Source organism: Piliocolobus tephrosceles, chromosome 7 (genome assembly GCF_002776525.5).
Source record: "Piliocolobus tephrosceles isolate RC106 chromosome 7, ASM277652v3, whole genome shotgun sequence".
Lineage (NCBI taxonomy): Eukaryota > Metazoa > Chordata > Mammalia > Primates > Cercopithecidae > Piliocolobus > Piliocolobus tephrosceles.
The window spans coordinates 78847938-78920026 of record NC_045440.1 but is presented as its reverse complement, the minus strand read 5'-3'; the positions used below and the strand labels follow the sequence as shown (position 1 = coordinate 78920026).

The 72089-nt window shown below is 34.3% G+C and overlaps 1 pseudogene; it reads left to right on the top strand.

Annotated features, from left to right (window-relative positions):
* The first annotated feature begins 55904 nt into the window (after positions 1–55904).
* Positions 55905–64344, top strand: LOC111553180 (annotated as a pseudogene).
* The last annotated feature ends 7745 nt before the right edge of the window (positions 64345–72089 follow it).

The window sequence follows — 72089 nt, the reverse complement described above, 5'->3', positions numbered from 1 at the left end:
AAATATATGCAATACTTTTTTGAAGTAATATGTGCTCTGACCCCATAACTATAGCTTTTTTTTTTTTTGAAAGCAACATGATTCAATTCAGCTCAAATATATTAATATTGTCATTGCAAATAACTCACTTGTCAGGGACAAAAAAGTTCACATGTCAATGTGATTAGAAAAGAGGGTGAGGCACTAGAGTAAGTGAAAGAGGCATCTGAGAATTAATCAACATAAGAGTACCGGCACCTCATATTTTACCCAAACAACAGCATAGGGTATATGCAATTTGTATTTTTCTTGGCCTTGTTACCATTTCACCCTGCCTTATAATTGATAGATCATTCATTTAATTAATCGATTCTGTTTCTAGACTATAAAATGTTAGGGAGAATCCTCTTTTTGGTTCACTTTCTCTTGCAGCTTAGATTTCTGAATATACATATTGCTGAAGCAGAAATAGAAATAAACATATTTGGGTAGGAGGTCAGTAGTAAAGACTACCGTGTCAGAGAAAAGACCATTTTACCTGTAAACGCTTTTCAAGATAAAGCATATAAATCTGAAAGAAATTATTTGAGGGAATTTTCTTTCCTGGGGTGAAATGCCTATGTGAGTATTATGCCATTGTGTTACCATGACTGGTGGATGGAAATTGTCTATTCTCTTTCTACTTCACTGTTAAAATATACAATGATCACTATGTAGTAACACAATCAAACCTTCTCTAGCTATGTTTCCTAGCTAAATATATTATTGGTGGGTTTTTGCCATGGCATGAATACATACGGGTGACAGAGTGAAAAATACCCCTCCCTACCAAAACTTTCTTTCATGCTTATTGCAGCTCTCAAAGCGGGATTAGGTATGAAACAGAGAACAAGTGGAATAAAGTCATATAGAGCTGTGAATCACGTGTTTAATACTCACAGGTACTGACGTACTTTCTCCCCAGAGAAAATATTACCTATCTTGCAGGTGCTGTGAAGGATATAGACCAACATTTTATAGAAGAGACAACATAAACAAGCAAATATGACAGCACTCTTTAGATAAGATTTTATTCCAACTAAATCATCCTGAATTAAAAAAAAAAAATACGGAACAGGTAAGAGTGTAGGCAAATTGGAAGAAATCTAAATCTAGACTACAGTTGATAATATTTAATATGAAACACTCTGAAGCCCGTGCTCTATCACAGGAATACATACCAACGATCATGTGTTGTGCCCTAACTTTTCAAGTCATTTCATTGAAAATTTTTGTAGAAACCAAACAGGTTATAACAAATCCTTTCCTGGGAACTCAATGGGTAGTTGCTGCTAGGAAACCACAGTAAGAGATGTTGAAGAGAAATCAGAACCTGACTCTTCTGTCCCCACCTAAATTGATATTGAACTTTATTCATATCTTCTGTGTATTTCCAACGTCTTATGGAGCCATCTATAATAATAGGTCATCTATTCATTCAACCAACAGTTAAATAAATTTGTTTAATACCAATCATTGTGCCAAACAGTAAGCTTTCAAAAAACAACAACAACAACAAAAAACTGCAAGGCATTGCAAATGTCAACTCTTCTCTTTGTACTTGCATAAAAACAGACTGCAGCTCAGATTCGTTTGATCTATAAGTTATGTCTAGGTTACTACCACACAAGAAGCAATGATTAAGGTGAGAAGTCATGCTATATTTATCACAAAAGTACATAACTACTTAGATAAATACTACATTAAAAATGTAAAAAGAATCATTCCACTTTATTATTAAATGTTCTCATGAAGATTCCTTGGAGTCAGGAGAATATATGGAAATACCTATGACTTTTGGGAGATTAACAGTTAATAATGGTAACTGGACCAGAGTCTTTTGACATATTCTATTTGTCATCAGTCATCAACATCACTCAGCTAAATATTTGAGCATTGAGGGTATGGATTATATGTGTGTTACATGTGCACAAATGCTATAGAAATATGTTTCACATATAATAAGTATGTGTGTGTGTATTCAGACATTGATTTACACATATAATTATTAAGAAAACGATGGGGGTATAAGAGCCAAATATCTGCTTTACAAAGTGTAAACATTTTATAATGAATTCCCATATTGCAGAATTTCACATGTAAAGAATATATTTCAAAAGCTTATTGTCAGAACCATAAGCCTTACTGACATTTCTCTTGGATCAATGAGCTTATGAGTCTTTTCCTTGGGTTTCATTTTAAGAAAGTTTCAATTCTCAGAGAGAAAGTATATGACAGTTGGAGTATGGGAGTTTTTTTTTTTTTTTTTGTCACCATGACCACATTCTTCCAAGAAGATCTAAAGAAAGTTGAGCAAGTATTTTTATTGTCTAGAAATAAATGTCAATGAGCCTTTCGACTTCTTATTCTCATAGAGGGTTGCCTTCAGTTACCTAAATAATTCTCAATAATTCCAAGAAAATATTTAATAAGGTAGGAAAAATAAGAAGCCAATTTGCAATCACATTATTTCCTATTAATTTTATTTTGGGGGTTTATTTCCTTTGTTACTTTTACTTGACTCACTCAATAATATGACTCTCTTATAGTGAATGACATAGTTGGATACAGACAAAATTAATCATTTTCAAACTGGATTATCTTCTAAGAAAATGTTTGAAGTTGGAGAGATAGACTTAATTAGGAATCATCATAATACATACTCTCACACACACACACACTGACACTCACATATACAAACATACTAACCTAGTTGTCCATATGCTTCTCTGAGTGATTGTTCCCGACCAAATACACTGAATGACTGTGCTGATTAAATTCTGTGATCTTTTCTCCACATTTAATTCATCTTGTCAGGTATGGAAGACCAATGGCTTCATTTCAAAGGAAAAAAAAAATTCAAACAAAAACGGGGCTTTGTTCCTTGCCCTATAGTTCTGAGAAAAAAATAGTACAACACCCAAACACACCCAAGTGGCAAACATTTATAGCTAATTTCTGTGTTATGACAGAGAGTGAGGGATGTTTAAGCTTTAAAATGTGGCTGAGTTTTGGAGTGAAGGCAGTTTTTTCTCCTTTGCCTTGGACAACTGCTGGAAAAAAACGGCCTTCGATGTCTCTGTCAGATTCCCACACAGCCTGTGAAGTTTCTCTGAGTCCAAGCGGGTTATCTCACAAACCTGTGCAAAGCTCCAGTGAATAATTTATATCAGACATGAGGCGACAAGTTAAACACGCCCATTTTGTCTAAAATGCTGTGAAGGTATCAAGATGGAGCCAAGCTACAGGGCGAGGGGAGCCTGGCTGATGGGAACCCGAGTATGTCTAGAAGAGAGGATGCTGCTGTAAAGAAAATGAAATGTAATGAGATACTCTTTCATGCATAATTCATAGGTGAAAACATGACTGCATAAAAAGCCATGGATTTTAACAAGGCAAGCCTGCAATCATGCACGTTATCTTCCCAGAGGAACTTTATATAATATTGGTCAAAAGGAGAAGATTCTGAATACCAGTACAAAATAAAGCTGACAGGTTTTCAAATGCAGTGGAATTTACATTAATGCACAATGCCTATAAAAGAAACAATTTCTATTTACACCTGAAAATACTGCATAACCAAAAATTTACTCTAAAATATTTGCTATCTCCTCTTTAGATAGGAAAAAAAAAAAAAAGAAAAGGAAAATAGATGATTCATATTGATAAACATCGATAAAATGTAAAAGCTGTATTTACTGAATGTTGTGAGGTTAAGTTAAACTGGACTTGGCAGACATTTTCACTCTTCTGGCAACAAAAGTTTAGATAGAAATGTAGGCATAGAGGAGGCTTTAAAAATGATAAAATGTTAGCTATTGTCCATGCAAAATTTAATTTGGTTGTGTTATAAGAGCAAATATTGTAATTCAGCTTTCAACACCAGTTAAGCTACTAACACATGCCTGATTTCAAATGGTGTGGAGCTCTTAGTTGAGGGATTAAAGAAGAATGTTGATTAAAGCTTGGCATGTCTTAAGTTTATCACCATCAAACCCTAAAGACGCCTTAGCTTCTTAGAAAGAATTGGCTCAGTGGGGGTGGGGTGATGGTGTTTCTTTGACTGTCCATGCCATGGAAATACATAAGACAGCAATGCAAAAGAAAGGGTCAAAGGCATCTGCAAAACGTACATGCCAGAGAGCTGAGCTTGGCTTGTTGGCTTGGCTTACCCTGTGCACTATCAGTATTTGAAAGCAAAGACAAGTATTAATAGTTACATTACATGCAGCTATAGCATTGTGGCTTTGATGCTTGGCCGAAGAAAGCAGTAAGGGGTGAAAATGGTATACATAACTGCCTCAAAGTCACCATCTACCACAGGATTTTTTTAAGATCCAAGTTGAAGAAACAAAGAAAATTGTTATAAAGAACAGCAGATGGAAAAGGACTAGATGCCAATTAATCTAATCCATTTAAACAAAATTGTGTTATTAATCTCTGTTTGCTCTAACTCAGCTATGTTTTGTATTTTGAAAAAAAAATAAAAGTAGACTTAGGAAGTTAAGGATTTAATTTCTGAATATGGAATCTCAGTTTTTGCAACAAGATGGTGGAACAAAGCAAAATCATGCTGACAGCTGGTCATAAAGAAAGATCTTTAGTATCATAAGACTTCCATCTAGGTTTCAGTGATAAGTTCAGAACCTGAGTTTGATCATTTGCATTATGTTTAACTATACATGCTAATTCTACTAGGATATATTCCTGATATTGTTTTGCTTTTAAAATATATTTATAACCCACTGCCCCCATACAACCTCTGTGGCATGAGTTTCTGTCTCCGGGACACCCACAGTTAACCAGCTGGTTAACCCTAACATATTTTAATACTCCACTGCTTGCTTGCTTGCTCTGCAATATGGCTGAAAAAAGACAGTTTTGGGTGACAGTATCTATTCCCTTCTGTGCTAGAAGGTGAGAAGAGGTAATCCCCATCTGTTCACTCTCTCTGACAGATGTGCTTTTCCACCTTTTCTTGCCAGCTTAGCACACTGCTGAGAAGTTTGCTACATTGAAGGATCCATTTCCAAGCACAGAAAGGGTTTGTTTGCTTGTACACCTGTGCTCTAAAGGAAGTTTTCCTATTGCTTATGCCAGTTGGATGACTTGCTGAATTCTTTAGCATATATAAAAATGCAAAGTGTCTGAAATGGGAATCAAATGATAACATTATTAGAATTCCCTCTTGGGGTCAGATGAGACAGATGGTTGCATGAAGCGGATATGCCTAGATACAACTTCTGTAGTCTGAATTTGTTTCTTATTTGTTTCCCTTTCTGTGAAAGCAATGCCCATATTAAATATCATACATAACACAAAGCACATTTGAAAGAAAGAGAGGACCAGAATGAAACATGAATTTTCAAATTTCCATTGACTGAGATTCATACACAAGCATTGGGAAGCATCATCTTAGACCTCTGGATTCTATACTCTGAAACTTTTTCCAGCCAGAAAACCCCATAAAAACAAGTCATGTGAATAGGAAGATGCAATTCTTGGATCATGTGGATTTTCTTTTCCCATTCAATCAAGTGAAATCAGACATATCATTACCTGTTTACATTCCTTAAAAATCCACTTATGACACTTAGAACACAGTACCTTTGTGAGATTTGGCATTTCTACCCATCTCTTCTCTTACTTTACTTCAGCCACTCTGCCTTCTAGTGCAGTAGAAAGATAATAGGACCTGGAAGTAAGAGGGAAGTGTTTGGTTTGTTTGTTTGTTTTTAAGGTAACAATTACACTTCCTCCAAGGAAGTAAACGATGTAGAGAGACAGTGGGAAAATTAGGAGATTCTTTGTAATGTTGTCTTTGTTATAAGTGACACATGAGGCTCCATGCTTATAAATTTGATAAATTAGAAGACCATGATTTTTCCCAAAGTTGCTGACCATAGGAAACCTATAAAGAGATGTCCAATTATGAGTCAGAGGGCTTCATCCTCCTGTCTTCTATTCATAATGTATGAGTAATTGGGATGAAAAAAAGTGGAAGGCTCTTTTGATCTAATTTGTAGACGACTTGAAGCTAGGAAAGAGAATGAATAGTTGCATGCAGAATGAGTACTAAAAAACAGAAGGACAAGAGGAAGCATGTGCTTAATTCTTAAGTTCATAATACGTCTGTTTCTGTCTTTCTTTTTTTTTTTTTTTGAAGATCTTCAAAATAGAAATGACTTATTCATGAATTTAATAAATCTAGATTTAAAATGTAGCTGGAAAAGAGTTTGAAATAAGTGCAAGAGAGCACAGGGTGAGAGAATCTTTTATGACTCATTCATAGAAGTATTTGAAGGTGTGAAAAAGTGATCACTCTCAGTTTCCTTCTATCTAAGGAACTAGGTTTAATAGTCCCATCCCTTTCTACCATGATTCTTTTCAGACTCATATTTTCAATCATTTCCTTATTCTCTCCTTTGATTTAGTTCCAGCCTTGAAGCCAGGAATATCTAAAATACAAACCACACTGTTTCTACTTTTGGTATTTTTTTTTCTCCTAGTAAGATGTAACTACTTGCTAGAAAAGAATTAGATGTGTTCCCTCTAAACATGGAAAAGCTGAACTCCTTTGCTACAAATAGAGTCCTGTAGTGAAATAATATAGAAGTATGTGTTTTTAACACTATTCAATTTAAAAGGTAAGTTTTCATCAAAAGCTTCTTTTTGTGAAGTTTTCACATCATGTTCACTACATAAGTCTGAAGCTTCTTTTTTTTTTTTTTTTTAAACTGTTCCTTCAATCATTATCAATTTATGGGATATTTGAATTAAGATGAACTGAAAATTGGCATTTGGTTTATTTTAATATTTCAGATGACTAGTTCTTGGAAACCAACTGATATTTATTTAGCTGTTCCTCAGATCAAGGGCTTTTTACTTTTTACTCATGTAACAAGATGGTTAAACATGCTGAATTGTAATTTGTGAGGAAAAGAACAAAGTCACTGTTGATTGTTCAAGGAAGGGTAAGAATTCAAATTTCAAATACACTGAATTAATAGAAACGAGAGACTGCATTCATTTACCATTGCTGTATGGTGCTGTACTCAGTGGAAGCCCTCATTTGTAAAAACTGCAGAATTGTTTACTGGATATAAAGTAAGAATATGAGTAGAAATGTATAGCTTCTTATGAATATAAATGTCAATCGCCTTCCCATTTCCTCTCTAAATTATGTTAATACAATGCAATAAAAAATCAGGATATTTTTCAAAATTCACTTGATAAGATTGTTGTGGATTTAAAAGTGTGTTTCCCATAGTATACAGGTTTGCACAACTTTTCATATACTATACTAAATTTTAGAAGAGGTGCAAAGTTTATATATCCCCAAATTGAAAATATCCTCAACAGTGAATAAAAAGTGTGGCTTATCTTTGTAACAAAATAATACTTACCAATGAAAAGAAACACACTACTTTTAAAAGCAACAACATGGATGAATCTCCAAAAGAAGCTGAGTGAAAGAGACCAGAAATAAAAGCATATATACTATATGATTTCATTCACATGAATTTCCAGAATATGGCAATATTCATCCATAGATTGAGAAAGCAGATCTGTGTTTGTCTTAGGCCAGGGATAAGAGATGAACAGTGTAGTGAGAAAACTTACTAGGTAATGTAAATGTTCTTATCTTGACTATTGTGTCAAGATATGTTGCGGTTACACAGGTGTGTAAATGTGTCACAAAACGTGCAACTGTATACTCAAAATTGGTGCAATTTATTGTGTGTAAATTATTCTTCAATGAAGTTGGCTTTAAAAAAGAAAACCAAACAAAACAGCCTCTATACATGGATTTCTGCTCTTATAGTACACCAGAAAAATATTTGGACACTCTTTCTTTAAAACAACAAAAATACATTGCGTGAACTTGCTAAAAGTCTCTTTTTCCCAAGTACTGAAGTATCTACAGCCCACAGTTCAACAAGAGCTGAAAACAGGTTGTATTGAAGAAAAGTGAAGTGACTTATATTGAGCTCTGCATAAGGTGCTTTCAATACATGTATATATGGAGTATTGTGTTTGAGAAATTCTCTTAGAAAACAGATCTGTTGTTGAAAAACTTCAAGATAAGCCATGTGGTGAGAGCACGTCATATGCAAGATGAATATGGCAAGATCATTCTACATGAGACAAAGGAAGGAACTTGTTGTTTCCCATGGGAAGCCAATTGGAAGACTGAATGAGAGTGATCGGAATAAGTAGCTGTGGAAAGTCTGCGTGGTATACGATGGGACTCTTTCACATTGCTAAGTCTACAGCAGAGCTTTTACGTGTCTGGCAGAATTGGTGCCTTAGTACAGAGTGACCCGAAATAGATGACGTGCTAGGAAAGGTACAAGAGTCAGACTAGAAGAGTCCACTCAGGGTAAACCAGCAGATATCCTAGTAGGCCCAGAGGTTTGTCTGTAAAACAGTTCTTTCTACATAAATCTGTAGAACTCATTTCACTTTCTGGGTTACAGCTTTATTCAATTTTTTTAAACAACATGTTTGTAACAAATGAGAAAACAATTTCGATGCAACAAATGAGAAAAAGAAGGCTCTACGAGGTCAGAGTTGAGAAAGGAAAAAGAAGGAAGCACAGAGACTGGTTTTCAGCCTGTTGCAATCCATGCACTCAAAATGTGACTTTATGTTTTTACTGTGGAGTGTGGGTAAGTCCCATAACATCCAATATTTGTATAAATATATATTCCAAAGCCAAAGTTTGTTTGTGCAAGACCTTGCTTTAGAAAAAACACATTATGTGAAGCTCCTACTCAAGGTGGTCAGAAATTTAGCACTAAATTTACATAGAAATTTAAAGAATTACTGTGAAAAGTTTATTTTGTAGATATTAGATTCATTGTGATAAAGTTTTGAAAATTACAACATTTTTCTCTGTTATTATAATTTTATTAAATTCTTAAATTATCTCTTTCTTCATCTAGGGGAAAATGAAAGCCAATAAGTGGGACCTAGAGTGATTACAAAAAAATAAGTTATTCTTATAAATAAGAAATTCTTTATATTACCTCATTAAATATTAGTATTATCTTCTTAGCAAACACAGAGTTACCATGCTACAAATAAAGTTATGTAGGCAAATAAAAGGTTAATTCTGACTTTTTCTTTCTTCAACTCAAAATATTAAAAAGCTATAATTTTTTTCTCGAAGGAACAAAAGCTTTAGTCTACAGTATATTTAGTCTGAGTCCTTCAAACTGTTCTAATCTCTGCCTGTTACCCAGTTCCAAAGTCAATTCCACATTTTCAGATCTCTTTTCAGTAGCACCCCATTCTACTGTTACCCATTTACTGTATTAGTCTGTTCTCATGCCTCTGAGAAAGACACACATGCCTCTGAGAAAGACACACAATTTATATATATATTGATTAGAGTATGCAGTTTGCTAAATGACTTGTTAGAACACAGTTTCCAATCCCTAGGTTGTGATACGTTGGTGGGTTGTTAAATCAGTTTAGTACCTTATGATTATCATTTATAGAAAATGAATTAACATAGAAAATACCAGAATTAATCTCACGCAAAAACCATAAGTATTGTTTTTTAAGGCATAGTTTTCAGATATATGTATAAATGCCTGTGTGTACATGTGTACATGTGTATGTGTCTGTGTATGTGTGTATGTGTGTAAGTTTGAGTACTGGGTTGCAAGATAAAAAGTTTTCCTTTCTATGGGCTGGGAACAGCAAAAAAGTTTCAAACTTGTTTATGACAACGAAATAGTTTCTCAATAAATATTTGTCAACTAGTTGGCTGATTTAATTTGAGAAATAATGACAAAACTTTGCTCATTGTTTTAGAAAAATTTTCTTAAAGTACAAATCAGAATGTCTACAAAGAAATAATACTTATGATGACTTATTTTCAGCCCAGTTTTGTCCTCATTAGGCCTTATGTATTTATTTTTTATTTACTCTGATTAGGAGTGTTCAGATTCTAAGTCTTGAATGGCTTAGAAAATCACCAGAGGGAAAAAAAGGAGCTTATTATGAACCCTGGACAGCAGTGACATTTAAAAATGGAATCAACAAGAACTATCATGAATGCAATTAAAATACTGGGAGTTTGTGACTAAGGGGGATGCTTTAGTATATCACCATGTGTCATCTGCTGTTTTAAGGGTCAATAGGAGCCCTTGGTGCACTAAAATCTATTAAACCTACTACTGTGAGATTGTGTTTTTCAGTAAGCAAATTAATAGGAGTGGATGATTACCATCTTTATTATAGGTTGGGAAGCTAATATATCTGCTTAAGTGCACTTACTTGAATGGAAAACAGGTATACATAAAGTATGCTGAAAAAAAAATGACAAAGCCTTTGAACTAAAAAGAAGCTGACCCTATGTTAAAGGTTACATACTTCAAAAATAATATGAAAATGGTTGTGATTCTAATTATTTTGGGAAAATTTGCCTCTATGAGTCATTAATTTTTGCTTTTAAAAATTCGGAAAGATATGACATTTAATATGTGAGATGAGTTTTTAGTAAAATATACTATATTGGCTATGTGCCTTTCCTCCCTTAGATATTATAGTGATTGTGGAGCCATTATTAAAATTTGCTGTAGTTATTTGACAAAAAGATTCCATAATATATATAAGTATTAAGATTCCTTAATACTAAGGCACAATTAATATCTTTCAAGTAGAAATTCAGTTTATTTACATACATCCTCCTCCAGCTTCTCATCAAGTGCTTCCCTTGTTTGTTATGTCATAACAGATGTAGGAAACACGAAAAAGCAAATGTCAAAAAAGATTGTTTATTATTTGATCAGAAAGATGATTCAGAGAATCAAATGTCCAATGGTTAAACTATGAGGCCTATAAATAAGTATTTCAGAAAAACTCTCTACTTTTGTTGATTGCCAGACATACCACAGAATCTCTCTTTCTCATCATTCAATCCGCTATTAAGAAATAAAGAATTTCTTGAAAAGAATGCTTTGTCTGACAAAGATGGAAGGTGTACCAAAATAGGCACTTTAACAATAGATTGATTATGCCATAAAAGCATCAAATTGAAAGGTAATAGTCATGATCAAAATCATAATACAACAAAATAATGTTAGTTGATTATATTGAATACTGAGTTGGAGCCAGGTTTTTACAACAACTCCAGCAACTAGTTACAATAGTCATACCTCTTCCCAATTTACAGACATAGAAACTATGACACTTTCTTAATTAAATCACATAAACACACATACTACAAGTGCACTGATATCAGCTAACAACATTATTTCAAATAAATAACTGGTGAATAAAACAAGTTTTTAAGACATAATATGCCTATGCTATCACTGGCAGAAAAATATTAGTTTGGTGAAAAAAAAGATAGACTAATTTGTTGGTTGATTGATTAACCAGTTCTGACAAGCCTATTTACCTTCACATTTAAATCTATTTAAATGTGAATGATTGAGCTGCTAATAGTTTCAAAATATTGGAAATTAATAAATAATGTTCCTGATAGATACAGTGTCTTACTCTGTCAAAACATGACAAACCTTTAAAAAGTGACTACTATTAAACTACATGATATGGTTTGGCTGTGTCCCCACTCAAATCTCATTTGAATTCCCACGTGCTGTGGAAGGTACCTGGTGGGAGGTTACTGAATCATGGGGGCAGATCTTTCCCATGCTGTTCTCACGATAGTGTATAAGTCTCACAAGATCTAATGGTTTTTTCTTAAAAAGGGTGGTTTCCCTACACAATCTCTCTCTTTGCCTACTGCCATCCATGTAAGACTTGATTTGCTCCTCCTTGCATTCCACCATGATTGTGAGACTTCCCCAGCCATCTGGAACTGTAAGTCCATTAAACCTCTTTCTTTTGTAAATTGGCCAGTCTTGGGTGTGTCTTTCTCAGAGGCATGAGAACAGACTAATACAGTAAATGGGTAACAGTAGAATGGGGTGCTACTGAAAAGAGATCTAAAAATGTGGAATTGACTTTGGAACTGGGTAACAGGCAGAGATTAGAACAGTTTGAAGGACTCAGAAGAAGACAGGAAAATTTGGGAAATTTTGGAACTCCCTAGAGACTTGTTGAGTGGCTTTGACCAAAATGCTGATAATGATATGGACAATGAAATCCAGGCTGAGGTAGTCTCAGATAGAGATGAGGAACTTGTTGGGAACTGGAGTAAAGGTGACTCTTGCTATGTTTTAGCAAAGATACTGGTGGCATTTTATCCCTACCCTAGAGACATGTGCAACTTTGAGCTAGAGAGAGATGATATAAGGTATCTGGCAGAAAACATTTCTAAGCAGCAAAGCATTCAAGATATGACTTGGGTGCTATTAAAGGCATTCAAGTTTGTTTGTTTGTGTTTTTTTGTTTTTGTTTTTCTTTTTTCTGAGACAAAATCTCGCTCTGTCACCCAGGCTGGAGTGCAGTGATGCAATCTCGACTCAGTGCAACCTCTGCCTCCCAGGTTCAAGTGATTCTCCTGTCTCAGACTCCTGAGTAGCTGGGATTACAAGTGCATACTGCCATGCCCAGCTGTTTTTTTTTTTTTTTAATTAATTAATTAATTTTTTTTTTTTATTTTAGTAGAGATGGGATTTCACCGTGTTGCCCAGGCTGGTCTTGAACTCCTGAGCTCAGGCAATCCATCTTCCTTGGCCTCCCAAAGTGCTAGGATTACAACCATGAGCTACCGTGCCCAGCCATGTTCAGTTTTAAAAGGGAAACAAAGCATAAAACTTTGGAAAATTTGCAGCCTGACAATGCGATAGAAAAGAAAATCCCATTTTCTGAGATGAAATTCTTGCTGGCTACAGGAATTTGCATAAGTAACAAGGAGCTGAAAGTTAATCCCCAAGACAATGGGAAAATGTCTCTCCAGGGGATGTCAGAGGTCTTCACAGCACCCCCTCATATCACAGGCCTGGAGGCCTAGGACAAAAAAGTGGTTTTGTGGCCCAGGTCCAGAGTACCCATGCTGGGTGGAGCCTAGGGACTTGGTGTCCTGCGTCCCAGCTGCTCCAGCCAAAGCTGAAAGGGGACAACATAGAACTCAAGCCATGGCTTCAGAGGGTGCAAGCCTGAAGCCTTGGCAGCTTCTACCTGGTGTTGAGCCTTCCAGTGTACAAGAGTCAAGAATTGGGATTTGGGAACTGCTGCCTGGATTTCAGAGGATGTATGGAAATACTTGGATGCACATGCAGAAGTTTGCTTCAGGGGCAAAGCCATCATGGAAAACCTCTGCTAGGACAGTGCAAAAGAGAAATGTGGGGTCAGAACCCCCACACAAAGTCCCTACTGGGGCAGCGCCTGGTGGAGCTGTGAGAAGAGGGCCACCATCCTCCAGACCCAAGAATGGTAGATCCACTGAGAGCTTGCACCTGGAAAAGCCACAGACACTCAACACCAGCCCAGGAAAGCAGCCAGGTGGGAGGCTGTACCCTACAAAACCACAGGAGTGGAGCTGCTCAAGATTATGGGAACCCATCTCTTGCATCAGCATGACCTGGATGTGAGACATGGAATCCAGGGGGAGCATTTTGGAGCTTTAAGATTTGATGGCCCTATTGGATTTCAGACTTGCATGGGGCCTGTAGCCCCTTTGTTTTGGCCAGTGTCTCCCTTTTGGAACAGCTGTATTTACCCAATGCTTGTACCTCCATTTTATCTAGGAAGTAACCAACTTGCTTTTGATTTTACAGGCTCATAGACTGAAGGGACTTCCCCTGTCTCAGATGAGGCTTTGGACTGTGGACTTGAGTTAACACTGAAAGAGTTAAGACTTTGAGGGAATTGTTGGGAAAGCATGATTGGTCTTGAAATATGAGGACATGAGATTTGGGAGGAGCCACAGACAAAATGGTATGGCTTGGCTGTGTCCACACCTAAATCTCATCTTTAATTTCCACATGTTGTAGGAAGGACCTGGTGGGAGATGATTGAATCATGGGGGCAGGTCTTTCTCCTGATGTTCTCATGATAATGAGTGAGTCTCGTGAGATCTGATGGTTTTATAAGGGGAAGTTTCCCCGCGCAACTTGTGTCTCTTTGTCTGTTGTTTTCCATGTAAGATATGACTTCTTCCTCCTTGCCCTCCACCATGATTGTGAGGCTTCCCCAGTCATATGAAACTGTAAGTCCATTAAACCTCTTTCTTTAAATATTGCCCAGTCTCAGGTATGTCTTTATCAGTGGCATGAAAACAGACCAATACAGTACAATTTGCTTAAAAGTTTTAAGGGAGTGGTCCTTTTTAACTCCATTATGCCCCTTTTAATTTCCTTCACATAGCAGAGAATGAGGGCTTCAAAGGGATTCTTGTGAGGATGTCTATGGTAAAATGTCATTTCCAAAAGAGATTCGACAGCTGATGTTGGCAGCCTATTCTGATAAGACTAAATGTTGTAAATCTGAAGCTGATTGGCCATTGTCATATTACCATTGACTTGCACCCCATTCTTACAGTGAACTTAACAGTGAGTGCAAACAAGGGGAGATTTCCATTTTATAATCAGATAAAAAGATTCACAGATAAATTTGGTTATATAGAACTTGAGGTAGACTAGTAAAGCCAAGGATGCCGTGATAGTCTTAGTAGTAATATCTGAATATCTATCTATCTATCTATCTATCTATCTATCTATCTATCTATCTATCATCTATCTATCATCTGTTTTTGTGTACATATATATACACACACACATAATCTTTCAGTGAAAGCAACAAGAACAAATATGAGTTTTGACACTCACCAGGTTTGATATTGCTTTATGAAACTCTTATATATTTAGTAGAATATGGTACTTCCCTGATGGCAATCTTTGGTGAAATCAGAGTGAAGCATAAACCTTCATTTATTTGTTGTAGGAAACAGCCTTTTCCTGTAGCAAAAAAAAAAAAACAAAAACATTATGTATTCCAAGTTGCAGCAAGCATTCTAGACCACCATGAGGGAACCTAGTTAGCAGATGAAGTTGCAGTACACAGGAGGGCTGAAAAAATTCCTAAAAAGTTAGTTTGGGTCACCAGTCGATTGCTATGCTTCCACACAGATTAGTTTGAGACTTTGCAGTTGTGTTCAACTAACCAGTTTAATTTGCTCTGGGTTTTCTACTACTTGGAACTAGAAATAGTCTAGCTTATAGTTATTTGTGTATATTTATAATTAGAGTGACTTTATAGACTCTTTCTCAGTGTTGATATGAAGTTTATAACTCTATCTTATTATTGGCATTCAATATATTATTTTTATAAATGTTCATTAAGATTTGAATGGGCTCTGGACAGAGACCAAGGTTTACTGCAAGAAACTGTTTGATTTTTCTTTTTCTATCCATAGGGATATTGTGACTGCTGTATCTGAGTCAAAGGAGGCAAGTGTAATATGCTGATTTAACATAACCAGTTACCACCCTCAAACAAAACAAAACAAAAACAAAAACAAACCAACAAAGAAAAAAACTCTAAACTAATGTTATAGCAAATAGCAACATTTTCCAGCTAGTCCACAAAACCCCCAAACACAACAACTGCCTTTCTATGCACTTAGAAATATTTTTATTGAAATTAAACTATGTGGAAGCTCAAATAGCCTTTGAGAACTACCTAAATACTGAATATACAATCTGCTAATAGAAAAATATGCTCTGTGTTTAAAAACATTACCAACAATTTATCTAAAAATATTTTGCAGCTAAAACCAAAATTAATTGAAATGGATTTTTTAAAAGTATTGGAAAAGGATGGATAATGCATAGACTTTGTTTAATTCTACTTTCATAACTTGATATTTAGGCTGTATGAAGAGACTGTAAAATGTAACACAAAACAATGTACATAGATATGTTTCTACATATACATATGCACTAAAATCTCTGAAGAGAAAGTAGTTAGTATTCACCAGATATTCCAACGGATCTAGGATCTTGAAAAGTTAAAGGTTAAGGATATAGAATTAAAATTTTATAGGTTAATTTTTCTTTCATAGGTATCACGGTCTCTCATGTTAATCTGTAGATGGTAATGAATATTTGGTCATTCATAAAATTCAACTTTGTATATATAAAGTGGTAAAAGAATAAACTCTGGAGTCTGTCTGCCAAGGTTTGAATCCTAGGGCTGCCACTTACTGACCAGGTGACCACAGAAACATTCTAATTTCTCAGTGCCTCCCTTCACTTATTTGTAAAATATGAACTCTATAGCTCCTACCTCTTAGGTTTGCAGTGAGAGGTAATGATAAAACTCATGTAAAACACTGAGGGTGTTTCTTGGTACAGAGTAAATGTTAATTTAAAAAACTATTACTATAATACTTGGCTTTCCAGAGATAAGACATGAACATTATATGCATGCATTGTTTATTTTGTACTCTACCTAGATTATATATTTAAGATACCAAACCATACATTAAATTCATGTCAATTCTTAGGTATAAAATAGCATATAGTTTATAAGTACACATATATACACACATGTATATGTAGGAAAATTGTAAAACACATACACCAATTCTAAAACTTTGGTTACTTGAAAGATAAAAGGTTGGAGAATATTATAGGCAAGGAGACTTAGCTATTTCTTCTAAAGATCAATAGGAAAAAGCAAGTGAATGAAGCAAATGTTTTATGGGTGAATAATCACACTACATTATATCCTATATGTTTGAACTATTTTTAATAAAATATCAAATATGGACAGAATGCATGTATCCTAAAAATTGCTATGAATCTAGACAACATTAGTAACATTTTATTAGAAAAGTTACTGGCTCAGAACTGTAGTTATGAACAGTTAGAACAACTTATAAAATTTTTCCAGAGGACATTTGCGTTAAGTACTATTCCTACTGCCTCTAAATAGATACTAAATATATTGTTCAAAGATATTTTAATCCCTTTAATTCACAGTTTATAACAACTATATTGAAAAATAACAAAATCAGATAAACTTTCTCAGTAAAATAGAATACGTAAACAAAAGTAAGAGTATGTGTTTTCGTGGTTATGTTTTTACTTTATTAATAATTTCCTTATTAATGCATATAAAGATACATTATCTTACACTAATTATAAATTATTTAGTTTAGATCAGTTTTAATAACCCCTGTGACATTGAATTGCTTACAGGTGCTGCTTTCTGAGTGGGTTTTAATAATAGTTAGAATAGATATGGAGCACATATGCATATACATGCATGTTTAATGCACTTATGCAGACACTCACAGTGCTATTAGGTAATGTCTATGATGCATAAGATATTTAGACAATCATTTCATACCTACTATGTGCCAAGTGCCAAGAGCTGGGATAGAACCTGAGAAGATAAATAAGATCCTTTGAGAATGATTTATTATCAAATAATCAAAGTATCGTGAATTACAAATTTTGTGTTAATGCATCTGTGTAAAAAGGGCTGTAGAAGGCAAGAGAAAAGTATGAAATCTCTTGGACCATGATTTATGTGAATACTTTTCTCAAAGCAAGGCCCTCTTGGATACCATTCAAACTACCGTCTATGCTATTTACACACACACCAAAAGAGAAAGAGAGAGAGAGATTATCTTGGAATTGTGGTATGTGGTAGGTCTTTGCAGATAGATATTTGTCTGAAGGAAAAGTGTTGCCTCCATTAATACGATAAAAAATAAAGAAGTTTGTGAGATTAGATTCTCTGTTAGAAAGGCAAAATTTGATAGAATAAGAAAGCTTTTAAAATAAAAACACCTTTTATTTTTTAGCTGAGACTTTGAGTCTTATTTGCTGTCACTAAAATAGAGTGAAATTGGTTAGATATTTTCCTTTCTCTTTTCCTTCACATTTGCTAGCCACACCCCCTTCAACCCACAAGAGGATATGTGACTGAAAATGAAAGATGGCCCACATACTGCAATGGGAACATTGTGGTAATACATATGAAATGGTGAGTAAAAATCTAATCTAGTGACATATGCTATGGGGAAAAGTTCTTCTTTACAGATAAGAAAGTAAATATAAAAATATTTGCTCTAAGACTCAGACTATATACTATAGTATACAAGAGTTTATGAGAATTATATATAAAAGAAGAAATTAATGATATAAAGCAATTAATGATTAATCAAAAAATGTAACTGAGATAAATGAGAATACGTTAGTTTACCCAGTACTTTTGCTGCTGTATTTACAGGGTAGTGTGTTTTCAATCGATTAATGAGGATTGAAGTGGATACGAAGGATTCTTACAATAATTTTAGGTGAAGGAGGCATACGGGCCTTTTTTTCATTCATTCATTCATTCATTCAGTAATTTATTCACTTAGTCAGTTAGCATGTCAGAAAAATTTTGAGAATCTGAGATGAGCATCTTAGTAGCCACATGTGCTTGTTCCTAGATAGGCAGATAAGAACTAATTATAAATTCTTCCTGACCATATGGAACCAAAAGTTCCACATAAATGCTATAAAATATGTGTGCTCTAGTAATAAAATAGGTGACTTTTAATTTAGATTTCAGACAAATCACATGGAAAGTCTCCTTGAAAAACAAGTATTTAAAGCTAAGACTAGAAAAATGAATGGGAGTACAAACAGACCAATATATTCACTGAAAATCAACCTTAGGAGCTCCTCTAGGATTGTCTGGCAGTGGTAAATTCCATGTTTCCCAGAAAGGTCTTGCTTGTGGTTGTGGCTTCACTTTCCCACTCTCACAAAATATCTACAGCTTGGTCACCCAAAAACACAAGGTAAGGGTGATGTGGACTTGTCTGTCCAGTGAAACCTTGGTCTCTTGGGTCATAGAACATCACTGATTTAGCTGAGCAGTGTCACAGATTATTTTGCAGGTGCAAACTCCTCTTTTCATTTGATCCATATGGGTCTTTATTCTAAAATGTAAAGCAAATACCTCCCTGCTTTTCTACTTGTGTTGCATTCTCACAACTTCTCAGATACATTATTTGCCAAAATGGTGTACATGCATGCACACGTGCACACACACACACAAACACATAGTATACACAAAACAATCAATACATTTAATATAAAAAAATTTCCTCCTATTTTAAACCTCATGCAAGAGGTACCATATATATATCCCTGTATATAGTTGTTTTTAAATAGGAAAATGTGCTAAAAAATCTTGTAAATAATATCAAAAATTTATAATAATATTTTGATAAAATCTGTTGGAAAAAATGTACAAATCTCTAAGGTATCCAGGATTATAAAAGCTGATGCAATGCATGCTATATCATTCAGTAGGGAGCTTTCAGACATTAAGTATGACATGCATTTTCAAATAATATGGGCCTTTGTCCAGTCAAATGTGACAACTTTTCTGAGTAATCCAGTTAGGAATTCTCTAAGCTAAGATTTTTCTTAATTATATTATCAGTGTCAACAATCATAAAATTACATTGTATTCTACACGCTACAAGTTTCCAAAATCTAGAAAAAGAGAGACAATGTGCAATAAATTAAAATTTGTTTCCACTGATACAAAAAATACACAACTAAAGGCAGTAATAAGTGTTGAAAGGTGACATCTATATGGTATAAATCTAGAGATGGAGAGTTTACATTAACATTATTTAAGCTACCTCTAAGAACTTTGATTTAATTAAAGACTTTTTAGAATATGTACTTGTAAGAATTTGTAGAATAGAATTATATGCCTCAGAATCCTTTTAATTACACATTCTATTCAGAGATACTTGTATTAATGAAATGTTGGTTCCATGACTTTCTCTATAATACTCTCAATTTAGTGTCTGGTATTTTAAGAATATAAATCTTTAGATTTTTATAAATTTCTAAAATATAAGACATTACCCTCAATACAACCAATTGTCACAAAATATTACATGGCATCTCCTCCTGAGACATTTAACCCCTCAGGGAAAAACAAATGTCACAAAAATTTTGCCAGTCTCATAATAATGACAATCCAGTAGGGCTAACTCTCAGCTCCAAATGATTTCTCGCTTCTACTAACATAAACACTTTCTAATGCCTGTATTTAATAATGTACCTACTATACATTAATATAAAGTTTTAATCTTAAAGCAAATATTAAAAATCAGGTGTACGGCAAATAAAAATGGATCTAGTAGTGTTTCTGTGGTATTAGCTCTTGATGTGTAATTAAGCTAACTCTAGCCTAAGCATTATTATTATTATATTTTAGTATCTCTAGACTTTAAATTACCTGACAGCGTGTATGCAAATGTACTATTAAAATAAATCCTATTTTTCATTCTATTGTTTCTGTTATACTTACAATTGTCATCTTTTTCAGAATACTTTAATGGTAACCATGGAGAGCTTCTAACCTTTATGTCTCTGAGTATAGATGTTAATGAAAAAGGGTTCAGCAGATTTGATTCTGTTTTTTTTTTTTTTTTTTTTTTTTGCTGTTGTTGTTTAGAGCTTACTGAAAACTATGAATATTTAGTACAACTGACCATTTCAAAGGGAATCCAGCAGAGACTGAATTAGAGACAATCTTCTACTTCTTATTGTGCAGGTGGTCGTTATCACAGCTTTGATTTTCAGTCAGTTTTGATGAGCTGGTATTTTCACAACAATAGAGGGCTCACTTTCAAGTATTTACATTAATTTCTTATGAAACAGAAATAATGAACGTCGACTTAGCTTATCTGATAATGACAACAGAGAAAGGTGAGAAAATTAACTAAGAATACTTTCTAATTACTAAAAAAATGTTCCGTTTTACCTTTGACTTAAAAAACTTCAGAATAAAAATTTATTTTCTAAATCAGAACTACTTGTTAGGGGGGTCAAAGAAAGGGGTAGTTCAGTCATTGAGAAAATCCGGATAAAATATATAAATCTCTAAAATGTGAATGAAAGCAGAAATGCTGAAACATTCTGTTTCATGAGTTGTTTTCATTTCCCTTAAATTTACTAAAGGTTGTATTATCTATACATGCAGATTTGCATTCCATATATAAGTTATCTGGCTTTTGCCCCAGAAGGCATGACATTCTGTCCTCCAAATCACCAAGTGCATAAGTCCAATCAAGGGTAGTATTTCAGAAAAGCAAGAGGAGAGGAGAAAGAGGAGGAAGACTTCCGTAACATATCCTTTTATAGCTTGTACAAGTCTTTATACTTTTATATTATACATAGGGGATACACAATCAATAGATTTCATTTAATTTTACCAGTTTCAGTAAAATGACTTAACTTCAACCAATAAAAAAAAAATATAGTCTTCTGACCTTAGAGCCTATACTTTGAGGACAATTAGAGTTAATATTAATTTCAGAGAAATAGGGCCTCCAAAATACACCATGACCTGAAGTATAGGTCTTTAATGTGTTGCCAAAATAGTAAATAAATTATAAAAAGCAAAACATTTTGCATTTTTCTTATTCTATGAATTATCATAGTATAATAGTTGCAAACATCACCTCAAGCACCAAACAGTTGAAATGCAAATTATGCTTTTACCAGTTAATGAATGCATGAATCAGGTGAGTTACTTAATTTCTCTGAGGCTCAGTCTGTGAAGTGAAGGATTAAAGAAGTCATGCTCCATAATGAGTCATATTACATAAGGTTTAGTGCATAAAAAGACCTATTGTGTGGCATTTTCCGGGGATCTATATCTAAAACATCCACAGATTCTAGGAGTGTTGATCGTAAGCAACGTAAAACTAAGAAAATACTAAAAAAACACATAAAAACCAAGATTCTCTTCCAAGCATATATTAGTGCATTTACCTGAAGATCTAGTGATATCATTAGGCTTTGTGTCCCCACCCATATCTCATCTTGAATTATAACCCCATAATTTCCACGTATTAAGGGAGAGACCAGGTAGAGATAATTGGATCTTAGGTGCAGTTTCCCCCATGCTGTTCTCACGATAGTGAGTGAGTTCTCACGAGAACTGATGGTTTTATAAGTGTTTAGTAGTTCCTCCTACATTCATTCTCCTTCCTGGTGCCTTGTGAAGAAGGTGCCTTCTTTCTTCCCCTTCTTTGCTCATGATTGTAAGTTTCCTGAGGCCTCCTGAGCCATGTGGAAATGGGAGCCAATTAAACATTTTTCCTTTATAAATCACCCAGTCTTGGGCAGTTCTTTATAGCAGTAGGAAAACTGACTAATACATCTAGTTACCATGTTGGAGATTAAACTTTATAAGCTTCTTTTCCTTCTGATGTGAACATTCCACATCCACCTGCATCCCATGACCATGGAAGAAATAAATCACAGGCCATCGGTATGTGATTTTTCTTTCCCCTAGATTAAATTACTTTGGAAGCAGATAAAGTCTGAGAAGCAAGTACTGAAATCATATCTAAACTATATCATATCTGAATCATTTCCCTCTTCAGTCAAAAACTTGTCTCCATTATTCACCTGCAAAAAAATAAGACATGAGACCAAAAATGAGCCCTATTTACTTTCAAAAAAAAAAAGTGTCTGCATAGCAAAAGAAATTGTCAACAGAGTGAACAGACAACCTGAAGAATGGAAGAAAACATTTACAAGCTATGCAGCTGACAGGGGACTAATAACCAGAATATACATGGGATTCAAATAACTCAACAACAACAACAACGACAAGAAATAATTAAATTAAAAAGCACACAAAATACACGAATAGGTATTTTTCAAAAGGAGACACACAAATGACTGGCAGATGTGTGAACAAAAGTCTCAGCATCACTAATTATCAGAGAAATACAAAGTAAAACCACAATGTGGTATCATCTTACTACAGTCAAAATGGCTATTACTAAAAAGTTAAAGCACAATAGATGTTGGTGAAGGAATACTCATATACTGTTGGTGGGAGTGTAATTAGTGCAACCTTTATGGAAAACAGCATAGCAAAATTTCAACAAACTAAAAGTAGATCTACCATTTGATCCAGCACTCTCTGTACTGGGTATCTACCCAAAGGAAAAAAAAAAAAAATCAACATATCAGAAAGATAATTGTACACATGTGTTTACTGCAGCACTATTTGCAATAACAAAGATATGGAATCAACCTAAGTGTCTGTCAATGAATGATTGAATAAAGAAAATGTGACATCTATACACCATTGAATATTACTCAGTCATAAAAGATATCGTGTCTTTTATAGAAACATGGATGGAACTAGAGGTCATTACCTCAAGTGAAATAAATCAGACACAGGAAGACAAATATTGCATGCTTTTCTCATAAGTGAGAGCTAAAAATTGGGCATACATGGATGTAGGGACTGTAATGATAGACTTGTAAGGTGAGGAGGTTGGAAGAGAATGGATAATGAGAAATTACATATTGAGTACCATGTACATTGTTCATGTGATGGGTATTCTAAAAGCTCTAACTTGACAACTGTGTAATATGTCGATGTAACAAAATTGCATTTATACCCCATACATTTATAAAAATATTTTCAAAAGGCAAATGAAAAATATTAAGGCACAACAAAAAGCCAGGATATAATCTTCATTTGTGCAGTCCTCAATTTTCTCAAAATCTAGAATTTTTATTTCACCTTTATTGTAGTTTCAAGTGTACTTGTACAGGTTTGTTATATAAGTAAACTTCATTTTTTGAAGGTTTGGTGTGCAGATTATTTCATCACCTTGGTAATCAGCATGGTACCTAATAGGTAGTTTATCAATCCTTACCCTTCTCTCTTCCTCCATCCTTAAGTAGGCTTCTACCTCAACAGATTCAGTGTTTAGTTTCTACTCATTAGTTAGAACATGTGGTATTTGATTTTCTCTTCCTGTATCAGTTTGCTTAGGATAATGGCCTCTAGCTCCATCCATGTTGCTACAAGTGACATGATATCGTTCTTTTTCATGGCTGCATAGTATCCCACAGTGTATATGTACCACATTTTTCTTAATCTAGTCCATTGATACTGGGCATTTAGGTTGATTCCATCTTTTTGTTATTGTGAATTGTACTGTGATGAACATCCATGTGTATGTTTCTTTATAGTAGAGCAATTTATATTCCTTTGTGTATATAGCCAATCATGGAATTGCTGGGTTGAATGGTAATTCTGTTTTAAGTTCTTTGAGAAATCTTCAAACTGCTTTCCACATGGCTGTATTAATTTGCATTCCGACCAGTAGTGTATACTCTTTCTCTTTTTTCCACAACCTTGCAGCATCTGTTATTTTTTGACTTTTTAATAATAGCCATTCTGACTGGTGTGAGATGGTATTCCATTGTGTTTCTGATATGAATTTCTCTAATGATTAGTGATGTTGAGCATTTTCTAACATACTTGTTGTCTATGTGTATGTCATCTTTTGAAAAGTTTTTGTTCATCTCCTTCACCCACTTTTTAATGGAGTTGTTAGTATTTTTGCTTGTAAATTTAAGATCTTTATAGGAGTTGGATATTAAGCCTGACAGAAGCAGTTTGCAAATATATTCTCCCAATCCATATATTGTCTGTTTACTCTGTTGATAATTTCTTTTGCTATGCAGGAGCTCTTTAATTTAATTAGGTCCCACTTGTCAATTTTTGTTTTTATTGCAATTGCTTTTGTCATCTTTGTCATGAAATTTTTGCCAGATCCTGTGTCCAGAACGATATTTCCTAGGTTATCTTTCAGGGTTTTTATAGTTATAGGTTTTACATTTAAGTCTCTAATCCATTTGGGGTTGATTTTTTGTATATGGTTTAAGGACAGGGTCCAGTTTCAATCTTCTGCTTATGGCTAGCTACTTACCCTGGCACCATTTATTGAATAGGGAGTCTTTCTCCCATTGCTTGTTTTTCATTGACTTTTTCAAAGATTACATGATTGTAGTTGTGTGGCTTTGTTTCTGAACTCTCAGTTCTATTCCATTTGTCTATGTGTCTGTTTTTGTACAGTACCATGTTGTTTTAGTTACAGTAACTTTGTAGTATAGTTAGAAGTCAGGCAGTGTAATGCCTCCAGTTTTATTATTTATGCTTAGGTTTGCTTTGGCAATTCTGGATCTTTTATGGCTCCATATAAATCATATACATTTTAAAATAGTTTTTTTTTTGATTCTATGAAGAATGTCATTAATCATTTGAGAGGAACAGCATTCAATCTGTAAACTGCTTTGAACAGTATGGTCGTTTTAAGAATATTGATTTTTTCCTATCCATGAGCACAGAATGTTTTTTCATTTGTGTCATCTCTTACTGCTTTGAGAAGTGTTTTGCTATTTTACTTGTAGAGCTCCTTCACCCCCTTGGTTAGTATATTCCTAGGTATTTTATTCTTTTTGCAGCTACCATGAATGGGATTGCATTTTTGATTTGATCTCAGCTTGGTTGTTCTTGATGTATAAGAATGCTAGTGATTTTTATACGTTGATTTTGTATCCAGAAACTCTACTCCGGTAGAGACAATGGGGTTTTCTTGATATAGAATCATGTTATCTGCCAACAGGGATAGTTTGACATTCTCTTGTTCTATTTGATGACTTTTATTTCTTTCTCTTGTCTGATTGCTCTGGCTAGGACTTGTAGAGCTACATTTAATAGGAGTGATGATAAGGTCATCTTTGTCTCACTTTTCAAGTGGAATGCTTCTAACTTTTGCCCATTCAGTAAGATGTTGCCTGTGGCTTTTTTAAAGATGGCTCTTATTATTTTGAAATATGTTTCTTCAATGTCTAGTGCACTGAGGGTTTTAACATGAAGGGATGCTTAATTCAATTGAAAGCCGTTTTTGCCTCTATTGAAATGGTCATGTGATTTTTGTTTTGAGTTCTTTTTAAGTGATGAATCATATTTATTGATTTGCTTTTTTATTTTCTTCTATTTATTTATTTATTTATTTTTGAGATGGAATATGACTCTTGCACCGAGGCTGGAGTGTGATGGCACGATCTTGGCTCACTGCAACCTCCTCCTCACAGGTTCAGGTGATTCTCCTGCCTCAGACTCCTGAGTAGCTGGGACTATAGACATGCACCACCATTACTGGGTAATTTTGCAGTTTTAGTAGAGACGGGGTTTGCCGTCTTGGCCAGGCTGGTCTTGAACTCCTGACCTTAGGTGATCTGCCTGCCTCCCAAAGTGCTGGGATTACAGGCTTGACCCACCACGCCTGGCCTGATTTGCATATTTTGAAGCAACCTTGCATCCCAGCAATAAAGCCTAGTTATTATGGTAGATTAGCTTTTCCATGTGCTGCTAGATTTGGTTTCCTAGTATTTTGTTGAGTATTCTTTCATCTATGTTCATCAAAGATATTGGCCTGAAGGACCTGAAGTTTTCCTTTATTATTATTATTTTTTGTTTGGTTTTATCTTTGCCAAGTTTTGGTATCAGGATGATGCTGACCTCACAGAATGAGTTAGGGAGGAATCCCTCCTCCTCAATTTTTTGAAATAATTTCAGTAAAAATGGTAACAGCTCTTCTTTATACAGTTTGTAGAACATCTGTTTGGTCCTTGGCTTTTTTCAGTTGATAGGCTTTTATTACTAATTTAATTTCAGAACTCATTATTCGTCTGTTCAGGGATTCAATTTCTTCCTCATTCAATCTTGGAGGTTGTACGTTTCGAGGAATGTATTAATTTCTTCTAGGTTTTCTAGCTTGTGTGCATAAAGGTGTTTGCAGTAGTCTCTGAGGTTTTTTGTTTGTTTGTTTCTTTTTGTTTTTTTAATATTTCTGTGGGGCCAGTGATAAGGTCGCCTTTCTCTTTTCAGATTGGTTTCATTTGGACCTTCTCTCTTTCAGTTCAGCTCTGATTTTTGTTATTTCTTATCTTCTGTAATCTTTGGGGGTTGGTTTGCTCTTGTTTTTCTGGTTCTTCCAGTTATGATGTTAAGTTGTTAGTTTGAAATCCTTCTAACTTTTTAATATGGGTGTAAGAATTTCTTAATTTCTGCCTTAATTTCATTATTTACCCACAAGTCACCCAGGAACAGGTTGTTTAATTTCTATGTAATTGTATGGTTTTGAGCAATTTTCCCAACATTGATTCTGTTTTTATTGTGTTGTGGTCCGAAAGTGTGGTTGGTATAATATTTTTTTTTAATCTGTTGAGAATTGTCTTATACCTGATTATGTGGTTGATTTTAGAGTAGTGCCATGTGCAGATGAGAAGAATGTATATTCTGTTGTTTCTGGGTGGAGAGTTCTGTGGATGTCTGTTAGGTCCGTTTAGTCAAGTCTCAAGTTGAGATTCTTAATATCTTTGTTAGTTTTCTGCCTCGATAATCTGTCTAATATTTTCAGAAAAGCATTGATGTTTCCCAATGTTATTATTGTGTGGTTATCTAAGTCTCTTCATAGGTCTCTAAGAACTTGCTTTATGAATCTTGAGTGCTTCTGTGTTGGGTGAATATATATTTAGGATAGTTAGGTATTCTTGTTTAATTGAACCCTTTACCACTTTCTTCTTTGTCTTTTTTGACCTTTGTTGGTATAAGGTCTGTACATTTTCTAAAATTCAAATAGCAACCCATGATTTTAAAATCCATAATTTTATATAGAAACTAGGGAGAATATTTTCCACCATTACTTATTCCAGATAAGAACCATATACAATTTAAGCTAATTCAATGAATACATTTCATTTTCCTATCTCTTAGATCGGTGTGAGACTTAAGTCTTCCTACTCTCAGAAATTTAGAATTGGTAAGTTCTCTTATTATGGGAGCTAAGTGAGGGAGATTGTTGTCCTCACTGCTGATTTTGATTATAAAGAGAGAGCATTTAAGATGAAACTCCAAGAGGATCCAAATAATGAATAATGGCAATCAGAAAAAAACCTGAACCCTTAGTGATGCCTAAGCCCAGTCCAGTGTTTCATATTTTAAGTTAATTGAACATTATATCCTCTCTCTCTCTCTTTAAAAGACAGATCAAATTTAAGTTTTTGCTAATTGTGACCAAAGTATGCTGATTTATACACTAGACAAAAAGGAAGAGGTTGCTTGCTTGGAAATGAAGTATAAGAATGCTCTTATTTTTTAAGTAGTCAAGTATGTTATGAAGTGCATAATAGAAATTAATAATTTTAATTTAAATATAATTGTGCAGACTGCTATAAGTATGTCAATCTGAAATGTTCTCAATATGAACTCATGTGAACTAAAGAGACAGGTATTCTCCCCTCATAAACCCAATATACAGTAATAGAACAAACATGATATAATCGCTACAGATTGTCCTGTTAAATGCTAGGATAAATGAGTCACACAGAAGTTACTGGTCCACATTAGTTCTAAAATCCAGCAGAGAATATATTAATGTTCTTTCAGTAAGACTCGAAGGCCCAGGAATATGTCTCCATGACTTGTTGCTCTGTGCACAGGCTCTTGTTATACCCTCTGATTCATAGTTACTTTTTCAAGAAATATATCTTTTGAAATATATGCACCTCACAGTAATTATAAACAAGGTTTCATCTTTTGGAAACTTTGGTTTCCAAAATATTATTTTCATTTTCTAGTCTCTCTTCCCCATTTAGTTCAAGTTGATGGTGTTTTTGTGCATACACTTTTCTTAAAAAGTCTGTGGTCATCTATGAACCTCATTGGGGTTTACTTCATTAATCAAATGCCACACTTACAAATATATTCAAATGAACACTCCCTCTTGTGGGCTTCTACAAAGGCTTCTGAATGACAAAAACTTTAAACCTTTTAGAAGCCATATCTCTGAGTTCTTTGTTCAGGCATAGTCTTGGATCCTTTTGAGATCTTAACAAATATTTTACAGCCACAGTCTTAGCTGTATCTTTACTATATATTCCAAAGAGTACCCTGGATTTTTTTGTCCCAAAATTATTTCTTAATTTTAGTATATTTGACCATCTAGAACAATTGGTAAGTTTCAAAGTCAGCAAATTCTAGCTCCTTTATGTATGATAGTTCTACCTTTATCTTTCCACTCACATCTCATGTTTTATTCGAAGCAGTAAGTAGTATTCAGGCAACATACTTAAAACTCTGGCTGGAAACATTTCCTGTGTCAATCAGTTCATTAGGCACATTATCTACTTTTCGCATTACCAGAGGCAGTAGTACTGCTAAGTTTCTACCACTACATAAAAAGGATTATATTTCTTACAGTTTCCAATAACATTTTATTCACTTCCCCATAAGTCTTCACTGGAAGACTCTTTGATGACCTTGAGCAGAAGCTAATAGTCTCTTCAATGTGCTTTAGGATTTTTCTACCATTCTTTCAAAATCTCTTGCGATTCTTCCTTTGCCCCTTTCCCAAAGTCTCCAAAGTTTTAAGTGCTTTTTGACAGTAAATACTCTAATGTCAGGTATTAAATTCTATATTAGTTATCCATTTCAAAACAACAAATTACTCATAAACATAGTGGCTTAAACAATAAGGAATCTTTATTGTCTCTTACATATATATGTTAGAAATTTGAAAGTAGATAATTGGGGTGATTCTGTCTCAGGGCCTTTCATGAGACTTCAAGATGTTGGCTGGAGTTACAGTCATCTGAAGGTTTGTTGAGGCTAGAGCATTTGTCTTCAGGATGGCTCCCTCAGATGGCTGGCAAGTTGGTACTGGTATTGGCAGGAAAACTCAGTGTTTTCTTCTATGAGTCACTCCACAGGATTTTTGAAGTCTGAAATTTCTGACTACCCCCAGAGAGAAAGGTGTCAGCTGCAAAATTTTTTATGACATAGCCTCAAAAGTCAGACACCATCATTTCAACAAAGTCCTTTCAGGCACAGGCATCAGCCCCTTTCTCTGTGGAAGGCACTATCCAAAAGCACAAATACTTGGAGGTATAGATCATTGAGGGCCATTGTTGAATCTGGTTCTCAAAGAATGCGTGATAGAAGAACAGGTATTTAACATGCATTTGAGAGGTTATGAGGAATGAAAAGGTCCTGCTACCCCAACAAGAAAGGGAGAAAAAGTATCAAATACCTGTTGTTCACTTTCAGCATTACAGTTGATTCATAATGGTGAAAACTATTTGATTTAGTTTTATCTGTACCACATTTTCTGGCATTTCAGTTTTTTCATTAAACCTAATTATTCAACTCATGTATAATGTATTTCATTCTTGTTTAAGCTCTCCTATTTTATTTCTTTTCAATTTGTAATCACAAGTGTTTAAGTGAGTAAGTGTCAGCTACACTGAATCCAAGAGTAGAAAGCTAATGGGTCTCTCTATAAATTCATTATGATATCTTTGAAGTCTTATTTAACTCTAAAATTGTATGTTATTTTGATAAGAGACATTAAAAAGTTTTTAAGAATTAAGATATAATTTGGAAAATTCTCAGGACTTTTAGACATTTGTTGTAATGTTGTTAAAGTAAAAATATGTAACTAAATTATAAAACATGGGTGAAGAAATGAAAGCAATAGTTGGGATTAAAACAGTAGAGAATTTTGAGTAAAAGTTTTTTTAAAAAAATTACCAAAAGAAATCAAGAAAAGTTAAACATATGGACTAATGGTCACAAACTCAAAAACCTACAGGACAGGGCAGGTAACATTTAAAATGGAAAAAAAAAAAAAAAAGGAAAAAATATTCTGAGAATGGAGATTCGTGGGAGGTACCTTATCTCTTCTTCTTCTGTGGGTGCTGCCAGGCTGGTCTTCACATCAACAGTGGCTCAGGGCTTCTAGTTCTCAAGGATCCTATGGAGTTGGGGAGAAAAAGGTGGTATAGGGCAAGTTAAAAACACCACAATGTTCACTCTTCCTACAGAAATTTACTTTTTATTGAATAAACATTCTTTAAACTGTTGCCAGCCTTTGGTTAATTTCCAAAGTTTTGAAAAGTTAATGCTGACAATTTTTGCCAGTGTTCTTGCTTGTTTGATGGATGGAAGGGTAGATTTTTTTGGAGGTTCTTATTCTGACATTTCAAAAGTGCTTCCCAAATATCTCATTTTAAAATATATATAATATATGCAGCATACAGCCACAGAAAGGGCAACGGTTTGTGCCTTCTTATGTAGGCAGGTGTAGCTCAGGGCTAGAACATTAAATATAACCTGATAAAAACTACCAATGTGGATAGTCACTTGGGCAGCCAATCCATACGGGTCTGCAGCAACCTCAATTCTTGCCTCCTCAGAAGAAATAATTTGACCGAGGGTACATAAGGCAGAGTGAGAAACTGAGGCAAATTTTAGAGTAGGAGTGAAAGTTTCTTAAAACAGTTTAGGGCAGGAATGAAACTAAGTAAAGTATACTTGGAAGAAGGCCAAGCAGGCAAGTTGAGAGAGTCAAGTCTGTGGCTTGACTTTCGACTTGGTGTTTTATAAGTTGGCATGTGTCCAGTCTCCTTTCCCTTGATTTTCCCTTGGGATAGGCTGTCCACATGTGCCCTGGCCTGCCAGTACTTAGGAGAGGCTGCATGCGCAATGTGTTCGCTGGAACTGTGCACATGCTCACTCAAGCTGTTCTTCCCTTACCAGTCAAGTGTTCCTAGAAGGTCATATACTGGTTAAACGTTGCCATTTTGCCACAGAGTGTACATGCTTGAGCCCACTTCTCCAGACTCCTGAGATGTGATCTGGAAGCTGGTAACCACAGATTTCAGATGTTTTCTATGAGGAGGCTACCTTTCCCTGATGCTAACTGTGACCAATTATTATTTTAGAGACACAGTTTATCAACTGCCTGACCATCACCTGACAGTCCCCTGACAATGCTGGTGGGAGAGGGTGGCCCTCTCCTCCCCTACTCGGGTCTTCCTGACTACCTACTCTAACAGTATCACTTTATTATAGTAAATAAAAATGAAATAATATATTTCAGAAGCAGCCAAACATGGTATTTATTTTATTCTGTATAAGAGCTCAGAACAGGTTGGGCACAGTGGCTAACATCTGTAATATCAGCACTTTGAGAGGCCAAGGCAGGGGGATCACCTGAGGTCAGGAGTTCGAGACCAGCCTGACCAACATAGAGAAACCCCATCTCTACTGAAAATACAAAATTAGCTGGGTGTGGTGGTTCATGCCTGTAATGCCAGCTACTTAGGAGGCTGAGGCAAGAGAATCGCTTGAACCCTGGAGGCAGAGATTGCGGTAAGCCGAGATCGCACCATTGGACTCCAGCCTGGGCACCAAGAGTGAAACTCTGTCTAAAAAAAAAAAAAGTCAGAACAATGAATAATTTCAAAAAATATGGTCAATTTAAGCAGAAAGTAAAGATTTTGGATTTTCTTATAGGAAAGCTGAATGGTGGGTGCTGAGTGGTTAGTCTCGCATATCCTGAAAATTCACTTTTATAAATCACTTAACTTTTTACAAAATACATATTTATGTTCTTAAATCAAAATACATGTTTATAACCTTAAATCATAATCAAAACCAATCCATTAATTAGTACAGGCTCTACCACCTCCTCTTTTCAAACAAGTGCAGAATTTGTTTCTGTATATTTATATATCCATGGGGCACTTGTTTGTCAGCTAATTGAAAAGAGATTATGTTCTTTCATGTTAGCTGTGAGGTATTGGGTTAAAAAGAAAGGAAATGAGAAGTATAGACTAAAATGGAAAGGCTTCTGATGTACACTAGGTGTCTTGGAGTGGTAATAAGCACACCATAGAGATGGGAAGTTAGATACAGAAGCTGATGAAACTAGTCAAGAGGATTCAGAAGTCAAAAACATTATTTTTGCAGATCTCAATACTGTCTTATTTGCCCACACATTAGAGGCTCTGTGAAATCATAATATGACTAGGCTTTTGATGTTGATGATCCCGAGATGGATGGCGGCAGCACCTGGGGCTTCCCAAGTGGCCTTGCTCAGGGATCATGAAGACAAGTAGGAGACAGAGCAGGAGTGGAAGAGGAGAGCAACCAACACATGATGGCAGAAAAGAGATTTGCAGAACTCACAGACATTAATAAGTAGAAATTTTTGGGTGGAAACTGTGGCCCTGCTTTGAATGGGTGGACATTGTTAAGACCATAAACTGGTGGCCTACATTTAAATTGCATTTTCCTTTTATCCTTTTGACCTTCTTTTAGGTGGTCCACTCCTCCGTCCAACCTTCTAGTTTCCTTAGCACATACTTGGTGATCTGCCTTCATGAGAATGATAAACTAACTCCTCAGTGAATAGATTACATTGAATTGACTTCAAGACACATTGGGGCATGTACTGCAAATAGACAACTCTTACAAATCTAGATACCTGAATTGCTTCTGCCCAAGTACTCTTGAAGTTCAATTTGTCTATCAGAAGTGATTTACTATTTATATTTCCAAATATATATGTGTTTCTGAAAGGTCTGTTTACTGTTCTGTCAGGGAAACATACTGTTAAATGAGTGAATTATTGATCTAAGCCACTGACCCACAGGATTCCTTGAAATGTTCTAGCCATTACCCAGCCAGCATCTACTGATTTAGTCAAACATTTTATTCCTTCACAAAAAGCTAGGTTACTATATTCATCTTCTATCCTTAAAAATTTCTGCATGGAATAGGACAACTTAAAGCTTTTCCCTGGGAAAACAGTTATCTGTCACATTCAGCCCACAAAGAACCCTATGTGGTCTACTTTATTCTATGTTAACTCTAAACTGTTATGTCAAGCTTATTTTTATCCTGCCTTGATTAACTGATGATACCAATGATTTCTGCTACAAATGCCCTTATAGGGAAGCTGATAACTCTTCATGCTCTCAATGTCAATTTACTCTTCTTAACTCATATGAACGGAGTGTCTGTATATTATAATGTCTGATATAACATTTTTGAAAAAGAAAGAGGCCATTAACTGATGGAACACTAGAAAAATCGGCACAAAAATCACAGAAACATATTTTGCATATTAATTAACATTTCAAGAACTATATGTACTCATTATTATATGTATGTTTGTATTCAAAATTATATATACATATGCATACACATATATACAAATACACGCATATACACATATGCATACTATATATACACATATTTATAGTATTTCCCAGTTTTCTTGTACTATGTAGACTCTTCTGAAATAATGCCTTATGTGTATATCTTTACCACGAAGCTCCACTAATTTGATAGAGGGCAATAAGTATCAGACTTTTGAGGCTTCTTATATTTCCTTGGTATTACATATCAGCTATATTACATTCTTCCACTGGAAACTTTTGCTGTGACCACTGCTTCTCTTCTTTTTCTATAACATGTTTTTACTCATAATAATCCAGAGAATATTAGAAAAAGAATTTAAACTGGATGATACACAGGTATTTCCCATATCCCTTTCAAGCCATAGATTTTACTAGTTACTAAATGAGAAGGAACTGGAAGTTAAGGTTGTAAATCATTTGGTGCTGGTTAAAACTTCTTCATGTTTAAGTTAACTAAGACAGTTTTATATGATGTTCTTCAGATAAAGCACTTTCAATAAATCTTTGCTGCTTTTAAAAAAAATCTGAAGTTAAACAACTCCTTTGGGTATTCCTGAAGAAAAACATTTTAATTAGTTGCATCTCAAAAGACTTTGGCATTGCAGATTCTGGTGCTCACTCAATGTGGGGATGAATAGGGATTACCATAGATAGAAATACTTTAAATTATTTTCTTTCCTATGATTATTTTAAAGATATTTTTCCCTTGGTTCTATACAAAATTTTTTATACTGGAACATTTTGAATATTATGTTTGATTAAGAACCATTTTGTTTAAGACCGCTCTCCATAGACTTCACTATATCCCCTTGAAAGTGGCAACAGCTCATATGTTTTCCAAGAAGTTTTTACACATGATGGCAGGTGATGAAGTACGGTCAAATATTCAGGTAGTGGGGTGAAAAAATTGGGATTTGCACTTGGATTCACTTAAGCGTTTTGACACTCAATACCTTCATCTTCAAAATAATGATATTTTTTTCAGAGGAAGAAAAGAGATAATGTCTAAGAAAAAATAAATCTTCTAACACTGTACAGTGCTCCACAAATTCTAGTTCTTATTATTCATGACTATTGCAGATGATTGGCAAATTTATATAAAATGCCCTTGTCCCTAAAACATCGATACCAGAGAGGTTATTGTGGAGCAAAAGGAAGTTGCAGTGTTGTCTCGACTATCTCTGTGTCCAATCTAGTACTGCCATCTGCTCTCAGTAGCCAGAACCTTTCCAAGGTGGATATGCTGATGCTTACCTCTTAGGGCAACAATCAGGGTTTAATGACTTATCCTCATCCTTTTGCTACAATGTCTCTAGCTCATTTTCCCTTTTTCCACGGATGAGTAACAAGAAATAAAGGTCAGAAATTAGAAAACTCTGAAAGCTAGCCACTTGCAATGGCACATAATTGTATCACTGACTGCATGTGGATCTCATAGGTTATGATCAAAAATGAAGTTCATTTATTTGAGCTAGCTGTTTATTTCTTCTTTTCAAGAAGCATTGAGAGGCTTTCTAGGATGTGCCAGTGTGTGTGTGTGCGCGCGCGTGGGCGCAGAATGATAAATTAACTTATTTCTGAAAAAAAGGTGAATTATGAGGAAGTGCCTTCATTAGCTTTTCTTATTGCTTTATTTGTTTCGAGAAGTACAATGGTCTGAAAACAAGCTTTTTGTAATAGCATTGGCATTAAAAACAATTTCCAAGACTCTATGATCATGTGCAGATTTACATAATAACAAACTCTACTAAAAGTATTGTAAATTAAATAGATGTTCAAATTAACAATTGAGACGCCCATGGGCTAACTTAAACAAACAAATACCTCTTAATATCCAGCTGAGAAGCCAGAATAAGACATTAGAGAAATTGTCACAATGCTGGGATTTTATCCTGACTGTGCAATATTTTAGTTCCTCCACCTGAAGACTTTGTGGGGAAAGGGCATATTAAAATCCTTAAGTCAGGTAACATAGTCTGACAGACCCTGTCACACACTATCACAGATGCTGATATGTAATAAATATCTGGCTTTTGATCTTCCTTATACCATCCTTCTTTTATTTGCCTACTTTCCTCTTCTTTTCTCTCAATTGCTTCACTTGATTTCCCATGGTAACTCACCTTCCCAGAAAGAAGGGGAAAAAAGAAGTTTACAGACACCAAGTGAGTACATTTTTCAAATATTTAAATAAGTTTTGCTATAGGCGATTCAATATGATTGCTCATTAGAAAAAGCAAATCTTCTAAACTTTAATATTTTACAAATTGGAAACTAGATTGTATCAAGGGATGAAATAAAATGATTGGCTACGATTAGAAATCCATTGTCAGACTGACTTGAAAAGCATTTTTATGTCAACGTTTATCATTTTTATTATGGTGAACAAGTGATTTAACCTTGTGAAGTCTCAATGTTCTCATCTGGAAAATGAGCACAGTATCAGGCACCTCACATGATTATTATGACGATAACATGATATTATAAATTGAAAGGTGCTTAAATGGGTTCTTGGCTCACAGATCACAATATATGTACATAGGTGTTTTAGTTATTGTTGTACTTCAAAACCATAGTATCTGAAGTCAGAGAATATGCATTTTTATTATTTCACTAAGTTTGGTGACTAGATATTCTTATAAAACCTTTCTGTTTTATCTAGAACTTTAATTTCTCTAATTTGAAAACACAAATAATAATTACACTGATAACATCAGAAATATATCAGTCAGCATATCATTAAACTACAGTAATGAAATACCCCCAAATTTCAATGGCTTAAGACAATAAAATATTATTTCCTACTCATGTAACATGTCCGTTACAGGCCAGCAGCAAACTCTGCTTCAAGTCATTGCCAACTTTCTTATGGGACCCAAGATGATAGGTCACTACCAGAGATACTACTGTACACCAAGGTGAAAAGATGGAAAAACATGGGAAGGCACACGCTAACTCATAAAATACCTACCTGAAAGTGATTCACATCATTTTATTATTACATTTCATAGAACAAAGTAAGGCATATGGCTGCACTTAACTTTAAATGGGCAGGAATGAACAGTTTATCATGTACCTGGACAGAAGAAGCCCAAACACCAATATCTGGCTCCAAAATATACAAAAGCATATATTTGAATTAAAAAAATCATTTATAGTAAAAGCGTTTTATAAATTGAAAAATATACATAGTGCATATTATTATTACAATTTAGAAAAAATAAATTTCCTATTTTATGTTTATTTTGTATGTATTTTTAAACCAGCATTCTGTAACACTACTTGAGATTTATTAATTGAGATTTACTTGAAATAATAATATTTTTCTTTGTAAGAAAGTAAATATTTTAGCATTAATTAAGCAATTGGATGGAAACAGAACTCATGGTTGATTTCAAAGGAGCCTCCTCAGATAAAGTCCTCTACAGTACTTTGGTTCCTGTATAGGAATAAGAAAGCCCTTCTGAATACTGTGCAAGAGCTTGATGCACTTTTGAGTTCCTTCTTGATTAGAATCTGTGAATCTCTGATAATTGCCTTAGAAAATGAGTACCAAATAAAATGTATGTATGCTAACATTATATGTTGCAGAATTATTATGAAGCTGAAAGAAGGTAATATTAGTGTAAGTGAATATGATGTTCCATACTTATTGGGAAATTATTTCACGGTCAGCTTAGTTCTCCTGACGCTCCTCATTCTCTGCTGCCTCTTTTCATACCCTCTGTTTTCCACTAACCTATCGGCTTTTCCCTAATTGTCATACAAGTGGACTAATCTGTGCTCTCTTTATTGGTTGGTGCTCCAGGCCTCATACATTTATGCAATAATACTTGTTATGACTTTTTTTGTGTGAGATGTGATTAACATACATGGCTATCCTCAGGTAACAAGTACTTAATAAACTCACCATTTAATGACTTTTTTTTTTCCAATAAACTAGTCATTTTACTAAAAATCAGATAAAAGTCTTTTATGCCTATGCAGTTTTACATGCTCTGCATATTTTAATGTTTATAAATGATGCATTTTTTAAAAAAAATTTATTTCCAAAGCCACAGACTCAAATAGCATTTTAGTAAATATGCTTTAGCACACATATAGCAAATATGTTTTAATATAAAAGACCCTAACATATTAGTTAATGATAATTAGTAAAGCAAGCATAAGTAAAGCTGTGTATAATCTTGACTTTCTACCTGAACAGATTGAATCTACCACTTGTCTCTCTGACACCCTAAAAAAATGTTCAGTTTTTTAACTTTGATTTTAAATGGACAGCAACTGTTCTCCCTAGGGAAATATTCTCAGCAGAAAATCTGAGAGTCCTATAGTCAATAATAAAGAAAAAAAAATGTGACAAATGGGAAAAAGATCTTCTGAATAAATACATAGGTCACGAACAAAATGATATACTTAGAAGCATTTTTATGATATCTGTACATCCTCTTTTCAAGACTGAATTTATCAGAGAAATGTCCAGCAATGTGTGACTTTGTGTGATACTATGGCATTCAAAAGCATACAAATTTTTTGAGTGAGGTTGTAAATGATATAAAATATCTCCTTTTAAATCTGAGCTTATAGTTATATCAACTCCAGAGTTGTAGCACACATTGAAGTAACTATAAACAATAATGTTTTCAACTAATAATATCTGGAATTGTTTTTTTTTTTATCTTGTAATAGGTAAGTTCAGATCACCCCATAACCAGAGTGTAATGAAATTGTCAACATTTTCTTCATTTCTTCTTTTCCTGACAAATGGTGTGAACATATCACCTTTTTCTCTTAATGGAAAACCTAACTGGAATACATCAAAATGCTATTAGGTTTTTCATTTTCTTCTACAATGCAATGCTGGGGAATGTATGCAGCCTTCATCTGGGCACCACTGTGGAATATTCCTTGTCCCTGATAAAATGACTGCACAGGAAAATCAAGCAGAATTGTTCTCTGACTTGTATTGCTGCTCCTTTGTTACAGTCTCTCCAAGAATGTGTGCAGGGGGATTATCTGTGCTGTAGGAATACACATGGGTTATGTTAACCAAATGTGTTTAAAATTTTACCCAAGTAATTTTAATGTGCAAACAAGTTTAATGAAAAAGTCTTCATGTCCAACACTACTTATGCATATGCTGTATTTTGGAATGAAAGGAAGTGCAGCAACACAGACAGCTTGCCATGCATTTCAAAAGACGCTTATTGCAATATTATGTAGGAAGAGGGAAAAATAAAATCAAGTGCCCTTACCCCATGGGAAATATCTGTAGACTATTCATTGTTTAATTTATTTGGTCTTGAACTAAACCAATAATAGGATATAAAATAAATCCAAGTGAGTATACATGAGGCATAGGCATAGAAGTCAATATAGAAAAAGAATATTCCTTCCATCCATAAAATGTTACCTATGGATTATAACTATTAAAATAGAAAGTATCATTTATTCTGTAATGACAATTTAAGAAGAAGAAAACATTAAGTGGCGTTTTTGTTGACCTCATTAGCAATTTTATTTCCTTGCTATAAAATAAAAACAAGAATACTTAAAATGAAGTGTATGTATATTTTCTCTATGACATAAAATTTCTAAAGAAGTAGTTATTTGCCAGAAACGTGGGTTTTTTACTAAGTCACACAAATTACAAACGGTCATGTTTTAGAAAGGAAGTCCAGTATGACATAAGTAATGTGATAATTGAAGAAACCATATAATTATAGCAAAAAATAGTTTAAAGCTATTTTGAACAGCCTTTGGATTCAGCAAAATAGAAATTTCTCCTTGCTTACTTGTATCAGTCAGCTTTAAATTGTTAATGAATGAAGAAACAATTGAATCTTTTTTTCCAGGTGTGTTATTCCTAACAATCCTTCAGCGATTCTTCTAGCAATGTCTGAACGGTGGTATCTTGATTCGCTCTGAATGACAGGTCCAGAGAAGCATTTCTCCTAATGCTTGGAAAGAGCAATAAATATTTTCTTGGAGCTCTTGTTATGATTTATTTTTAAAATCTTAACTAGAGTTATGGGAAAGACTTCATAGTGAAACATTTTTGTTTTATTTCACCTCAACTGAAACATATCAGCTATGGAGTGAAACTCATTTCAGGTACAAAAATGATGCTACAATATTCAATAACTGAACTTCCTAGAACAAATGGCTATTAAGAACACAGAATATAGTCCATTCCATCCCCAAATAATTTACTGCTAAATGTGTGATGGACACTGTAAGGCCAGGAAAAACATATTTATGCCTCCCCCCTTCCTCTTTTATGTGTCTGAATAATTTAAAGGCCAAAATCAAATGTTATGCATCACATTTTCCTAAGGGAAGAAACTTACCCTAAATTGAAAATCAGAATTTAATATTTTCCTGATAAATATATACCGCCTCCATTAGAGCAATTTGGGGGCTACTCAGTTACTGTCTTCAAATTTGCTTTATTTAAGGTACAATAGTGACTGTAGAGAAATTTGCACTTTTTATTCAGGCTCATCAGTGTAGTGTAGCTGTGATCTCAGATAGAATATTTTCAAACAAAGAAAGACTAAAATGCACCTAGAAAATCAAATGTTGAGGTCATTAGCTATCACCATTTGGTTTTGCTGTAATAACATTCCAGTTGCATACATGGCAATTTACATAGCATTACCCATTATGCCCTGTGCTGCAATTTGGCTTTTGGAGGTTACTGTACCTTGATTTACTCTGTTAGAAGAGAGCATTTTCTAAGCATTGAAGCCATGCTGTTTCAGGGCCCACTGTACTCTGTACTCGCAGATTCTGTGAAAACAATGTGCAATGACATATTGAACTGGAAATCTTGAAATTTTTACCATAAAAAATCTTTAGAAAAAAATCTCACAATCTTTCATTTAAAGCAAATCAAAGAAAGGTAAATTGGAAACCGACAACTATAAGTTTCATCTTTTCATGCGTTTTGCAGCTATGACAGATTTCTCTGGCTTCCATTATTTGTGCGGCATGTATTTGTTTTATTTTTAATTATAGATGTGAAGTAGCTGCCTCACTGATTCATTTACTTCAACATTAGCTGCTCACGGTAGATGCTCAATCCACTAGATATCTGTCACAATTTTGGATTGGATACCCATTATCGAGATTGATAGCAGTTATCAAACCTCAAAATACGTGTGTGTTCTCTTTTAAATATTAGCTGTCAGAGTGTGATAAGTTGTGTTGGGTTGTATAGAGCAGGGTTGAACATATGACACAAGGAGGCTTAGTTTTAAAGACGAACACGCTTTATAGCTGAAATCCATGACAAAAGAGAAAGGCAGGCAGAATGTCAACATGTGCAGAAGACAAACACCAGGGTTCAGTAACCATTCCAGATAAAGGAAAACAATTTGACCTTCCTACTTTTGTCTTACAAAATGATTTGTTTAACTTTTAACTTTAGAAGTATAACAGGGAGAAAGCACATAAAATAGCTCTTGTGCAATGGAGAATATGGTCTTTATTGTAAGTTCTCGGGGAGGTGGCTCTGCCAAAGAATTATGAAATTCTTGAAATATGTGTTATGTGTAATGTCGTATTTTATGAAAATATGAAAAATCTTTCCATTTTTAAGAGTTAATTGGAATCAGTATGGATCACTTTGGGCACTCATTTTTAAAAGGGCCTTAGTTTGAATATTCTGTTTTGTGCATATGTAATATCTTAATATTAAACACTATCTATCGGCTTAGAGGAAGTACATATTGGCATACCAAACTACAGCATATTGATTTTGTCTTGACAACTTTATTTTCTTCTATCTGAAAATGGTCCCTAAAAATTTTGCTTACATATTTTTCTGGAGGAATTTGCACATTAATGCTATCTAATTGGCTACTATATAGTCTTTATGATATCCTGGCAGAAGAGACTCCTCTAATAAGGAAACTCTCGTACAATGTTGCCTCTTTAATGGGTACTTTTAAACTATGTAATTCTCCCTTTGTCCACAATTTTTTTGTAAATACTCTCTTCTTCTGACAGAAGGCTATTGATAATTTTATTACCATTATGTTTTATATCTTTAAAACTTCTTAGTAAAGAGCTCACTTTTAACCAAGTAAATGTAGTCTTTTAATTAAGTGAAAAACTTGAAAAGGAAGCCTATTGCAGAGAGGCTCAATTGCTTCCTGCAACCTTTATGAAAAGGGCAGGGTGTTAAAACAAACCTCCCACTTTTATTTTCAAAGGAGAAAAAAAATCAGTGCTAAAGATAATCTCTCCATTAGTATTGTTAATAGTGTTCAGCTTTCTTGATGTGCTTTAGAAGCAGACGGACTTGTCATGAGCATCACATTTGCAAGCACTGTCACAGCTTCTGAAGGCTCTGGAGAAAGGACGGAAGTGTGTTAACAGTAACTGCAAGTGGCCTTTGGGGAACAATAGGCTTACCTTAGACTGTGCCTAGCTTTTCAAAAAACAAGTTGCTATATTATACTCCATACTCACGTTAGTGCTCATATAATGCTTGACCCAGCCTCATTTTTTGAAGTACCGTTTCCATTTCTAAACTCCTTTCTCATCCCCTTTGGATCATCTAATTTGAGTGTTATAGCATCTACCCTCAGAACAGTGATTGCAGCATGTGTGTCCAATGGTTTCTTGTACAAGGGCTTAGCTACTCAGATTGGTAGATACATGTTTTCCATTTTCTCCAAAATATTTGACATTTTAGTTCTGATAAGCCTCCTAGCACTCAGGTGTCATAAATAATTATCTAAGAAAACCCATGGTATTAAGCTAATAGATTTAGATGATCCCAAGATTTTTGGAACAATTGTGCCCTGAAACTCTTGAAGCATATTGAAAACACTCAACAAGAACAACGTCAAGCTCATACAGAATCTTGTCTAAACTGAACTTAATTTTTGTTTCTTTTTTCTGTTTTATCACTAATCTGCTCTATGTTGCTGGTGTCATTAAATAAAGCACCTTGTCACGGTAGTTTCTTTATGCAGGCTGGCCAAGGGAATGGGAAAAGTTTACATGGCTGTGTTTTGTTCCAATAGAGCGGTGGCTGCAGCACAATCAGTCTGAATAAGTAATCAGCTAGGATATTGTTTCAAGATTTGTATTTTCCTTAAGTCAAGTAAGTCTTTAACTGACATACTTTTTATAGAATTAGGCAAAGCCTAACTGAGTTTGGCATCTAATCTGTTTTAGCCAGTAGTTCATTTTATCCATTGTCTATATCTATTGGGAGTCCAAGCTACCCATCATATAAACAATGTGTGCTCTGCTTCTTTGTAGAAATGGTACAGATTTTGTTTCAAAGATGAAATACAAAATAAAATATATTCACATGAATAAATATACCATGAGAAATGTTCATATAAAATAAACTGTAGGAAAATCTCTAAGAAAGAAAAGTATTCAAAACCAAGATACACACACACACACACACACACACACACACACACACACACACAATGCTACACATATCACATATATCAACAATTGCAAAAAAAAAGTCCATTGTATTTTTAGGGTGTGTTGGAAAGCACTTTTTAATTTTTTTCTTTTTTTATTTGCAGAAATATACAATAATCATGAGGAACATGATTTGCCCTATAAGATTTTTAAACTCATAGGATAGAAAAGGTCATTTTATAATGGGGCTTCACTGAGCACGTGTCTATTTAGATACCCAGGTAGAGCTCTCACAGCAATGTATGCCAGCCAATCGACTGTGAATACTTAACTCAAAAATGGGATTAGGGCATTGCAGTCATGAAATATTATAGAAGACATTACAGGATATAGAAATATAAAAAGTGTCAATCCAATATACTAATTGTTAAAATGTGCTACATAGAAAAATCATATTAGAAACTTCTAAAGACGATGTGTATAGATTGCTATTATTTTGTATGTTTGAATGCATCAAGTAAATTCTCAAAAGGTTTTGAAATTATTTTAAACTTTGAAGAAAATGTACCCAAATTATTAGAACTTGTATTTACAATGCTATATATCCACCCATACATATATATACACAAACATGTATATGTGTATGTGTATGTTATGGGTGTGTATATATGTACACTGATATGTTCATTCACATACAAATCACTTTAAGGAGTTTTTCCTTCTCTTATTATTCAAAGATATTTAAAATAAAAATAATAAGAAATGACAACAAAGTCATTTGTAGCTATGAATAAAAGGAGCATAAAATAAATATAATGGCACTGGGGGCATTAGAAAGTACTGTGACTTTTTAGCCTCAAAGAAATCCAGAGTTGTAATAAGGTTTCATCTGTTGTTATTTTTCTCCCACTGAGCAGACCTCTCCAACTCTCAGCTCTGATGCTCAGGGAAAGTAAAGCACAGCAGTTGAATTTCACCCACTCACACTCTACCTGACTTGTGGATAAAGATAACAGTTGTGGTCCCTGTTGCTTTCAGTTCTTTCCTTGAGATGACTTAATTCATCACAAACAGGGTAAGCAATAAAAGGTAAGGGTGAAGCCTGTGCTTTAGTATGAACATAAACTGTGTCTTATATATATTCAAATTCATGTCTAGTTGGAAGAAATATTCATGACTAATATTAAACTAAGCCCAGAATTAAGCAAAATGCAACAGACATATATTGAAGTGAGCATTTTATTACGTGACATGTCAGTCAGATTAAAGAAAAGGGTGCATGACACCGACAGGATATTGCATGTATATCAAGCAATCTATTTATATGTGACAGGGAAGGTTTGATTTCTGGAAAGAATGACAACCCAATGAAATAACAGCTCGCCTTCAAAATTACTACAGTATAAATGTACATCTTTTAAGATGGAATTTTAAATTGCAATTAACAAAATGTAGATAAATATGCTTAGGAATGAATAGTGACATAGAGGAAGAAAGAGGATGGAGAAATCTGTGTAAATGCCAAGGTTTTCAAACCACTATTGCCAGCATCCAGAAGAGGTTGCTGGTGGATGATTGCATGCCTCTTAACAATGTAACAGCAAAAAATTTTAAACAAGTTATTATTTGTTACCCAAGCAGAAGGGTATGGGTGTGGGCCGGAGTTAGATTGCCACTTGGGAAAAAGTAGAATATAAAATACAAACTCTGCTATGAGTAGTAGCTATTAGGGAAATGATTCTGCTTATGAAAATCAGTGCTATGATCTTTATATTGGCACTTTTTAGAACAAATCTGTAGATTTTACTCTATAAGAAGTCTGCTTCTGTTCCTCTCATTCCTTTCCTCCCTTCCCTCATTTACCAAAGGATGAGGAATGGAGGAAGATCGACCATAGCACTAAAACCTCATAATTACTATGTGTCTTTGATGGAAGTGCCCTGTGCTAGAGGGATAGGCATGGAGTTGGGGCGAAGGGGAGAGAGAGAGAGAGAGAGAGAGAGAGAGAGAGAGAGAGAGACTAAAGCTGAAACCACTAACTTTATTACTAGCAAAGATAAATTGCAGTGAAACAGAAGTTATTTGAGTTCACAATCATTACACTTGGATGCTCTTACCAGGTACTGGGATAAGAAGAAAGAACAATCAGTGGTCAATTGACTTTACTTTTCTTAAATTATAATTTGTATGACTTTTACATGTTCCTAGGATTAGCTGAGCAAACCACTGAGAGACCACCTGATGAGCAGTCTATAAAGTATGTTAAATGAGAAAAGCAGAGGTTGGGTGTGATGCTTGTCAAGATGGGTTCTCTTAGCAGCAGCAGCGGGAAGAGCTATGGCTGAAGCTCCTCTCTTGTATTTCCAGCGGCTTAGGCAATATCCAAGTGGTGCATGTGGGGGAGCTACAGGACTGATGCAATCAGAGCTGGCTTGTTCATCAATAAAGGCAAACTGTATTTTCTCATAACCTTTCCTTCTTTGTTCAAAAGGGACTTCCATTTTAAACTGTAATCTGTGACTTTTGAAACGGACATTAAGGAATCTTGCCGACAAATACTTCAGGCTGATTTTCTTTTTCTCTCCTTCTTGCTGTTTTTAAAAAAGTCGTCATGACAGGATTATGAGCAGGTGAAAGATATCAAATATCTAGTAGACAATTAAGCTCCCACTACCCCAAGATTTCTGACGGGGTTAAGTTTTTTTAGGAAATGTTATACAGAGTTGCACACTAACATTACTGGTCAGTGGACACTGGCCACACAGATTCTAAGATAATGCCATTTCCACAATACATAGACTAAAATTTGTTTTAAATATTTTCTACTTTCTATTTTAATTTAGATTTTACTTGATTACCTATAACCACTGAATGTATCACTAATGCCATCTTAATATTGAATGGACTTTTAACAGTGTAAAAACAATAACAAAAAATTATGACCTAGAAATGATAAAACTCTAATAAACAAAGCATGGCAAAATAAATTATTTTTATACCTAAGCAGTCATTGTACCATAGTCTTGACAATACCAAGGCAGAAAAATTGAACAATGTTTGATTGGTGATATGCAACTTAGTCTCTCTCTCTCTCTCTCTCTCTCTCTCCCTCTTTTCTCTCAAGTCCCTTCCTTGAGAGTGACATTTTTTGGCTGCATTATTGGTGGTATTCAGCACATTGGCTAAATATTAGAGAAAAGTCTCATTTCCCAGGAGAGAGCAAATTTTGATCCCTTTTGATACACTTTCACAATTAAAAATATATCTTTTGTGGACACCTCTTATTTAAGAGACTTAAATAATCCTAACATCTTTGGGAAATTACTGAAAACCTTGATCTTTAAATTATTTATGGAAAATATTGAGGTAAGGGAGAAGGAATAAACAACAGTATTCTTTAGGGCTTAGTTATGAATTGGGTCTTGACATTTTCTTTTGGGTTTGCTTACAATTTTCAATGTCACGTGCCATGGACAAAGTTTCACCACATCTGGCATGTATACCTTCCAAATGGAAAGCAGGAGGTGGTTAGTCATCTGGCAAAGCAATTTTAGTATACTGCACCTACTATTAATCTCAGGGTAAAGCTTCTCTGAGTAACAGAAAGTGGTTGCTTTTTCTTTGTTTCTTTCTATCACATTAAAAGGTACAGAATACTTGGAGATGAAAGATTATTCTGATTGCCTATTTTACAATGTGTATGTGTGTGTATGTGTAATATATATGCCTTACATTATATGCCATAAATATATATAACTATTATTCATCATTTTACAAGTGAAAGCTAAATATATATCCAAAAATATTGATTACAAAAAAGTATCAGGGTAGTTTATGTTTTAATAACTTAGTAGTTTGGGAAAGCACGCAGATGCTTATGAACACTGTGAGATCAAATTTTTAATATTTTTTTTGTTTATAGTGATGATATTTTTATCAATTTCATTATACGTACTATGGAGGTAGGAAAATTTAAGCTTTTCCTGAGCTGTGGTCCTTTGTCCTCTGGATATATTAAAGTCTGTCTTCTATAAAAGCTGTTACTGTTACAGTTCTGCTTCTATGCCTCTCCAGATGTAAAGAGGCTTTGCTTAGACACCATCTTCTATCTAATAAGAAATGAATGCACCGAGTAGGGTGGGAAATGGTAAATGATTGAATGTTTTGCTTCAGAAGTAACACCAAAAATTCTTACTTAAGCAAAGTACATTCTGTTGGTTAAATAATGTGAGTACATAGAGTCATGAGAAAATATTGTTATTTAATAATTAATATAAAGAGAAGAAAGGTATTTTATTGACATGGTAATTTAGTCTCTCTCTCTCTCTGTCTCTCTCTCTCCTCTGATTCACAACTAGAAAGAAATATGAAAACTCAGCAAGATGTTTTTCTCGCATGCTCTAATAAGGTTTGTTTAAAATTTATTTTCTTCACTGACTATACTATTTGCCTCACAAGTTGTACTACTATGAACTGTGTTGTGTTTAAAATTATTTTGGAAACATGCAGACAATGAATGACTGGTCTAAGACTTAGAGAGAATACTGGAAAAATGTTCATGTTCACCATTGAATAATTAAAACTTAGCTCAATTCTTGATTTATAGACAGTACTTCATAAACTGCTTAATAAATGAATCATTGAATGAGTAACTGAATAAATAGGTGAACAAGAAATTGGAAAAAATAAAAGTAAAAATTTGACATGAACTCATAATAAATGCTGAATGATATTAAGAATTACTACAGGCATAATTCATTTTATTGTGCTTTGCTATATTGTGCTTTACAGATACTGCGTTTTTTACAAATTGAAGGTTTGTGGCAACCCTGCATTAAGCAAGTGTATTGACACTATTTTTCTATGTGCTCAGTTTGTGTTTCTGTGTCACATTGTGGTAATTATAGCAGTACTTCACACTCTATTATTATTATTATATCTGTTATGGTGATTTGTGATCAGTGATTTAATGTCACTAATACAGAAGGGACGTGCTGGGAAGGGAAGAGCATGGTCTCTTTAAATGATACGGAAGGAGGGAAGGGAAGTGCTGGGTGGAAGAGGGCGTGGTCTCTGGCTAGGGCTCCATCACTATGGACATGGGCAAGGACAGGCATTTTCTGCCCAAATGTTGCTTTTTCCAAGACCACCCTGGCCTTTTGCACCCTTAACCTATGCTTATAAAACCCCCAGAGACCCTAGCTGGCAGCCACAGGTGGCCAGATGTTGAGAGAATCCCATCAGCAGAAGAAGACTCAAGTGGTCGGTTGTTGAAAGGACCTGGAGAGGGGCACACCAAGAGCACACTGACAGGCACCAGCAGGCTGGCAGGCCATCAACCAGTAGAATGAGGTGGAGTTTTGGCCAGGGCAGTCAGAGGAGAGACTTGGCCACCGATTGGCCCAACTCCAAGGGAAGACCACCTCCCTTCTGGCTCCCCCATCGGCTGAGAGCTACTTGCACTCAATAAAACCTTTCACTCTTTCTCCAAGCCCACGTGTGATCCAATTCTTCCAGTACACCAAAGCAAGAAACCCTGGGATACAGAAATCCCTCTGTCCTTGTGATAAGAAAGGAAGTCTAATTGAACTGGTTAACACAAGCCACCTTTAGATAGAAGATGTAGCTAAGATCACTGGCGAAGGTGGTGGCTACACTAACCAATAGAGTTTTAGTGTAGATGAAACAGTCTTATATTGGAAGAAGGTGTCATCCAGGACTTTCCTAACTAGAGAAAAGAAGTCAAGGCCTGGCTTCAAGGGTACAAAAGAAAAGCTGACTCTCTTGCTAGCAATGAATACAGCCAAAATCCTAGGTCAATTAAGAATTATGCTCAATCTCAAAGTTGGGAATGGTGGTGCGTGCCTATAATCCCAGCTACTCATAAGGCTGAGGCAGGAGGATTGCTTGAGCTCATGAGTTTAAGAACAGCCTGGGCAACATAGTGAGTAACTCTATAAAATAAATAAATAAATAAATAAATAAATAAATAAATAAATAAATAAATAAGTAGGAATTATGGTCCGTCTATGCTGCCTGTGCTGTATACATGGGAAAACAAAGTCTGGATGAAACAACATCTCTTACAGACTGGTTCAAACCTATTGTTGAGAATTACTTCTCAGGAAAAAAAAGAGTCCTTTGAAAACATCACTGGTCATTAAAAATGCACCTGGCCACCCAAGAACTCTGATGGAGATGTACAAAGAGATAAATGCTGTTACCAGGTCAGCTAACAGAACTTCCATTCTAAAGCCCAAGGAGTAATTTTGAATTTCTAGTCTTATTATTTAAGAAATATATTTTGTAAGTCTGCAGTTGCCATAGATAGTGATTCCTCTGATGGATCTCGGGAAGTCAAACAAAAACCTTCTGTAAAGCATTCACCTTTCTACATGCCAGTAATAACATTTTTGATTCATGAGCCGAAGTCAAAATAACATTAACAGGAGCTTGGAAGAAGTTGATTTCCACCTCACGGATGACTTTGAAGTGTTCAAGATTCCAGTGGAGGAAGTAACTGCACGTGTGATAGAAAGAGAAAGAGGTCTAGAATTAGAAGTGGTGCCTGGAGATTGGACTACATTGCTAAAATCTCATGATAAAACTTTAATAGATGAGGATTTGCTTCTTATAGATAAGCAAAATAGTAATTTCTTGAGATAAAATCTCTTCCTGGTGAAAATGCTGCAAACTTTGTCAAAATGACCACAAAGGATTTAGAATATTCCATAAACTTAGTTGATAAAGCAGTGATAGAGTGAGGATTAACTTTAACTCTGAAAGAAGTTCTGCTTTTGGCAAAATGCTATCAAAACAACATCCCAAGGTATGGAATAATCTTTCATGAAGTAAAGGATCAATTAATTTGGCAAACTTCATTGTTGTCTTACCTTAAGGAACTTCCACAGTCACCCCAGCTTTCAGCAACCACCACTATGATCGGTCATCAAGCATCAATATCAAGGCAAGACCCTCCACCACCAAAATACTTCTGACTCACTGTAAGCTCTGATGATCGTTAACATTCTTTACCTGTAAAGGATTTTTAAACTTAGATGTATCCATTTTTAAACATAATTTTATTTAACACTTAATAGACTACAGTATACATATAACTTTTATATGCACCGAGAAAACAATAAATTTGTGTGACTTGCTTTATTTTGACTGTCACTTTATTGAGGTGATCTACAACTGAGCCTGCAATATCTTTGAGGTATGCCTGTATTATTATTAGAAACATAAAGCTTATAATCTGACCTGTAAATAGTTTAACTGAAAGAATTGTTAGGTGTCTACTTTATACTCCAAAGTATATAAGGTTGAGTACAAACAAGAGCGTTCCCCAAAAGTTTTCATCAAGTTTCATTAATTGATGCTCTCCCACAGGCACCCCATGCTTGAGTGTGGTAATGGTGTATTGTTAACTAACATTCCTGCTTTTGAACATACATTTCTTTCTATGTCTAATTCCTTTTCCAAAGCTGAATGACTCCTTCTTGCTTTTTTAACACTCAATTGATGCATTGTTTCTTTGTTGGCATTTTTCTCACTCTGCTGAGCCCATGAGAGCTGGTTCACAATTCTGTTAGATAATATCTTAAATCCCACAAGACTCGGTGTATACACTTCTGTTATCATATTTTTCGGATGATATTGCAATTGTGGATTCCATTCTGCATCCCTTTCATAAGCCTTTGTTTTACTCATTTATTTAATGAAACCTGATAAAAATGTGCACTCACTACATGTTTGGTGAATAAATCTATAAATTCAGACAGGAACATGTGGATAACAGATATAAAATAGTCCTAACCATATGATTATAAGTTTACTTATTTGGGATGAAAGATAACAAGTATGTTAGAAAATGAGCTTTGAAAACAAATAATAATAGGCACTAATAATTCTATTTAATAAAAGCAGACACATAAAAACCAAAGTGTAGAATTTACCATGAAGATTTGACTTTGAGGCATTTAGCAAATTCGTATAAGCAATGAATTTTTGAAACTTAAAACCTTTTGAGCTAGTATCCTATATAAGTTGCATGTGTTAATATTTACTAATGGTATTCCCTTTCTAAAAACTCTTGCAGAGTTAATAAATCTTATTGTTGTATTTGTTTTCAGAAAAGATGACCCCTACAATTTATAACTGTTCAAATTAATTAAAAAGTTGCCTATTATCTAGTGTGTAATAGATTTCTAAATGTTTCTAAACACTTAGAAGTATGGCTTATTAGTTATAAAGTTTGATGTATATGTGTTACACCTTAAAAATTACGTGATTCATATCTTTTTCTTGAATTAGATTTTTTTCCAGGAGATCTATTGTAATGTAAGTGTATGATGTTAATATTTCCCCAGAAAATTTGAACTTAACACTAATTTATCTTGCTATTTCTCTATTTTATAATGGTGATGCAGTGGCATATAGCACATATAATAATATCATATTCTAAATAAATTATATCGTTTAAATGTTCAGTGTTCATTGCTAAAAAATAACTTCCTTTGCTTCCCTAATCCTTTTGACTTGACCTTTTATTATCCTATTAGTATTTTAACCTCATTTTCTTTCTGTTTGCATCTGTTTTATTATCACTTCCCACTGCTGTTTTCAGCCCTTATAAGTCATTTTATTTTATTTTAGCTATTATTTAAAGCAGTATATGTTTATAGTTTGACTGATTATCATTATTGTTATAAATTATACAATTACCTGCATTTCTGTCACCTTCTATGCTTTGGTTCTATTTCCATTTTAAGTGCTTCCTTGACGTTTCCTTTGTTTTCTGGATTCTATTTGTTTAATGTTTGCCTTTTGTACTGTATTAGAATGTAAAGATCTAATTAGTAGCTTTACCAACTTGCAATTATTTTTAAATATACTCAAAAACATACTAAGATTCCAAAATATCTAAAAAGCAATAACAAAACAAAGCAAAAGGAAATGGCCTGGTTCCATCCCAATGTGTAATATTGTGAACTTTTATGGACTGTTCTCCTATCATCATATTTTGAGAAAGATTGCAGCTCTTTGGACTCTCCACATTAAACTTGTATCTGTTTAAATGTCCACTTGCCATATGGGCAGTTTGACTCTCTTTCCTGCACATTGTTCTGTCTTAGTTTGTCCAAACAACCAGAGGCACAAATTCCAGCCAGAAAAACTGTCTGTGGCTGGATATGTAGGCTCTGGTTTACATCATTCTGCAGCTGCCATTCTTTTACTTCTCCTTTCTGTCATGAAGTGTTGCTGATGAGTGTTAAGATGGTTCTCTGTAATAATTGTAATGGTCTCTACAATCAAGACCACTGCTGCTGCTACTTGTCTATGAGGTTGCAAATATCTGTCTGCAATGAAGTAAGCGCTTTTTGAAAGATGTCATCTGTGGAGACTCTATGCTCTCCGTACAGTTGTCCCAGGGCACCATGTGAATAGAACAGGGTGAGTTACTTCATACTGAAAACGAACCTTTTCTTTCTCCTACTAAAGCATTAATTGCATGTTTGCTTATTGTTTCTCACACTTTTGTTCTAATTTATTTTTACGTATTGCTTAGTATTTATAGTTGAGTCTCTGTTCTCTCCATATCTACTAGATCATTTTTTAAAAAAAATCTGTGTCTTTTCGTGATACCAAATAGAAACTGTCTAAACTTTCCTTCTGTTATCCATAGTAAGGAAAATTCAGAGAAATGCACTTCCTCAGAGTCTCATAGTAAGGGATGTATTTGGTTTATGCTGCAGAATTTTTGCCTAGATATGTCCTTTTACTCCTGTATATTCATGCATAAAGAAGGGGGTTATTCAGAATTGTTGTAAACATCCTACGTTGCTCGTAGTAACCATTTAGCTATTGGCAGGTTTTTCTTTCTCAAAATGACACTATATGGACAGGTAAATATGCATGGTCCTTAGCCAGTATTACCTACAACCTTTTCTCATCTGAGGTGGCATATTCTTTTTCTCAAGCAGTCTTGTATAGGTTAGCATATTTGGTAAAATATATACCCCCTTTTTTCAGATTATGTGATTTAAGATTGTTTTTATTCAAATACAATATTTTAAGGATTGTTTTTGCACTTTATTTTATCCATCACACACTTGCTGTATAAATTACACATCCTTCGACAATGTAGAATTTTGATAGATATATACTCTAAAACAATGTATAAAGATAATATCTGATTGACAAGAAGAAAGGAAGAGGAAGGCATTACTCAAGATGTTTCTGTAGTTAATTTTAATATGCCTCCTTATGAATGTAGACAATTTTATACTAAAATATTCTACAATATGGATAAACCAATATTAGTGGAAGCAATCTAAAACTACCCTATATATTAACTGTCACCCTTCGATCTTTCAGGTACATTTGGTTGTGTTTTTTCAAACAGCTCTATTAACAATTTTTATTCAAATTTAAGTTCTGGGATATATGTGTAGTATGTACAGGTTTGTTACATAGGTATACACATGCCATGGTGGTTTGCTGCACCTATTAACCCATCATCTACATTAGATATTTCTCCTAATGCTATCCATCCCCTATAGCCCCCACCCCCTGGCAGGCCCTGGTGTGTGATGTTCCCCTCCCTGTGTCCATATGTTCTCATTGTTCAACTCCCACTTATGAGTGAAAACATGTGGTGTTCGGTTTTCTGTTCCTGTGTTAGTTTGTTGAGGATGATGGTTTCCAGCTTCATCCGTGTCCCTGCAAAGGGCATGAACTCATTTTTTATGGCTGCATGGTATTCCATGGTGTATATGGACCTTAGAGGAAGTCATCCCTTATTTGCTGTATCTTCAATGTGTAGTCTGATTGATTTTTTTTGCTTTTCTTAATATATTTTTAAGATTTTTAATAAGAAATTGGGATAGGAGTTATATGAAATTGTGCGCTAAATTCAACAAGAACTTGGAAGTTACCTAAAAACATTGTACACATTATTATTAAAAATTTCAAACAAAAATAGAATAACAAATCCTACACTACTATTAACCAGATTCTAGTATTATTAAGATTTGCAACTCTTGCTTCATCTAGTCTCTCTCTCTCTCTTTTTCTGAGCTATTTTAAACAAATTCTAGATTTCATGTTATTTTACTTTTGCAGACTTAGTGTATATCTTTAAAAATACAATAAAAATATTTCTTATATCATATGAATGCTGCAATTTCCACTTAGCATAATTTAAAATAAATGTGATAAACTAATATCCAGTCCATATTAATATTTGTGATATCTATATTTGTAGTTGATTAGTTCAAATCATGTAACCACACCAATTTTAAAAAATAATTATAATTTTAAAATGTTTTATAAAAATCAAATCATGATTCAAACAAAGTTCTTCCATAACATTGATGTTATGGTTTTCTTAAAGTAAAACAGGTCCTGTTCCTCAAATGTTTTCCCTATAGCATTCTTTTCTGATTAATTTATTGCAATAACTGTGTTCTATACCTTGAAAAAACCATCCACGTTATGTTTTAACTGTGGTTTCATCATAGTGTCATTTAGCTACTTTCCCTTACCTCTTTTATTTCTTACAAAGTTAACTCTCAAGTCTTGACTAGGTTCAGGTTTACTTATTATTATCATCATCATTATTACTATTTGGCTGGGACCAAAAATGTTTTGTATGTGGTGTTATATATTTTGCATTTCTGTCCCTCAGGAGATACGTAATATCTGGTGTTTCCATCTGAGTGATACTAAACCCAATCAGTTGGTGAATGTAGTAACAATCTGATGCCTCCATTGAAAATTTCTTATTTTTCCATCATTAAGCTATTGTTTCTCAACTTCAAACCCACCTCTCTCTTCTCAGTTTTGTGGTGCTGGGGCAGAAATTTTGGAAATCACACTTGTCTTTTGTCATTTAGCTTTTTTTCAGGTTCTGTTAATAAGGGGGTCTAGAGCAAGAGAGAAAAGGGAAAATCCCTTGACTATTTCTTGTTTGCTTGTTGTATCTTTTTGTTGTCTTCCCAGAAATGGTCCCTTGCCATGGAAACAGAAGTTGATTCCAGAAGCAACTAGCCCCTCTATCTAGCTTTATTTTTCTTTATCTTTTATTTTTGAGACTCTCAGGTCCAACTTTATTGTGTCTGCTCTAAGACAGCAGTACCAGGTGGGCTGCGTCCTCTCTCCAGAAATTTGAGTTTTAATTGTCTAAGAGCCCTTCTCCAAACTTCTGAGGTATTAGTAACCATTCGGCAGTGCCTTCTCCATAGAGTCTGGGTACCACTTCCAAGCTCGATGATTCTAAAACCCCTAACCCTTTCTTTTCATTGCCCTTTTATCTGACACTTGCGGTTACTGTTTCTGTGCTACTTCAATGCCTCTTCTTCATCTCCTTCCTCCCATACCTTTTTAACCAATTTATCTTACTGTTTTGTTGGATTCACTAACTAGAAACTTTCTGTTTACTAACTACAATCTTCCTGATACAGTTACTTGATAAAATAAATAGTCCTAGGAAACATCCTTAATGACAGAAGACTGATTTGCTTTTGTCGTTTTCATGTCCCTAGCTTTGAATCTGGTACTAAACTCCTTTTCAATGAAAAGAGTCATAATACTAATTGATGGCCTTGTGAATAACCAACTTATAAGGTTTGGTTGATTGTGGTGAAGTGCTTAATGAAGCAGTCCCTTGCAGGAACAAGTAGTCTTTACACAGTAATTATAAGCACCAGGACTGTTAATGTGGCAGCTGCTTCTACCCGTATTAGAGAGCTTACAGAAATGAAAGAACAAGCGTGAGCTTATCTTTAGCACAGTCGAGGTCAGAAAACTGGAGAGTTAGCCAGGCATGGTGGCATGCACTTAGAGTACTAACAACTTGCGAAGCTGAGACAGGAGGATCTCTTAAGCCCAAGACTTCAAGGCTGCAGTGAGCTATGATCACGACACTGCACTACAGCCTGGGCAACAGAACAAGAATTTGTCTTAAAAATGAAATGAAATAAAATAATGAATTTTTAAATACCTTTAAAAAAGACAATTACAGAGTTCCTTCTGTGTCTCTAAGATAATTTACTAATTCTTTTAGCCACGGGGTTATAAAATTTAGTTGTATACTTTCTTAATTATAAATTGAAATCATGGCCTTCCTAAGTCTCTCAAGTGAGAATTAAGGCATTGGTTGGGAAGGAGCTGTAACCTGAGAGCCAGAATTGGGCTATCTGAATAAACTCAAATGAGGCTGAAGCCTTAACCCCTTGAGCCATTCTGAACATCCCTTGCTAGTGGAATGAGTACAACATTCTGTGTGTGCAGAGAACATTCATCTTTTGCCTGAAAATCCTTTAATGAACACACCTGGGTCAATGGTCTTGCAAGAGCATGTGTACTTGTAGCCACCTCAAACACCTCTCCTGGCCTCTAGACCTATAACTGTAGTCACACATCAGTATATTTCAGGGAGACAATACCAAGTTTGGTGAAGGAGAATTAGCTTCAGGAAGAAACGGACACCAAGAGAATTGTGTTGTCTCGCTAAATGATTATCAGCAGAAGCCCAATTGATAAATGTATGAGTAAAATCTATGGCTTTTAGACTAAGAAGAAAAATACAATGGAACAAAATCATGAATATTAGGTTACTCACTAGGGGTGTGCATTTGTGCATTAGTTTGTACAAATGGAAGTAACTATAATGCTTTGCTTGATTGACTGAAACTTGTACAAAAGTGGCCTATATTTAGTGAAGTTAAGTGTCAGAACTACCCTGAAGTAATGCAAAGAGATAATTTTAAAGACTTTGAGAGATATTGATATGGGTATGTATTTATAGTATATGAACATCACGTTTTTACACATTACCTATCATATATCTCAAGAAGACACTCCCTTTACTAAGGCTTTTGAGGGATACATTAATGAGGGGATCACCAGTATTCTTGAAAGTCTTTTGGTTTTACTTTTTGTTTTTGTTTTTTTGTTTTAGATTAGGAATGGCAGTGGAAAATACCACCTGATTCTATTATGATAGTGGAATTGCAAATAAACAGAGGGTAAGTGAAAACACAACTACAAGAGAGACTTACCATATTGGGTACAAAAATAAATGCTCAGATATTTGCTTTGAATTGATTTTAGAATAATTGTGTTTTGTTAATTAAAATGAGAGGATAAGACAGTCAGTTAGAAAGTAGAATTTAGGAGCAAGTTCAACATATTATTGGCTCAGTAAAACTATGGACATAGTACTTGATTGTCCTCCACAGTCACTATGTATTTATAAATGAGTAAATATATTTGTAATATACATACTCAGCAACTGGAGGGATGCTCATATTGACTCCCTGATCTATGTTTGGAATGCAGGGAATATTTTAAGATACAACTTAGTATTTTAATATCTAAGAGTAGAAATTAGATGGTAAGAAGTAATGAAAAAAATTAAGAAAGATCTATAAGTATGCAGATATAGATATACATATATTCCTGACCACTGATGATTAAGATACTTCATGAATTACTATGTGGTTTATCCTAAAAGTTAATAACCCTGATCAGTTAAGGTCCTAGCTTAAGGCAATAAAATATGGAATGGGTAGTGAAAGAAGGAAAATACAAATATCAATGACAGCATTATCAACAGTTATAGAAATGAAAACTATAGCAGTTGAGCACATTGTCTTCAATATTTAGTTCTGGCAGAAGCACTGTGGGCGAGGAAAGGAAATGCATATCCATATCAGAAACAGTTTTTCCCTGTAATACATACATATTTAACCAATTCCCTATATTAACTTATCTCTGTTGATATAACTAGTATGTTTTCTGTTTTATGGACAGAATTCTATTAACCTTTCACTTAATTTCAAACGTTAATGATCCTTGCACTAATCAAGGTTTATCAGTGATTATTTAATAGTGATTTCCAAATTAAGTCATGAAAACTTTTGCTCATTGAACTTTTATGACAAATGACTTTCTCATCAACAGCAGTTAATTTGTTCTGTTAGTTTATTCTGAAACATAGTAGATAAAGAAAAATCAAATATGTTTACTTTTTCGATAGCTTATTTTCAGAATAAATAGCTGGTACTCTAGTTACCTCCAATGAGAAGTGATTATTTTCCCTTTTGTAGAGCATTATTATAAACTCATGGATTTTTATCTAATCAATGTGATTACTTAATTAGATTTCTTCCTTTTTTATCTTCAAACTTCCGTCATTTGCCAAATGGAAGCACCTTTATTGTGATGGTTAATACTGAGGGTCAATTTGATTTAACTGAGGGATGTAAAGTATTTATCCTGGGTGTGTCTGTGTGGGTGTTGCCAAAAGAGATTAACATTTGAGTCAGTGGGCTCGGTAAGGAAGATCCACCCTTAATCTGGTGGACACAATCTCTTCAGCTTCCAGCGAATATAAAGCAGGCAGAAAATCACTAAAAGGAGAGATGGACCTAGGCTTCCAGCCTACATCTTTCTCCTGTGCTGGATTCTTCCTGCTTTCAAACATGGGACTCCAAGTTCGTCAGTTTTGGGACTCAGACTGGCTCTCCTTGCTCCTCAGCTTGCAGGCAGCCTATAGTGGGACCTTGTGGTCATGTAAGTTAATACTTAATATGCTGTTATATATATATGTGTGTGTGTGTGTGTGTGTGTGTGTGTGTGTGTGTGTATACATATATCTCCCATTAGTTCTGTTCCTCTAAGAGAACCCTGACTCTAGTACATTCATACTGGTTTCTTTGTGTTTTTGGTATGACCCATTGTTTATGATACCTCCCTTATTTTTGAAACTAAATGTTATCAGCATTCATCTCATATTTCCTTCCACATATCCAGAAACATTTATTCAAAGAGCCTTGGTACCTAAATGCCTTAATAGTGAGATATACTGATTAGAAACAACAATCTGAGGCAAACTGATTGCTATTGTATTGTCATTGTTTCTAGGTCTTCTAAGTGGAGAGAATGATGGCATGTGTCTTAAAGCATATTCTGTACTGATATTTTTTAGTGTTTAGTTTCTTTGGTTTTATTATTATACATTTTCCTCCGAATTTGCACTTTTACTTTTATTTTAGGTTTGGGGGTAAACTCATGTCTTGGGGGTTTGTTGTACAGATTATTTTGTCACTCAGGTACTAAGCCTCGTACTCAATATTTATTTTTTCTGCTCCTTTCCCTCCTCTCGCACTCCATTGTCAAGGAGGCCCTAGTGTCCATTATTCCCTTCTTTGTGTTCATGAATTCTCATCATTTAGCTCCCACTTATAAGTGAGAACATGAGGTATTTGGTTTTATGTTCCTGTGTTAGTTTGCTAAGGATAATGGCCTCCAGTTCCCTCTATATCCCCACAAAAGACATGATCTCATTCTTGTTTATGGCAATGTAGTATTTTATGGTATATATGTACCACATTTTCTTTGTTAAATGTGTCATTGATCAGCATTTAGGTTGATTCCATGTCTCTGCTATTGTGCATAGTGCTGCAATGAACATTTGCTTGCATGTGTCTTTATTGTAGAATGATTTATATTCCTCTGGGTATATAGCCAGTAATGGGATTACTGGGTCAAGTGGTAGTTCTGTTTTTAGCTCTTTGAGGAACCACCATACTGCTTTTCATAATGGTTGAACTGATTTACACTCTCACCAACAATGTATAAATGCTCCCTTTTCTCCACAACCTCACCAGCATCTGCTATTTTTTGACTTCTTAATAATAATAATTCTGACTGGTGAAAGATGGTATCTCCTTGTGGTTTTGATTTGCATTTGTCAAATGATCAGTGATATTGAGCATTTTTCACATGCCTGTATGTCTTCTTTTGAAATTGTCTGTTCATATCCTTTGTCTACTTTTTAATGGGGTTGCTTTTTTACTTTAAATTTGTTTATCATGGGTCCTAGATATTAGACCTTTTTTAGATGCATAGTTTGCAAATATTTGCAAATATTTTTCCCATTCTATAGATTGTCTGTTTATTCTGGTGATCTTTTGATGTGCAGAAGCTCTTAAATTTAATTACATCCCCCATGTGTCAATTTTTGTTTTTGTTGTGATTGCTTTTGGCATCTTTGTCATTAAACTTTTGCCTGTTCCTGTGTTCAGGATGGTATTCTCTATATTGTCTTCAGAGATTTGTATAGTTTTGGGTTTTAAATTTAAGCCTTTAATCCATTTTAAGTTAATTTTTGTGTATAGTGTAAGGAAGTGGTCCAGTTTCAATCTTCTGTATATGGCTAGCCAATTATCCCAGCACCATTTGTTGAATGGGGGGAGTCCTTTCTCCATTGCTTGTTTGTGTGAGCTTTGTTGAAAATCAGATGGCTGTAGGTGAGCAGTCTTATTTCTGGACTCTCTAATCTGTTCCACTGGTCTGTGTGTCTTTTTGTACCAGTACCATGCTGTTTTGTTTACTCTAGCCCTGTGGTATAATTTGAAGTTGGGTAGCATGATGACTCAGCTTTGTTCTTTCTGTTTACTATTGTCTCCTTCAGCTAATAAACAACTTCACCACAGTTTCAGGATACAAAATCAGTGTACGAAAATTACTAGCATTCCTATATATCAACAACAGCCAAGCCAAGAGCCAAATCAGGAATGAAACCACATTTACAGTTGCCACAAAAATAATAAAATACATAGAACAGCTAATCACTGAGGTGAAAGATCTCTACAATCAGAATTACTAAATACTGCTCAAAAAAATCAGAGATGACACAAACAAATGGAAAAGCATCCCATGCTCATGAATAGGAAGAATCAATATCATTAAAATGGCCATACTGCCCATAGCTATTTATAGGTTCAATGTTATTCTTATGAAACTACCAATAGCTTTCTTCACAGAACTAGAAAAAACTGATTTAAAATTCACATGAAACTAAATCTTCTCAGTTACATTAGAAGCTACTCAAAGTGAACTACTTACTTATTTGCTTTATATATATTCATACATTCATAAATATGTCATAAATATATATGTGTATACATGTGTATGTATATTTGTGTGTATATATATACACACGTATGGATGTATGTCTGTGTGTGTATTGACACCAACAATTAGATATCTAAATAAACTTTAGTGTTTTTTAGCTCTGTTTTTCCTTAGAATTTATTCCCCTATGGGTATAAATTCAAATGCTGTGTTTTAAAGTACCTTAAAGTAATTGGCATGTTAACAACTCTGTAGGGAATTATTTATTGAAGCTTGTTTTTAATGATTACGGCTGATATTTTATCAAATTTTACTTTGGATAATATGTAGAACAGTTGAAGCTACATAGCAAGTGGTATATTCATAGAGGTGTTATTTCTATGTGAACACTTTCAATAATTTTTTCCTTTCTCCCGTTGGGAAAATATTTTTGTTAGCTTTAATTTGATCTCTTTAGTGTGTCTTTTTGTATTATAAATATATTTTTTCTGTTTTGTTACCCACAAGATAGCATACACGATATATGGATATATGTCTTTTTTATATTTTAAACTTAATAACTCCTGGAGTTATTATAGATCACCTGGAGAGTGATATAGAGATCATGCCACACCATTTATAACTGCGTTGTATTTCAATATGTGGATATAATATGGTTTATTCGATCAGTTTCTTACTGATGGACTTTGTGCAATTTCCAGTCTTTTCTAATTACAAAACAATGCCACACGTAATAACTTTATAAGTAACTCATTTATTATCTTAAGGCACTTCTTAACTCATCATCATGACACATAATTGAAGGATACATTACCTGAAAAAATAATTATATTCACTAGGACAGTACTTGGATTGTGTATTCATTTTCTATTATATAACAAGTTATCACAAACGTTGAAATTTAAAAAAACATCTATTTATTTTCTAATGGTTTTATAGATCATTAATATAAGCAAGGAGTGTCTGAGTTCCCTGCTTGGAGTGCAACAAGTCTGAAATTAATTTGTCCACGATGCATTCCTTTCTGAATGTTTAGGGCAGAATCTGCTTACAACCCTATTCAGGTTAGGGGTACAATTCAAGGCACTGAAATTCTAATGTCCTTGTTGCCTATGATCAAGGAGCAACTCTCAGCCTCTAAAATTTGCCCACATTGCTAGGCAGGTCCCTTTATCCTTAAAAGTCAGCAAAGGAGACGTTCCCTTGCATCAAATCCTTCTCATGCTTCAAATATTCTCCAGGGAAGATCCCAGTCTCTTTTAACAATTCATTTCAGTACCTCTACCACACAGAAGATAATCTCCTTATCTTAAGGTCATCTAATTTAGGAACTTAATTACACTTTGAAAATTCTTTCACAGAAGTACCTAGGTTATTGACTGATTAAATAGCTAGGAAGAGCATTTATATCCAGGGATAGGAATAATGGAGCTTATCATAAAATTCTCCCTACCACAGACTACTTTAAAGAAATTTGAGTTGCTAATAACAATTGGATTCATTTCCTGGAACATATTTTCAAACAGTCTATGTTAGAGATATGGTCAGAAAGGCAAATTTAAAATATGCCAAGGAATGTGAATGAAGAATTTTGATAGAGTCATCACAGACTGAATGAGATTCCAGGTAATACTAAAGATGAGAGTTTGGGCTATGGAGTGAAGAAAGCGTAGATTTAAGAAGAAAAATTATTAGAAATAACAAGAAGCCTAGAGAAGAATTGGTTTTGACCTTTACTGAAACCAAATTTTGAAGGAGTGGTGGATAGTTCCCACTTTACCTTTTAAAAGATTGATAAAGGGAAACTGGCACTTCTAAATGAACCATTCCAAAAGAGTGACTGGAATATCTTTCCTTCTGCTTATGTAGACCTCAGTTATATTATATTATAGGCCTCATGCACCTTCTTGTCTTGAAGTCTTATTTTGGTAATCCTGTTCTATGATGTAATCTCAACTCTGAATTACAGTAACAATTCTATATAAATCTCATTTGTTTTATAAACTTTTGGGTTTTCAAAGGATGGTTAGTATGCAGTGTTAAAGAGAAACATTATATGTATTTTATTTATTTGGTCAGGTGAATTTTGCTCCCATACTACAGAAAAAATTCTTCTCTTTTTTTATATAAGCCATAGAACATATCAAAAGTTTGCAATCATAGTACATATTTTGAAATATTTACTGGGCCATTACCTTTTGGCCAGGTTAGGGAGGGGGCGACGCTGAGATGGGGCAGCGGCAGCGGAAGAGGATCGGACTCTGTGGGCAACCTTGAAACGAAAGTGACCGAGGAGCTCCTTTTCGAGCTTTTCCACCAGGCTGGGCCAGTAATAAAGGTGAAAATTCCAAAAGATAAGGATGGTAAACCAAAGCAGTTTGTATTTGTGAATTTCAAACATGAAGTATCTGTTCCTTATGCAATGAATCTACTTAATGAAATCAAACTTTATGAAAGGCCTATCAAAATTCAATTTAGATCAGGAAGTAGTCTCATGCCTCGCAAGATGTCAGTTTGTCATATCCCCAGCATCATGTTGGAAATTCAAGCCCTACCTCCACATCTCCTAGCAGATGAACAGTGCTTTGAGACAGATGTCGTATGGTGGACAATTTAGTTCTCCACCTCTGGATCAATCAGGATTTTCACCATCAGTTCAATCACACAGTCATAGTTTTAACCAGTCTTCAAGCTCTCAGTGGAGCCAAGATACACTGTCATCACAGCGTAAAGTCAGAATGAATTCTCATCCCTACCTAGCAGATAAACATTATAGCCGGGAACAGCGTTACACTGATCATGGTTCTGACCATCATTACAGAGGAAACAGAGATGATTTCTTCTATGAAGATAGGAATCATGATGGCTGGAGCTCCAGTCATGATGGCTGGAGCCATGACTATGAAAACAGAAGAGACAGTAGTAGAGATGGAAAATGGCGTTCATCTCGACACTAACGTGTTAAAAGGACATTGTTTTTATAGGGTCATTTTAGGCCCTTCGACTAAGTTGATACGGAAATATTTTGTTGAAAAACTGTACAGAGCAGCTTTACAAGTTGTCACATTTCTTTATACATTTTTTTAAAGCTACAATTTAATACAAAATGAATTGTGGTTTTATTACATTAATAACCTTTCACCTCAGGGTTTTATGAAGAGGAAAGGGTTTTATGCAAAAGAAAGTGCTACAATTCCTAAATCATTTTATACACTTTAAGAGGGAGTGAAGTTGTATGATAAAGCAGATATTTTAATTATTTGTTATCTTTTTGTATTGCAAGAAATTTCTTGCTAGTGTACCAAGAAAATGTCCAAGTTGACAGTCTAAAATGGCTACTGGTATTTTGTTAATTCAAAAATATAACTTTTCAGTGATTCATTTTACTAACATTCTATTTGAGAAGACTTATTGGTAAAGTTTGGGGATAAAGGCATTGCTTAACTTCTTAGATAATTTAGGTATAAATTCTGTGACATGCTTTTGAGCTTTACCCTAGTTGAAGATACATGTGTAGACCTACACATACTGTTTCACTCTAAAACTTAGAAATTGTTCATTAAATCACATTTGAGGTATAAGTCACTCAGAAAGTTAAAATATCTCTACATGTATATTTTTACCTTAAAAATACAGTGTTAGCATAAATCCCCTTTTCAGGAAGAACAAAAGTGTCTGTGCATAGTTAGATAAAATGGTAAAATGTTTTACTGAAAGCATACTTTTTTGGAAAAAAAGATTCATGGAGCCTTTAAGTGCTGCCTCTGTCAGTCAAACGTTAAAAACTTTTAACATTTTCAAAGTGCCCAGGATGTGTACAAAGACACATGTAATAGAGATTGTACAGGTTTCTTTGTTTGAACCTTTGAAAGAATTTAATCTCAACGTTTTCTAATTTTAAAAATTTAAAATCTTGTTTAACAAAAACTTTTAATGTATTAAGATACTGTTTCCATTTCATTACAGAATTGTTTATAAAAGTTCATTCTTTGAAAATAAAAAGAAAGAAATATTTGCTAAAAATAGTATTTTTCAAGCTATTGTAAATTTCTCATTTGTTAGTTTCACAATTCCAGTCTCATAGATTTTTTTTATTTTACATAGTGTTTTCAAACATATATTTTTATTTTATAATTATACAGTTTCCCTTATTTTTGTCTGTTGTATAAATATAGTTATTAAAATAATTTCAGAATCTAAAAGAAATATAAACTAAGCAAATTTAACTTATTGTAGTTTATTGTTGTAGAGAAATAAATTCTCTGTTTAGCTCTCATTTTTAGAACTCTTTTCCCGTCATCACAGCAACAATCTCCAGGCTCAACCTCATCATTTTTTTGTAACCTTTGGGAAGAAGAGTTGCCAACCTAAATAATTAGATTCCTGTGTTTTTAGTGAACTAAGTCACTGTAATTTGCAATGACAAGTACCCATGTTTAATATTCTTCCTGACTTCTTGTTGCCTTTATCAGACAAGACTAGCCAACTAAGCCATGAACATCTCTAGGAACAGTTATTTTGAAATCTCTGTTCATCATGAGATGGAGTTCGATTGCAAAATTCCTGAGGCTGCTTTCAACTCTAATATGCCTTTATTTTATAGTGACATAATTATCAATATCTCTTAGCACATAGTCCAGTATAAATATATGTTAACTTATGAATAGAGGCAGAGGCACTCATGCAATATATTTGTTTTTATTTGCACTCTAATGCTGTGGTAGCATTTTTTTTCTGATATTTTCTTTGGTAATCCTCTGGCTACTCCAGTGATATAGAATGTACCTCCAGTTTCAAGAATCGCATCTATCTTGTTCACTATTGTTTATACATTACACGGAACATTCTGTAAATCTGGAAGGCATTTAATGAGCATTTATTTATAAAATTAAGAAGTGAACAAGTGAATATCTTATAGAAAATTGGTTTTGCCTGTATTGCAAATGTCAAACACATACTATGGGACCAAAGAAAAATGTGGCTGCACACATGTTCCCAGGTATTGATGCCGTTAGCATCAAGTGGCATTTAGAGAAAAACAGGCTACCAAATGTTATCCTACCCTGAAAGTATGAGATAACTTTTTACTCTAAAATATGTGATTGTTTGCAGAGAAACCACAATTAGGAAATCTTCCAAAGAGTTTTAAGATATTATTAAACTTGTTTCATAGTTCTCTTTAAAATGCTTATCTCCAACATATACTGGCATTTTCATTTTCCCATTCAATACATTAAAAGCACAAAAATATCAGTATTTCTTGGAAATTCAGAATCTCATGAAAACCCCAAATCCTGAAAGACAGAAGAGAATAGTTACACCATTCTCTATTATTCATATCTTCAGGTTTGTAGATACAGCCTCATTTCTTTCAAACTATGAATAAAAGTGTACTTTATTTACAAGCATAAAATGTCACAATAAATTGAGAAGACAATTTATCCTATAAAGAACAGTGATATGGTTTGGCTCTGTGCCCCCATCCAAATCTCATCTCAAATTGTGACCCCCATGTGTCGAAGGAGGGACCTGGTGGGAGGTGATTGGATCATGGGGGTGATTTTCCCCCTGCTGTTCTCATGATAGTGAGGGAGTTTTCATGAGAGCTGATGGCTTAAAAGTGGCAGTTTCCCCTGTACTCTCTCTCTCCTGCAGCCTTGTAAAGAAGGTGCCTGCTTCTCCTTCTGCCATGATTGTAAGTTTCCTAAGGGCTCCCCAGACCTGTGGAACTGTGAGTCAATTAAACCTCTTTCCTTTATAAATTACCCAGTCTCAGTTATTTCTTTATAGCAGTGTGAAAACAGACGAATACAGTCACAGAGTCATGCTTAAAAGGTGTATTTTTTGTTCTACCTCCACTCTGATTATTACTGTATATTTTAATGCAGTTGATGAAATTGTGGGTAGAAAATCCCTGGTATAAAATTTCTACCAGGCTCATCATCTGTAAAAGGAAAAGTTCCATTTCTACCTTCACACCAAAGGTGGCTGATGTGCCATTTTCTCTGATACATAATAATATTAATTAATTTTAAGGAAGTTTTGCAATATCAGAAATGAAAAGAGTAATAAGAAATAAAGACTCTTGGAATTACAAACACCTCCTTCCTACCAGGAGCCTGTTTACATATATTCAAGATCAATAGGAAGAACAAGTCAGTGGCATTTAATTATGACTTTATTTTGTGAATAGAGGGTTAAGATGGAAATAGCAATGTTTAAAATTAGAGACTGTAGCTGAAGGCTATTAGCCAAAATATTTGTGCATGCTTAATGACCCATTTTACAATGCTTAAATGCTGCAACTATTCACATTTGCCCAAGTTCTGGCCTACAGGTCTAAGACAACTGTTTTGTCTGTGGAAATCTTTCATTTGAACAATGAGCTAAAAAAAGAAAAAAAAAATCCATAGGTAGAAAATTTAGCAACCTGCTGAAATTAATTTGGGTAATTTGGAGACATGTGTATCCATCACAGCAGTTTCAGAGATGTATATTATTATCAATTGGCCTATTCCTATGGTGAACACGAATGAAGAAAAAGAGCTTTCTGAGAATAAAGTACTTCACCATGGGGATTAAATTAACTCTTTATGAGTAATAGGTCTTATGTATAAGCAACCTCTTCTATGGTGCTAAGTGGTTTCCTACAGACTAGATGAAGTTAATTTATCAGCCTGCAGCTATAATAACAGAAATAATAATATAATTTCTATTTGCTTCAGTTGATTTCTACAACTTATTTTGTTGTATAATCACAAATCCTAAATATAATGCACACAAACATGCTTGTACATGAAGAACAAGTAATCTTCTAAAATTATAAAAATATGAATTAAATATTTTACTGGAATTAACATATTTTCCCCATTGCCTATTTATTATCTGATTTCAAGTCCAGCATCTTTGCTTTCTTTTTTCAGTTATGGGATAGCTCAGTTTTTAACTCAATCTGATTTGATGTTATTAAGGAAAAAAATGCTTTCATGTAAAAAGGTTTAGTATTTCTTATTTAAAATTAAAATATTAAGACACAGCAACATAAGTGTATTCAGTTGAGTACATTGTCTATACCAAAGGATAACAATATTTGCATAATTTATTTTGTTTTTCAAAAATTGTTTTTGAGATTTCCAAATTTTAATCTTGTTTTTATTAAATTATTTTTGATATGTCAGAATTGAGTAGGCTTAATTTACTCAAAGCAGCCCACCTTTTTGTCAAATTTTGATAATCATAAATTTTTGTCATCTGAAAAGTGTTTCATAGGTTTGAAAATGTGAATAGTTTATGTAAATAACATATGGTCCTTCAATAGGCCTCATCCTTTGCATTCTGAATCTGCCTATTACTTCTGATACCTGTGTACATATTTATATATATAATATATATATTACAGATGTGTAATACATACATATCTATGTATGTATACATTGATATACACACATCTATACATATGCACAGGTGCATATGTACAAATATTTCTATATGTTTCTTTTGTATGCATAGATATATAGATAGGATCAATTCATATTGTACTATTACATAATGTTTATGAGATTAAAAATTTATAATGGATATTTCCCTTCATTGCTAAATGCTTGTAGCATAGAATAGACATAATCAGTATCCTTGAGACAGGGTTTACATTTCACTAAGTCATAAACTACTAAGGCAACCTTGTCATTGCAATAAGACACAACTTTTTGAGTTCTGTATCTCACTGACGCCTCATCACTCCAGTTTAGTGTGTAGGCTGCTAGGATGGAACAAATTTTTTGAAATTTGATGGAAAGAGCTGAAGCAATAGCATAGAAAACTAGCAAAAGCTGAAACTATTGTGACTTTGATTGCATAGATGTATGTAGCTAGATATATACAAATAGATAAAGATAGATATTATATACATGTGTAGGAATTGTATTGTGAAATTAAGTGCAGCTTGACAAAATTGCTATAATTATATAATATGTAAAAAATTTATCTATCATGATTAAAAGCTTCCTCTGCTTTTTAATTTTTACAAAGAAACCCAAAATGCGCTTAATTCCTTGTTGTAATCCCTTGTTGGTCTACTAATTTTTCCCATAAATATCAACATTCAAATGATAAAAAGGAAACTGTCAAACCATAGACTTTTGGAAATTTGGGAAAAAATGAGAGTCAAAATCCTTATACTATATTTTTCAATGCTTTCTTTATTGTCAATAGTAACTTAAAAATAAGCGCATTTTGTTATTCATACTAGATTATAAATTATATGAACCATATGTATTTGTTCCACTCTCTTATTTTCTATTGTCACCTCCCAAAAGGAGTGAAAGATTCAGTGTAGCTTTTCTCCATGATTTCCATTTCTCCTGTACATATATCCTTAGTGAGGTGAAAGGAAGAGAGGTGAGAGGGAAGATAATTATATTTGGGGAATTTTTAAAGTGTGTAATGGCATGCCTTAGTGCAGGGCTAAAAACCAGCGTGAGCAAAAGTTAGGGAAAAGTCAAAAAGGAATTTCAATGCAATTCAATAACAATGAAAAAAAAAGCAAAGTAAATACAAAATGTAGCTCAGGTTAACCGAAATGATTAAAAATTCTTACAGAAAATTTAGTGTTGATTGTATCATTAAATGTTGGCAAAATAAAGCCACTGACAGAATAATCTTGCCATCTCCATTTCAGTTTGAAAAAAATATTTCTTTATATTCTTTATATGTTGTCTTTTTTTTTGAGACTGAGTCTTGCAGTGTTGCCCAGGCTGGAGTGCAGTGGTGCAATCTCGGCTCACTGCAGTCCTTGTCTCCCGGGTTCAAGTGATTATCCTGCCTCATTTTAATGTCATATTTCTTTAGCCTAAAAAGCTCCTGGAATTTTAAACTTGTCGTCACTCTGGATTGATTCAGGAAAACTCCCGGTAAGCATAAATATCTACTATGGGGCGTGTGCCATAATAGTATGGTGGTAATAATTGTATGGTGATAATACAGGTATATTTGACTTTGCTATTACAATACTTTTAAGATTATTTCCCTAGAGTATTAAACAGTCAAATCAAATGTTTGGAGATATGCTATGACAGCAGCGCTTGCCACAAATCTAAAGAAATGAAAATCATTTTTGTAACATCTCAAAAATTCATCTATATCTTTATCTCCTGCTTGTTAGCACCAATGTAATCATTTCTAAATGGTCATAAATTGTCCCCAGGGTATCAAAAATAAAAGGTACATAACAAACATGAAATAGTAAAACCTAACAAGCTCTAAATAAACAGCACCACCTTAGGCCAGGGAAGACCTTGCCTTGATCAACTGCTTTAGAGAAACCCTCCATTGTGTCTTGAAGCATCACCTCTCCCTACCAGGACAAAAGTTTAGCAAGCTAATGGGACATGCCCACTTAGTGGCCAGAACTCTTTTCTAGACTACCTGGAATGCTAAAATTCTTTGCACCTTCCAGTAGATAACTAATTTGCCAAGGTTGCAAAGACAAATAGCGGTCTGGACTCTAAATATGGGTCTTGTTTCACAAATTGTGTTCTTAGCTACTCTCTGTACAGAATTAGCAATTAGTGCAGTAACGTTTTCTAGAAGTGAGATATGCCCTAAATCTAAGAAACTGAAAAAAATGAAGATGTCTTTCTGAATTTCTCAATATTTTAAGTGTGTCCATCTTTAAGTACTATTTTCTAGACTCCTATTATACCATGACTCTGAAGCCGAAAAAGTTCTGTCAGAATTTAACTGGTAATATAATTCTGACTGATTTGATGATGGAAAAATTACAAAAGCAATAATTTAGTTTTGTTTTAGCAGGTATCAGGCATTGTGCATCAAGCCTTTAAATCTACATTGTCTAATGGGAAATAAATTGCACCAGGTTTTTTTTTTTTTTTGTCTAGTGTTTCCAAACATGCCATTTTAAAAAGTCTTTTTATTTTTATCCACGTGATGATGTTTTAATTGGAATATTTTTTCCATTTATTCTTTACAATAATGTAGTCTATTACTGTTTCACATCATTATTCTTGAAAGTCAGTTACTTGGCTGGAAGCTGTGGCTCATGTCTGTAATCCCAGCACTTTGGGAAGCTGAAGTGGATGGATCCCTTCAGTGCAGGAGTTTGAAACCAAGCTGGAAAACATGGCAAAACTCTATCTCTACAAAAAAGACAGAAATTAGCTGGGCATCGTGGTGTGCACCTGTAGTACCAGCTAATTGGGAGGCTGAGGTGGGAGGATTAGGTGAGACCAGGAGGTAGAGCCTGCAGTGAGCTCTGATCAAGTCAGCTACATGTCTTATTGCTGCTGTTTTAATAGATAATGCATTTTTATCCCTCTACCTGCTTTTAAAATGTATTCATCCTCCTATCTACTTTCTAAATATATTCTTTGGTTTTGTTTTTCAGGTTTACACAAGTTATTGAATATATAGCTTCATATTTTTCATAATGCTTTAAAATTCTAAGCTAATATTTATTTATTTATTTCTGCCTTATTTTCTCCCTGCTTTTCTTCTAAGACTCCAATTACACATGTTTCATATTCTTTCTTATGTATATGTTTTCTTTTTGAGCATCATCTTGGACACTTTAACCCAACTATTTCACAGTTGTTTAATTCTATTCTCCACTGTGCTACATCTTCTACTAAATCTACCTTAATTTAACAATTTAATTCTATTATTTTAGATAATCCATTTGATTATTTTATATATATTTTAGTTTTTGGTGAAAGTTTTGATCTGTCTACTATTTTATTTTTTGGAGCATATTTATCATAGCTATTTCAAATTTCATAAGTTCTGAATTTAAGCCTGTTTCTATTGTCTTGTTTTTGTTGTTGTTTGTATTTGTTTTGCGTATGTATGTGCTAAGTAGTGTGTGTGTGTGTGTGGGTAGGTGTGTGTGTTTATTCCAGT